The sequence below is a fragment of the Elaeis guineensis genome, chromosome 1 (genome assembly GCF_000442705.2).
Source record: "Elaeis guineensis isolate ETL-2024a chromosome 1, EG11, whole genome shotgun sequence".
Classification (NCBI taxonomy): Eukaryota; Viridiplantae; Streptophyta; class Magnoliopsida; order Arecales; family Arecaceae; genus Elaeis; species Elaeis guineensis.
The window spans coordinates 5,805,501-5,877,589 of record NC_025993.2 but is presented as its reverse complement, the minus strand read 5'-3'; the positions used below and the strand labels follow the sequence as shown (position 1 = coordinate 5,877,589).

General features: G+C 39.1%; 4 protein-coding genes across 4 annotated transcripts; 1 reads left to right on the top strand and 3 right to left on the bottom strand.

Annotated features, from left to right (window-relative positions):
* Positions 1 to 13,626: 13,626 nt before the first annotated feature.
* LOC109505451 (uncharacterized) lies at positions 13,627 to 14,719 on the bottom strand. The gene has a single exon (XM_073250748.1). The coding sequence runs from the start codon at positions 14,717 to 14,719 to the stop codon at positions 13,862 to 13,864; it is 858 nt and encodes a 285-aa protein (XP_073106849.1). The 3' UTR covers positions 13,627 to 13,861.
* A 7,938-nt stretch (positions 14,720 to 22,657) lies between these two features.
* On the bottom strand, positions 22,658 to 23,992 carry LOC105037918 (uncharacterized). Its single transcript, XM_019848141.2, has one exon. The coding sequence runs from the start codon at positions 23,973 to 23,975 to the stop codon at positions 22,947 to 22,949; it is 1,029 nt and encodes a 342-aa protein (XP_019703700.2). The 5' UTR covers positions 23,976 to 23,992; the 3' UTR covers positions 22,658 to 22,946.
* Positions 23,993 to 30,811: 6,819 nt separating this feature from the next.
* LOC105037849 (protein trichome berefringence-like 7) lies at positions 30,812 to 43,630 on the top strand. The gene is given in 6 exon segments (XM_010913477.4): positions 30,812 to 31,000; positions 31,090 to 31,341; positions 31,343 to 32,139; positions 38,639 to 38,797; positions 42,274 to 42,551; positions 43,211 to 43,630. Coding segments are annotated over 5 exon segments (1,302 nt in total). The 5' UTR covers positions 30,812 to 31,000; positions 31,090 to 31,296; the 3' UTR covers positions 43,234 to 43,630.
* Positions 43,631 to 65,458: 21,828 nt separating this feature from the next.
* Positions 65,459 to 66,347, bottom strand: LOC105037919 (transcription factor HEC2-like). The gene has a single exon (XM_010913550.4). It carries the CDS (start codon positions 66,270 to 66,272, stop codon positions 65,613 to 65,615), a length of 660 nt encoding a protein of 219 aa, XP_010911852.3. The 5' UTR covers positions 66,273 to 66,347; the 3' UTR covers positions 65,459 to 65,612.
* Positions 66,348 to 72,089: the final 5,742 nt, after the last annotated feature.

The window sequence follows — 72,089 nt, the reverse complement described above, 5'->3', positions numbered from 1 at the left end:
GCACAGCATTGTTTAACATTTAGATCTATTGGATCAAGGCATCGAATCGCTGTGGATCCACCATTATGAGGGGCTATGTAGGTCCTGCAATGACAGACGATTAGGTGGCACCACCATATGGCTATGTCAGGATGACAGATGGCATGAGGTGCTGGAATTATTGTGCACTCTTGTCCTCACAATTTTCTTTTTCTTCTTCAATTAGGATAAAACTTTCTCTAACATCAATCTGTTTCTGCAAGTCTCTAAGCTAAGGTGAATGGGCAAAATCGATCGCTTATCGACTTGGAGTTTGGCATCTACCCCAGGATGGGATCTCCTTGAAAAATCTGAAATCGGAGATTCTTTAATGGGGGACTCTTTGATACTTAAATCACCTAGAGCTCGAGAATAGTGGAGGAAAGAGAATTAGAGAGAGTGTGGGCTTGTTCTATTGAAGAAAAATCTTACTCGAGAATCTTTTGTGCTCTTTTTTAGAGGGGGTAGTCATATGTTACCTCCAAATTTGATAATGGAAGCAGAGAATCAATACCCACGATCACAAGGATCGTAGGTAGTGGGTTACAAGCGTTAGCTCTATGGTATTAGCTCACGTGCCCATGCTTAAAGGAAACGTCCAAGATTTCGGTAGACATTTTCAAGATGATCTTTATTTCTATAACAGACCGTTGGCTTAGGACTTCATCTATCAACATCGGCATGGTTCCAACTTCTGGATCTTCGCATGTCAGATCTGCAGATCGGGACTGATTCGGAGATCAGGTGGTAGCTGGTGTTATGGAATCATTCTTTTGGGATAGTTTAATTAGTTGTCCCATTTTCTATTCCGACCTCCGAGGGGGTCTTGCGTCTTTATTAAAAGTCATCGGTATTGAATCCAAAGCGAGTGATCGGTCGTAATCCGAAGGAGAGAAAGCCGAGGTTGGTGATAAGTTCCCACCGTAATAAGACCCAAAGGTTGGCTAGTCAAAACAGGTCAAGTTGGGTAACCCATTTAGTCATTTGGAATGGGTTAGGCCAGCCATGATCCTAGCCCAAATGGATGCATTTCATACTAGGCCAGGAAAGGTCTATATATAATATTCTACCTACAGACTCATGTATTGCAATAATGTGGGTGATAGCAGGGTCAAGAACTCCGAATTTATGGGAATTTAGTTTGAATTAAATTGTCCAAGCTTGTCAAGTATGTAACAATATGACAAAGATTCGATATTCTTCAATGGATCATTATATGGTACCTATACCCGGTCCAACCACTATCCACACAAAATTCATCCAGGTCCAATCAGGAAGGAAAAAATAACTTCCAAACAGCTTAACTACTTTACGATCATCTTTGTTTTCAAGTTACAATGGAAAGTGATTGAGGGCTACAATTTGCAGGCAATAATTTAACAATTGTTATATCAGTTGTTATAATAATAGATCATTATGACAAAGCAACGCTGTTTTGAATCCCTTAATGACAATAGTACTTAAAAGTACTGTGTAATTTATAATTAGTGGTGAGAATTTAAATTAAAAGTATTAGTACACGCAATGAAGATTAATATGGACCGCCTGAGATGAGAAAAAAAAATGCTCGAGATAATTTATTCATATTTGAGGTTGAGAATTTTGGTAGGCCATTTAATTTCATTAAGTTGCCGAAGCTATTATATATATATACACTTGTTGTGGCTTATTTTTGATTGATGTCAGAAAATCGAGAAGCATAGTACTGGAGCAACTTGCAAAAAAGTCTGGATCGAAGGATTGTGCTCGGACAAGGACCCTCCAATATTCAAGTTAGAACGCACAAACAGAAAAACAGAGTTTTAGTTCTCTAAGATGGGTTACTTACCTGGGTCCTCGGAATTTGAGTATTAATAGAGAAGACGGCTGTGTAACCATTTTTGATAGATAGGTTGGTCCAATCTGATGCGGTTATTTGATTGTGATTCTCAAGATCAGACAGTTATTCCGAAAATGATTCTTAGGATCAGGTGGTTACATCGAAAATGATTCTTAGGATCAGACGGTTATGCTCAAATAGTATTGACAGCTATGGTCAGTTGGTGCTTACCCTTTGAATCTAAGCCTGATCAATCTGCTTCTGAGAAGAAGTCGGAAAGTGTGGCATGCCGACTAGGAGTTGGAATTGATAGTTTTTCGATCAAGGGCTCGGACCAAGAATACGTCGATGAGAGATCGGACAGAATAGCCTCCGATCATGAGTCGGGACAGTTACTTGCTGACCATAGGTCGGACAAACTGCAACAATTAGGCCGCTTGAAAGGTGTGGATATGGACCCAATGGATCACAATGGGCTTGAATCTTTATACATCACCAGCCGATTCCAAATTACTCCTAACAGATGCCCCCCTACTTCCTAGTTCGAGCTCTGGTTGGACTATGGGAGTATTTATCTTGGCATTTTTGAATGGTCGGGGATGTAAAAAGCTGCTTTTAAATCAAAAGTCTGCGTGTGATTTTTCAGGCGAACTAATGATGAAATTTTTAAAATCTGTGCAGACGCCACTCTTCTCTGTCAAGACGCATGAAATGTGGAGATCATCGGTCAGCTTTAAGCTAATGAAGGCTTGATACGTGGTCTGTTTTAGAAACTCATATCGACCTGACATCCTTCGAAAAACATGCATCCTTCTATTTAAAGAGATGGCTTCCTTCATTTTATTCCTCTTTCTACTGATTTTGGTAAAATATTCTCTCTTTGCCATTTTTCTTGCTCCAAAGCTTTTACAGACGGATTTTTTTCTTTCTTCACCATGCGAAGAGTCCTCGAAAGACAGTTACTTCCTTTAGTTCTCTTACTCAAAGGTAAGTCTCTCTTACCTTCTTGATTTTTCTTCTTCCTTTTATTTTTCTTTAGGTTTCTATTTTCATAGTGGGTTCCAAAAACTTTGTGAGTGAGAGCTCCGTGCAAAAGAAAGTGAAGAATCTGAAACATCCTAGGTCTAAAACCAATTCTTCGGTCGAACCTGGAGAGATCCAAACCGAACTGACCTTGAATGACCTAGAGTTACTCCAAGCCCAATACCATATTTCGGATGAGTTCTGTCTTGAACTTTCTGATTCCAATGCTCGAGTCCACAGTCTACCTCCAGGCCGATTAGCGGTGTACGAGAAAAATCTTCGAGCGGATCTTAGATTTTTCATCTTTTCCTTCATTTTTGAGCTTTTCAGGTTCTATAGGATTGTTTTTTGTTCTGTCTCTGAATTCCTTTAGATATATTTAAGGTTTCTTGTTCTCTATTCTTGGGCAGCAGTCTGACCTTTGATTCCTCTCTTCTGAGCACTCTTCATATTAAAGAAGCATCCATATGCCGACTGGCTATATATCTTCTCCCAGAGGGGTGCTACTTCTCTAGTTTCTAGTGCTCCCTCGTCCATTCATGGCTGAAAGAGCCATTTCTTTTTTGTCTCTTATGCTTCGATAGACGATTGGGGGCTTTCGGACTGGAGTCAGACCGAAGCTTTATCTTTAAAGCCCGTAGAGTTGAGTGCTAAAAAAAAAAGGAGGATTTAGAGATCTTTTGGATTGCAACACTCTTCATCTGGATGAGCTTTTATCCGACAAATTTCTTTTCTCGATAGGGCCTTCCTCCAGCGACCCCAGGAGTGAGTGGGGTCGTCCACGCTTTTTCTCTTATATATATATATAGCTCTCTGATCCGACATTTGTTGAACAATCATAGAAATGAAATCCTTAGCAAGGGACATCGCAAAATTGAGGGCATCTCTTCCACAGAAGAGGAAGACTCGGGCCGTCAGAATTAAGAGGAAGAAAAAGCTAAAAACTGCTGAACTCAGTCAAGAGCTTGTTACTGTTGACCAAGCAGTCTCTTTTGAGGTCGGAGCAGTTTTGGTGACACCTGCACCTACTTCGACCCTGACTACCGACTCTTGAGAAGGGATCGTCGAGCGACCCCAGCCTTTTAAGACCTTTGCTCGGACCGAGTCTTCTAAGGAGGCTGACGATGATGAGGCTCTTTCCGATGACATTCCGGAGGGTCTATTTTTTTAAGACTGAAAGGCCATCCGAAAAACTGTCGAGAACTGTAATTCTAGTAGAGTTGGAGCAGATGGATAGGATAAACATTTTTAGTTTGAAAAAACTGTCTTTGACCCATAGGTCACCAGGTGTAACATCTATTCTGTCACCCCTCCTTTTTTAATCATCATATTGCTTTTAACTCTGTCGATTTAAAACATAGCTGCTCCATATTCTCGTCAATCTATCGGATCGCTCAGCCAGGGAGGCTCAGGCATGGGAGGATGAGAAGAGAGCCGAAATGGATGCCCAAGTAGCTTGGGCAAAAATTAAAGAACTGAGGCCAGAAATCTCCAAGGGGCCCTTGGGCAGGTGGAGTCCAATCTCGCCCTCGCCTTGGAGAGAGAGAAAGAGGCAGAGAGAAGGATTGTGGAGCGCATTCAAGATGCCAAGCACTCTTCAGTCGAAGAATTTAAGGCATCACCTATCTTTGCTGAGGAGATGGCTCGAGCAGTGGAGGCATTTAAGGTATCTGCAGAATATCGCAACAGGCATGTGGCCTTCAACGAAAAGATTTTTCGCCAAGCTCACAAAGAAGGTTGGGTCGACTGTTGGAAGTCAATAGAGGAGGAGCATCCGGAGCTTGATCTCTCCTTCTAGGACTACGAAGATGAAGATGAAGAGGATGAGAAAGTTCATACTATCTCCGAGCTCCCCATTTCTGAGCCACCCTCCTTTTCAACTGCCGATGCAGGTCCCTCTGAGCCTCCTCCGGATACAACTCCCCAAGAGAAGGTCGGAGATTGTATGCTTGTACATTTTGCCCCCTTTCTTTTTTACCTTTGTAAGAAACTTTCAGTTAATGAAATGAAATAATGAGCTTTTTGAATTTATCGCTTTCAATTATTTGCATAGTTGGTGAATGAAACTTGCGACGTCGGGTTGGTAGCTGCTATCGCTTCTTTATTGGCGACTTTTCTTCCTCCGATGATGACAGTCAATATTAAAGCTCATATCCAGAGCCTGGAGGAGAAACTTAAATCCTTCGAAGGAGAGACCGCCGATCAGGAGGAGAGACTTCAAAAGGCTCAGAAGGAACTTGAGGCTGAGAAAGAAGTTAATAGACTTCAATAAGAAGTTTGGCGAGAGATTATGGCACACAATGTCAAGAAGGCACAACTGACGAAAGAGATACGGAGGGTATCCAATGCAGCGGGAATGAAGTCCTGGGAAGTGGCGGTGAAATTAATAGTATATCACCGTCAGCTTGACTCTGCCCATGAAGAAATCCGTGCCTTAGAGTCCCTAATCAAGTATAAAGAATTTGGATGGGCAAGGTCTGTGAGGATGTTGCAACTTCAAGACGAACTCCATAATGCCAAAGAGAAAATTTTGAAATTGCAAAGGGCATTGAGTGGCAAGAAGATCATTGCTGCTCCCAAAGACGTACAGCAATGAGGCATCCAAGTGACTGTTCCTATTGCTGACGTTGGCTCGAAAGAGCTTCTTTTGTTCTCCCATGATGAAAGATCTTAGTCGGGAGAGCGAGAACCAGAAGACCGATCTCCGACAGGAGGAGAAGGAGCTTCTTCTTCTCAATCTCATGAGCAGCTGATGGACAGTTCTCAATCGATGATCTATACAATATTTATTGTCAACCGCTATTCCGGCTACAATTTTTGTCGCAATGCACTTCGAATTTAGTATCCACAACTTGATCTGTCTAAGCTGCCCAACTCTGAGATAGACATGGAAGACACTTTGATGCAGCTACACAAAAAGCAAGCGAATACTTACATATTTTCTGAATTCATGATTCTCTGTAGAGCATGGCGTGTCAAAGAGATGCAGCCAACTGACGCTGCCCTACTAGTCGAATAGCTAACTTTTTCTTTTCTTCATTATTTTTTTTCATCTCGTAATGTCAGTCAGAGCTGACTAGGCTTTTATAAGCGCTTCTTATTGGAATAAAGTCACAACTTTTCCAACCATGCATTCACACACATACACACACACACACACATACACACACACACACACACATATATATATATATGTATGTATATATATATATATATGTATATATATATATATGTATATATATATATATATGTATATATATATATATATATATATATATATATATATATATATGTATGTATGTATTTCTTTTGTTGTCATTTTTTGAATCATACTGACTCTACATGGTTGTCGTAATACATAAAAATTTTATAATAAAATTTCAATCTTCGTAATGCTACCCCTTACTCCCAAGTTTAAGAATCAGACTGAGGGAGTAGCTATATGACGTAAGTTTTCAGGTTATACACTAGTACCTTTCTTTTATCTTCGACATTAAAATAGGGATAGTTATGGCTGATCTCAGGCTTTTAAAATTTTTAAGTCGATCAAAGACTTTTAACATCTCGAGACCGATCAGAGGTCGAGTTTCAATATAAGTCGATCAAAAGCTTTTAACATTTCGAGGCCGATCAGAGGTCGAGTTTCAATATAAGTCGATCAAAGATTTTTAATATCTCGAGATCGATCAGAGGTCAAGTTTCAATATAAATCGATCAAAGACTTTTAACATCTTGAGATCGATTAGAGGTCGAGTTTCAATATAAGTCGATCAAAGGCTTTTAACATCTCGAGGCCGATCAGAGGTTGAGTTTCAATATAACTCATACTTATATGTGGAAGAACCAATATTGACAAATCGGAGTGTTCATTCATGTATATACTTCAGTAAAATTATAATATCATTGATAATATATTCGGAGGTTAGCCGAGTTCCATGATCTTTGGAGTAGAGTCCCATTATGCTATTTCAGCTTATAAGTTTCAGGATGTAATATCTTATCCACCTGATAAGGGCTTTCCCAATTAGGTGATAGCTTTCCTCGCTCTGTAGGTTATGAGACTTCGGTGTGCCATAGCACCAGATCACCAACTCAAAATTCTTTAGACTTGACTCGAGAATTATATTACTTGGCCATCTTTTGTCGGTAGGATGCCACTCGCGCAGCAGCTCATTTCTTGCTCTCTTCAACCAAGTCAAGGTTGGTTCGCAACCATTTAGAGTTGGTATCCTCATTGTATTCCTCAACTCAGAAGGAAGGAAGCCTGATCTCAATAGGTATAACTGCCTCGATTTTGAATGCGAGGTTGAATGGAGTTTCTATAATTGAAATTCTCTGAGTTGTTTGGTATACCCACAACACATGATACAGCTCGTCTACCCAAGACCCCCCAATTCGATTAAGTCTAGCTTTCAGGCCTTGCAAGAGAGTCCTATTCGTTACTTTGGCTTCCTCATTTGCCTGTGGGTGTCCTACTGAGGTGAAGCATTGTTCAATTTCGAGATCTTCATAGAATTCTTGAAGCCGTGAGCTGCTGAATTGCCTGTCATTGTTAGTTACCAGTGCCCTCGAGAGACCATAGCGATAAATAATGAATTTTCAGATGAAGTCTTTTACCCTAGCCTCTATTATTCGAGCCAAGAACTCGGCCTCCACCCACTCTGTGAAATAATTAATGGCCATCAGAAGGAATTTGTACCGACCTTAGGCTTGAGGAAAGGGACCCAGGATGTCCATTCTCCACTGAGCAAAAGGCCATAGAGTGGTGATAGAGGTAAGGGACACCGCTGGTTGATGCAGAATATTAAAAATTTTCTGACAGTGATCACACCTTCTGACAAAATCGATGGCATCCTTTTGCATCAAAGGTCAATAATAGCCTTGTCAGAGAATCTTGTAAGAAAGAATCTTCGGCCCAAATGATTTTCACAGATCCTCTCATGGACCTCTCTTAGCACATAGTCTGCTTCAGACGGTCGTAGATACCTTAGAAGTGGGAAAGAGAAGAACCGCTTATACAACTTGTCACATGGAGCACATAGCGGGCAGTCTGCTTGCAAATTTTTCGAGCTTTCCGATTGTCAGATGGTAATTCGCCCAATCTGAGGTACTTCAGCAAAGGATCAATCTAGCAAGTTTCTTCTTAAATCTACTGAACAGCAAGAGGTTCTTCCAGACTTGAGTTCTCTAATACCTCGATGTAAGTTTCTTTTTGGATTTTGGACAGTAGAGAGGCTGCTAGCTTTGACAGCGCATCCGTCCGTGTGTTTTGTGTCCGAAGTACTATCGGATATCAAAGCTCAAAAAAGATGTAGTTAGTTCTTTTACCTTTTCAAAGTACGTCTTCATATTATCCTTCCAAGCTTCATACTCGCTCTTGATTTGTTCCATCACCAGTTGAGAGTCACTGAAGACCTTCAAGTGCTTGGCTCTCACATCCTTTGTAAGTCTAAGCCTGACAATTAAAGCCTCATACTTTATCTCATTGTTGATGGCTGAAAATTCAAACTGCAGAGCATACTCCACTCCATCACCTTCTGACTCGGTTAAGATGACCCCAGCTCTTAATCCTGATGAATTAGAAGACCCATCCATGTGAAAAATCCATCGATCTTCAATATCAGGGTCTATATTTGTTTGTTCCTTTAGCGCCATTGAGCTACTCTTCGTAGCCTCCAAGCCCTCCTCATCGGGGATGGTGCACTCAAGGATGAAGTCCGTCAAGATTTGAGCTTTGATTGAAGGTCTTGGGCAGAACTTAATATCGAATTCAGAGAGTTGTAAGGCCCATTTTGCAACATGTCCCAACATGTCTGGATGGTGGAGGACTATCTTGACTGGTTGATCCATGAGCAGCACTATTGTATAAGCTTGATAGTAGGGCCAAAACATCTTTGCTGTGACAACCAGAGCAAATATCAGTTTTTTTAACTTTGTGTACTTGATCTCAGCATCCTGAAGGACCTTACTTGAGTAATACACTAATTTTTGAATTTATCCTTCCTCTTGAATAAGAACCGAACTAATTGCTGATGGAGACATGGCAAGGTAGAGTAACAACTCCTCTCCAAGTTGGGGCTTTATAAGCAAGGGTGCCGAGCTAAGGTATTGCTTTAACTCTTCAAATACTTTCTAACACTCAATCATCCATTGGAGGTCCTTCAGCTATTTAAGGATTTGAAAAAAAGGCAAATATTTTTTAATCAATCTGGAGATGAAACGATTGAGTGAGGCAATCCTTCCGATGAGGCACTGAACTTTCTTTATATTTTTTGATGGGGATATCTCCAAAATCACCTTAATCTTCTTCGGATTCACCTCGATTCTTCGTCGAAAGACCATAAATCTAAAGAACTTTTTGAAGTTAACTCTGAAAGCACATTTTGTGGGGTTTAACTACATCTAAAATTGGCTTAGGGTGTTGAAGATTTCTTGGAGGTCGGTTATGTGATTTGAGGTGGCTCGACTTTTTTCCAACGTGTCATCCACATAGACCTCCATGTTGTGACCAATTTGATTTTTGAATATCTTATTCACCAATCGCTGATATGTTGCCTCGATATTCTTTAGTCCAAAGGACATCACCTTGTAATAATAGAGTCCAGAGTCAGTAATAAAGGCTATTTTTTTCTCGTCTTCAGATGCCATCCGAATTTGGTTATAACCAGAGAAGGCATCCATGAAAGTGATGAGTTCATGCCCAGAAGGGGCATCCCATCAATTGATCTATTTGGGAGTGAGGATAGCTTTCTTTAGGATAGATTTTATTCAAGTCAGTGAAGTCGATGCATATGCGTCATTTTTCATTCTCTTTCTTGATCAGCACCAGATTAGCGAGCCAATCAGAATACATCACTTCTCAGATGAAGCCGGTCTTGACCAGCTTATCCACTTCCTCAGCAATTGCTTTCTGGTGCTCCAGGGCAAAATTTTTCTTCTTCTGCTTTATAGGATGGAAGGTCGGATCCACTCCTAAGTGATAAGTCATTACCTCTGGGTCAATTCCAGGCATGTCCGCTGCCGTCCAAATGAATAGGTCTATATTTTCCTGTAAAAGAGCAGTTAGTCGAGTTTTGGTTATCTGATCTATGGATGATCCGATTTTCATAGTTTGATGGAGATTTTTCTTCCTCAGGGGGACCTCCACTAGATCTTTGGACGATCGAGCATGCTCTTCGGCCAGGTCATCGCGAGCATCCAAGCCTATTGGGAGTTTAGGTTGGGATGCTGGCTGTTCCTCCGCCCATAGTTTAGCAGTAAAACACAGTCGGGCCATGACCTGATTATCTCAGACTTGCCCCACTCCAGCTTCCATCGAAAACTTCATCATCAAGTGTTAGCTCGATGCCACTGTCTTCAGTGCTTCTAAACTTGGTCGGTCAGGTATTGCATTGTAGGCTGACGACAGGTTAAGCACAAGAAAATCTACATGAACAGTCACCTGCCTGGATTTGGTTCCCAAGATATGGGGTAGCCTGATTGTCCTCTCCGAAATTATCAAACTCTCAGAGAAATTTTGAATTAGAATATTGAACTTATTCAACTGTTCGGGAATAAACCCCGCAATAAAAGCTGCAAAGTACAAAATGTCAACGAAATTTTCATTATCGATAAAAAATAGTGTATATTGTACTCGGCTATATTAGCAGTAATAACCACCGTATCATTGTAAGTGATTTGTACACCTTCAGCATCTTGTTCTATGAAGATCATTGGCTCTTCGAGCTGTGGCTTTTTCACCGTATGCGGCTCCACCGACCTAGACGATCCCCTAGTCATCATATGAAATTTCATCCTATGGGGGTCGATCTTCTATTACCGCTTGCTCTTCCTCCCACAGTTGTGCTGGTACCAACTGAGATTGAGGCTGAGGAGGCTGGCGCTATCACTGCTGAGGTACGGGATGTCTCCACTACTGCTGTCCAGCTCTTGAAGGATATCAATGTGGAGGACCTTGCCATTGAATGAATCGATCCAGTCTCTCCTCTCGGATCAAATGCTCAATTTTCTCTTTGCGCTGCTAACAATCTTCAGTATTATGACCGTGGTCATGATGATAGAAGCAATACTTGTCTGGATGACGATGTCCCAGATTTGTCTGCATCTTAGAAGGTGGAGGCAGCTTGGCTCGTATTTCCATCAAGATCTCTCTCCTTGAAGTATTTAAAGGAGTGAGATCACGCATTCACCTCGGAGGTGAATAATTCCTCCTCGATGAAATATGCCTTCTTCTCGATAGGGATCTTGAATGGCAACGATTTTCACTATTTCGCTTGGACGAGCGAGTCCCATCCTGCTCTTAATTCTCCATAGTTGGGGTTATTCGGATAGTTTCTTCTACCAAAGAGTCTTTCAATCGGATGTATTTCTCTATCTGAGCCAGCATTTTTGAAAAATCTCGAAGAAAGGTCTTCAATGGTGACTTTTTGAAGTCATCCATCAACAGTCTACCCTTCAGGACAGATATTGCGATCAAGTGATCTAAGTCGTGAATTTCCAACATAGCCCCATTGAATCGAGCTATGTAAGATCGGATGGACTCATCCTCATTTTGTTTGATGGTCTGGAGGTAATTCAAGTACTTCTATTGTCGCCAGCTGATGATGAAGTGGGCACCAAAGACTTGGCTCAGCTATTGCAAAGAGTAAATAGAAGTCGGCTTTAGGTTGGAGTACTAATGTCGGGCTGTCTCCTTCAAAGTGGAGGGGAAGGCTCGGCACAAGAAAGCGTCGAAGGCTTCTTAAAGGAGCATGACCACTTGGAAGCTGTTGATATGATCGACGGGATCTGTGGTCCCGTCGTAGCTCTCCAGCTGAAGAACCTTAAAGTTTGATGGGATAGGTTCTTGGAGGATGCTCGCCATGAAAGGCGGCTCTGAATTGAACCCGTCGGATGAGGCTGACGGGTTGTTGTAAATCTGTTGGATCTTTCGATCCATTTCTTGAAGTCTTCACTCGACTTCTACATCTCTATTGGTATGAGCCTTAGAGTGCAGAGGAGATCACCGGTCGAGGGTTGAATCATGCTCCGACCAAAGACTCGGAGACCACCGTCTCCTTAGCTCTTGGATATGATCTGCCGCCAGATGCTGGCTTTGATTTGCCGACTGTGATGCCGACGAAAGCTAGATCGCCACCTGAACGATAGCTGTTAATTGCTACACCTACTGAAAAAGCAGGTTGATCTGCTCCACCATCACCATCACGGGTTGCTACACCGGCACAGAAACCTCCATCATTGCTGGAGACGCAGGAGCAGAATGATTTATTTCATTCTGCACCTATCGAGAAGTAGAGGTGTTGGTTCGCTGGGAGGAAGTCCTGCGTGGGGCTATCTTTGAGAAGTTTTGACTTGTCTGCTTCTTTTTACAGGACTTGAGATTCGGCCCTTCCTCTATATGTTACGGCTTGTTTCTGGTTAACGCCACAAATCGAGAAGCACGGTGCTGGAGCAACCTGCAAAAAAGTCCGAGCTGAAGGATTGTGGGGATCCTCCGACACTTAAGTCAAAATACGCAAATAGAGAAGCAGAGTTTTAGTTTTTTGAGATGGGTTACTTACCTTGGTCCTCAAGATTTGAGTATTTATAGAGGAGACTGCTGTGTAACCATTTTTGATAGACATGTTGGCCAAATTTGGTACGGTTATTTGGCTGTGATTCTCAGGATTAGACAGTTACGTCGGAAATGATTCTTTGGATCAGGCTGTTAAGCCGGAAATGATTCTCAGGATCAGGTAGTTACGCTCAAATAGTATTGATAGCTATGGCCAGTTGGTGCTTGCCCTTTGAATCTAAGCCTGATCAATCTACTTCCGAAGAGAAGTCGGAGAGTGTGGCATGCCGACTAAGAGTTGGAGCTGATAGTTTTTCAATCAAGGACTCGGACTAAGAACACGTCGACGAGAGATCAGACAGAATAATCTATGACCATGAGTCGGGACAGATACTTGCCGATCAGAGATCGGCAAACCGCAACAATTAGGCTGCTTGAAAGATGCTGATGTGGACCTAATGGGTCACAATGAACTTGAATTTTTATACATCACCAGCCTATTCCAAATTACTCCTAACAATATCCATTCGGGCAGATGGGTCATGATATAGAATGGAATGTTTCCATTGCATCCACATGGAGGGCTAGATATAAAAATTTTGAGTGATATAGTACTTATTGCAGGATCAACATAAACTAAATAAATTCGGAAACGAATTCATCAAATATACAAAAATGGTCGTTTAAATCAACGTATGGTTGTCAGTAGTTTGTAGGGTTGACGATATCTATCATAGATCATGACATTGATGGAAAGATTCTTATGCCTACAGTTATCCACATGGCATTTTTACCTCCTCAGTCCTCTGTCCTCTGATAGTCTAATTCTTCGCCTTGTATAATTCAGCACGAAGTACGTCGTCTCCAAGTCTAATATTATACCTGACCAAAAGAAGTGCATGCTGTATCATTTTTTTTCTTTCTTCATCCCACTGAATCTCCAAGTATATATTCAATCATATGTACCTCTTCTAGTTATATAACATTTTTCTTAACATGCCTCTCGTAAAATCATCACTCATCACATTAAAATTTCAATGACACACTATCTTAGGCTGTCCTTACTTTTTATGAGAACTAAGCTGTCCTGTTTCCGATATCTCGTATATGCTATTCTCAGTACTCGTGCTGGATCTGGATTTAAAAAAATAAGCAGCAAGTATATAACAATATGTAATTCTAATCTAGTCCACTTGGACGGCCATGGGCTTAAAACTTTGTAATCTTATAGCTACCAAGAGTACATAAACAATGGGACAATTATTTCCAACAAGGCATCTTATTTTGATGAGTTGAACAAGAAAAAGGAACACGGGCAACACTCTCCATGCACACAATTGAACCACGTACAGGTCCTTAGTAGAAGTACCACAACTTCTTTCTCGGCCAAGCTTTGGCAACCATGCATGCGTCTTTGCTAGCCCTTGTGCTCAAGAAGGTGGTGGCGCTTAGAGCCCGGAGGAACTGCAGCTCCCTCCTTGTTTGTTCCAGCTGCCTCCAAACCCTAGCTTGGTGCCCGAGGCTTCGGAGGCGAATTCGTTCTTCTTCATCACTTCCTGAACTCTGAGATCTTCGTCGACCGCCATGGCCACCAGTTGTGAGCCATGGGGGCCTGGAACTATGGTTTCATGGACGCGTAGGTGGTCTTCGACGTTCACAACATCATTCTCTTGGACCATCTTCTTCTTCTTCTTCTTCTTGAGGAAACAGAAGAGAGCAGCCGCGAGGAATGCGAGGAAGAGGAGGCCGCCGAGCGAGACGAACACGATAACGATGACAGTGTTGGGGGTCGGCGATGGGGGAGTGACGGGGGGTGGTGGCGGTACAACTGGTGGTGCAATAGGTGGCGGCAGCGGGCAGGGTGGTGCTGGGACAACTGGTGGTGCAACGGGGGGTGGTGCCGGGACAACTGGTGGTGCAACGGGGGGTGGCTGCGGGCGCGGTGGTGCTGGGACAACTGGTGGTGCAACGGGGGGTGGCTGCGGGCGCGGTGGTGCCGGGACAACTGGTGGTGCAACAGGGGGTGGCCGGGGGCGGGGTGGCGTCGGGACAATTGGTGGTGCAACAGGGGGTGGCAGCGGCCTGGGTGGTGCCGGAACAACTGGTGGTGCAAGAGGGGGTGGCCGCGGGCGGGGTGGTGCCGGAACAACTGGTGGTGCAACAGGGGGTGGCTGAGGGCGGGGTGGCGCCGGGACAATTGGTGGTGCAACAGGGGGTGGCCGCGGGCGGGGTGGTTGTTTAGCAGGAGGAGAAGGTGGGAAGAATGGTGGAAAGCCAAAGCTCTGGAGGGAGGGGATGTTAGACATTGTGTTTGGACTAGAGATGTTAGAGAGTGGAAGGAGGGATGGAGAAGAGGAGAATGGAGTGTGGGTATTTGTAGCGAGAGAGGAGATGTTGACTTGGTATTGAAATCAGGTTGCAAATGACTTGGCTCGCATGCCAAGGCTTTTTGAGGGTTGCTTCCAAACAATGTGTTGCTTGCAACGGGGACTGTTTTTCCGGGTCCGGGCTTGCGCAGCCTTGGCAAAGAGCTGACTTGGAACTGGAGCATGCTCTACTCCTTAGAAAATCTAAAAAAAAAAAAAGTCCACTCACGTCAAAAATTCTTGGATAGAGAGATTCTTTCGTGTTTAAATTAGTCGAAGCTCAAAAATAATAAAAAAAAATAAAAAGAGAGAGTAGATCTATTCTCTTGGAGAAAAATATGATGTGAGAACTCCCGTGCCTTCCTTTATAGAGGAGGATAGTTGTATGTTATTTTTAAATTCGGTAATAAAAACAGAGAATCAATGCTCACGATTGTAAGAATCGTGGGTATTAGGTTACGTGTGTTACCTCCATGATATTAGTTCGTGTTTGTAATCAACGAAAATTGTTCGAGGATTTGGGAGACATCTTTGGGGTGATCTTTATTTCTATAACAGCTTGCTGGCTTAGAACTTCGTCTATCATCATCAGTATAGTTCCAACCTTTGGATCGATACACATATGATCTGAAGTTCGAGTGGTAGCCAATATTGTGGTAGCCAAGAGCTGATGAGGAGAAGAGTGGGGAGCCAGAGGAGCCACCAAAAGCCCAACAAGCCACCACTAGCCGGTCTACTGAAAAACCAGGAACATCTCAGGTTCAACAGATTCCACATGATGGTAGAGAAGTGGAACCACTAGATTATCAAGTTATTCACAATAATAATGGTAGTCATGTGAATTATTATGATATGGATGGTCATGCTAATTATAATACTGGTAGCGTCACACAAGCACCATCAATGTCATTGCCGAATGATTTCACGGGTTTCATCAGCTCCGATGATATAGGTGATCATCATCTAAGTGCTCAGAACTTTCAGCAGGACATTCTAAATCCTTCCATGCAAAGTATTGATCTCGGGTATCAACTTGGTCAAACTCCAGAGTTTGGATTTGAAAATCAGTAGATGATCTCCGAATCACTCTATCCGTCACCTCCAGAAGATCCTCTAGATCAGGTTCAAACTTCAGAGTTTGAATTTGAAAATCAACAGATGATCTCCGAATCACTCTATCCGTCACCTCCAGAAGAGCCATCAAAAGCCACCACTAGCCGATCTACCGAAAAACCAGGAACATCTCAGGTTCAACAGATTCAACATGATGGTAGAGAAGTGGAACCACTAGATTATCAAGTTATTCACAATAATAATGGTAGTCATGTGAATTATTATGATATGGATGGTCATGCTAATTATAATACTGGTAGCGTTACACAAGCACCATCAATGTCATTGCCGAATGATTTCACGGGTTTCATCAGCTCCGATGATATAGGTGATTATCATCCAAGTGCTCAGAACTTTCAGCAGGACATTCTAAATCCTTCCATGCAAAGCATTGATCTCGGGTATCAACTTGGTCAAACTTCAGAGATTGGATTTGAAAATCAACAGATAATCTCCGAATCACTCTATCCGTCACCTCCAGAAGATCCTCTAGATCAGGTTCAAACTTTAGAGTTTGGATTTGAAAATCAACAGATAATCTCCGAATCACTCTGTTCGTCACCTCCAGAAGATCCTCTAGATCGGGTTCAAACTTCAGAGTTTGGATTTGAAAATCAACAGATGATCTCCGAATCACTCTATTCGTCACCTCCAGAAGATCCTCTAGAGGTTCAGTTACGTAGTATATTTGGACCGGACCCGAGTGTATTTGGACCGGACCCGAGTGTATTTGGAGAGCAGACGAGTGTTGATGATAGGGAGGCAGTTTAGTTGTCCTGTTTTCTATTTCGACCTCTGAGGGGATCATTTGTCCTTTTAAAAAGTCATCGGCACTGAATCCAAGATAAGTGATCGGTTATAATCTGAAAGAGGGAAGGTTAAGGTTGGGTGGTAAGTTTCCTTCACAACACTTGCCCCCCCCCCCCTATTTTTGAGTCTAAAGTAACTTTATCACTTCGAACAAAGAAAGTTGTCGATGGTGAGATTTGATCTCAGCCTGCAATCGGATTTTTAGGTTGGATCATTTAATCTATACTACTCGATAGAAAAAATTTTGGAGCTTTATTAATACATTGCTTCGCAAATCCCACCACAATTATGAGGTATGGGTTGCGGTGTAATGATTTGAAAAGGAATCCGGTAGTTATTCTTGGGCCTATAATGGTTTGCTACGTATTGATTGTTGATAGGCCTCACACTACCTCTCATGGATCAGTCTATGTGGCCCGATATAGGGGAGGCATGACAAAGAGTCACACGATTCGATGGCCCTGATGTATGCCATATGTCAAAATTTGATAGTAAGGAGCTTTGATTTGGGCCATTGGTGAGTAGTATAAATAGACTTCTTTTGCTATACCTTTCTCTATTTGCGTCGTTAAATTTTCATTGTCCCTATTGTTGTAGCCTTCGGAAAGAGCGTTTGCCATTTGCCACTATCTTCTTCGGCGCCAGTGAATTTTTAAATCTTTAAAACTTTTCTTCCGATTGGTCTCCCATCTTCTGATCTTGCTTTTTCTGTGTTTTTGTTTTTTGGTCCATTTTTGTTTTATTTTCTACTTTAGTCCCTTTCTTTCGTAATCCTTTCTTTTTCCCTATTCCATGGCTTCTGATGGTGGCAATTCTAGGGGCAAAAATCATTAAGGCGGCTAAGGTCCTTGGCAACCTCCTCGTCGAGCCAGATTCGAGGGTAATCCTTGGATCACGACAAGGCTGGCTCCTCGTCTGAATACCAGTCTTTTGAACCCTAAGGCTTGGGCAGTCTCGTGTGCGGGTTCGAGGACTTCTGGTGTCCCAGTAATAAGGAGTCAAGCATTTTTGAGTCCAATTTGAGAAGATTCTAGACTTAGTACTCCATCAGTTTGTCTTTCGGATTGAAGGTTGTAGATCGAGAGGATCGAGTCATCGATGCTCTGAAGGGATGAGTCACTTTGTACGAAGAGTCTCTCTGAACTGATCTCCACCTTCATCTTCATCCTTTTATCAGCATCATTTTAGATTTTTATAGGATTCTTCCTACTTAGATCACTATAAACTCTACTCGAGTGATCGTAACTTTCATCATTTATTGTAATTAGCTCGGTATCCCTTCAAGGTGCTTACTCTTCGTAGCGATGTTCTTCGTGAAGAAATATCCCCATGAAAAAGAATGGTGTTACTTCTCTCTCTGAGGAGGACATAAATTCATTAATGGACTCACCTCCTTGGTCTATGGTTGGAAAAGTCTTTTTTTTTTTAATCTCTTTGTATATACTTTGAGGCTTTAGTTGGCTCTCCTCGAATAAACACAAGTCGATCCTTCCTGAGGACGATGAAGATCATCGCACTCTGCTCGATGTCGAGGTATTGGTGCTGAAAGAATTGGTGATTGAGCAGATGCTTTATGATGTTGGCATTAGCTCGGTACTGCCTTGAGGTATAGTTGATTTCTCTTTAACTTAAATTTTTTTTTTGTCTTGTTGTTGACTTTTGTACTAACTATCTCTCCTTAATTTTGCAGTGATGAGGCTAATTTTAGAATCAATTAATTCATCCTTGAAGAAGAGGTCGGGTTCCTCCAGAGGGGAGTCCTTGTCCAAGAAGTAGAAGAAGTTCAAGCTGACAACTTCTTCTCCACTCCCCATGCCATCAGCAGGGACTTCAAGCATGGCTCCATTGGAGATCGACGATAAGGCCGTGCCACTATGGTTGGCTATTCCAACTACTCTGGAGTCGGTTTGGGTGCTGAACCCGCCACCTCCTAGGCATACCCCATCCCCCCCTCATCTATCATCATTGCATGATCTCTTCAGTGGTGCCGCTCCAATGGCAAGATTTGAGGTATACCCCTCCTCTTTTGGGATTGAGAAGAGATTCATTACTTTGGCAAAGAGAGTCCAGAGTGGTGATTCTAGTCTCAATGACTATCAACTCACCTGGAAGGCTAATGAAGATGGTGTTGCTTCCATTCGATTAGATAAAGAAGAAGGCTTATGCACTAGATGAGGTGGTGGGCTCGACCTATGCTGTTATCCTCGGGGTAAAACTCGTTCTTTTCTTAATTTGATTTTTTTTTCTTTTTTTATCGATATTTTTGACTAGAATTTTTTTTTTGCAATTAGCCCATGGTGTCACTATCTTCAGTGAGGGCCTCATCATCTTCAATTAAGTGAAGCTCTCATTGAAGGAGAAACTTCGGACCTCTAAGGCCTGAGTGAAGGCTGTCGAGGAGGCAAAGAAGGTGGCTGAGGAGGAGGCCTCCCAAGCCAAGTCCAAGCTCCTAGCTCAAGGGCTTCGTGACCATGGAGCGCAGTGTCGCTGAGATACATTAGTAGAAGATTACCGAACTCAAAGAGATGTTAGAGCTCGATGATGCAATAATCAAAGCCGCTGAAGAAAAAGAGAAGCTGATCAAGGCCCAGGCCAAAGTAGAACTATTACCGAGGCCGAATTTAAGGTTGTGGAGAACTTCAAAGCCTCCAATGACTTTGAAGGCGAGGTCGCTGAGGGCTCCTTGGTGGCTTATGGGTATAGATTTGAGGCTTGCGAAGCATAGATCGCCCAGCTGAACCTGAAAGTTGATGTCAGCCTCCTTGATCTTAAAGCCAAAGATGATGTAATAGAGGAGGAGGATCAGATAGTGCTGCCTTCTACCAAAGTTGAGCCTTTCTAGCTACCGAGCTTTTAGCATCCGAGTCTACCACTAAAGCTGCCAGTGAGCTTGCAGCCTAAGATGCTTTGTGATTTTGCTTTTTATATTTTGATTCTTTCTTTCATATAATGAACTTTTACCCTAATGAAATAAACTCCTCTTCATTATAGATTGATATGCTGGCCATGATGTTCTACAAGAAAACAAGATTTTAGTGACAGATTTTTCCATCATTGACCCTAAAAATTCATCACAAATAATTTTTGTAATATGTTTTGTGACAGAAAAATTCATCACTGAAATCTTAGTCACAAAAAAATTTATGATGAAAATTTTCGTCACACATTCTATCATAAATAGTAAACAATATTCAAAACAAAATCCGTCACAAATTGTATGATGGATTTATAATAGATTTGTGATAAAAATTTATGACGAATTTACGACTGATTTATGATAGAAATTTATGTTGGATCAGTGATGAAAATTTATGATAGATTTTTTGTCACAACATTCCATCACTGATCCATCACAATATTCAAAACAAATCCATCATAAAGCCATCATAAATCTATCATAAAATTTTGTCACTGGTCCATCACAAATCTGTCACCATATTCAAAATAAATCTATCACAAAATTTTATCACAAATCCATTATTGATTCATCATTAAATTTATTTTTCTTAAAATAACCTTAAAATATCCAATAAATCATTCAAATATTCATATACAACTAATTCATTCAGTAATTATGAATTCATAATAAATATAAAACTAACTCATAACAAATATAATACAAATATTAATTCATAGTAAATTCAATCATTCATAACATCATATTTATATCAAAAACTTCAAATATCAAGATAAAAATTAAAATATCCCATAGTAGCAAAATATTATATTAAATTTTCTTAAAATATCTCATCATAAAATAATTTAAAATTCAAAATAAGGCACACATCTGAATGGTCATGATCAAGCCAAGAAGCACATGATTGGTTAAATTTCGACATCATAACACGCATTGTTTCCATCTCTCTTTCTGTATTGTTTTCCTCATTTGAATCATCTCTTGCTGCAGCTCCTGACATACCTCCTGATGTATCTCTTCTCGCCATTGATTGCATTGCCGTGTAATTAAATATTGAACTTGCTCCTCAATGGACTGTTGCATTGAAGAATCAAGATATCCCTATGTTGTTGAATAAAAACTAGCCGCAGATCCCAATAACAGCTTAGGATATTCTTTGTGCTCAAATCCATATAATCTTCCATTCTTTGGGCCTCCAGTTGCTTGGACCCATACATTTGGATCAAACTCGGATTGAGATGAGACATTTGAGCCATACTTAGCAGTGAGAGTAGTAGAATATTTTTTCTGAAATCATTAAAAAATACATTAACTTGATACTCATTGCAATATATTGATAAATAATAAATTTACATTAAGTAGAATAAGTAAACTTACTGAAATTTTTTTGGACTTGTTGTTGACAAAGTCATCCGAACTTCCTTTTTGTTTGTGGGTGATCCGCTCAAATATCTCAAGTTGTATTGGTGGCCTATCCAACTCCATAGTCTAGAAAAAGAGAAATAATGAAATTGTAAGAAAGTGCATATAAATAAATAAATAACTAAATGATAAATATTTTAAAGTAAGGAACATATAGTTTAATATGTCATTCTTTTTTTATGTGTAGAAAATATGATTGAACCATCCGTATGTTTGGTGATTCCATCATCTTTCTCTGTGGGTAATCCAAAGGTTGGCTGGTCAAAGTAGGTCAAGTTGGGTAACCTATTGAGTCATTTGGAATGGATTAGGTCAACCATGATCCTAGACCAAATGGATGCATTGCATACTAGGTCAGGAAAGGTCAATACATAATATTCGACCTGCAGACTCAAATATTGCAATAATGTGGGTGATAGCAGGGTCAAGAATTTCGAATTTATGGGAATTTAGTTTGAATTAAATTGTCCAACCATGTCAAGTATGTAACAATATGACAAAGATTCGATAGAGTTCTCCAATGGATCATTATATGGCACCTATACCTGGCCCAACCACTATCCACCCAGAATTAATCTAGGCCCAATCAAGAAGGGAAAAATAACTTCCAAATAACTTAACTACTTTACAATCATCTTTGTTTTCAAGTTACAATAGAAAGTGATTGAGGGCTCCAATTTGCAGGTAATAATTTAACAATTGTTGTATCAGTTGTTATAATAATAGAGCATTATGAAAGGTAATGCTGTTTTGAATCCTTTAATGACAACAGTACTTAAAATTAGTGTGTTATTTATAATTAGGGTTGAGAATTTCAATTAAAAGTATTAGTATATGCAATGAAGATTAGTATTGGCCACCTGAGATGAGAATAGGAAAATGCTCGAGATAATTTATTCATATTTAAGGTTGAGAATTTTGGTAGGCCATTTAATTTCATTTTAAGTCGCCGAAGCTATTAGATACATACTGAGGGTCGTGACATGGAATGGAATTTTTCATTGCATCCGCATGGAAGGCTGGATACAAAATTTTGAGTAATATAGTACTTATTGCAGGATCAACATAAACCAAATGAATTCAGCAACGAATTCACCAAATATACCAAATGGCCGTTTAAATATCAACATGTGGTTGTCGATAGTTTGTAGGGTTGATAATATCTATCATAGATCATGACATTGATGGAAAGTTTCGTGTATACAGTTATCCACATGGGCATTTTTACCTCCTCAGTCCTCTGTCCTCTGATAGTCTAATTCTTCGCCTTGTATAATTCAGCCCTAAGTACGTCGTCTCCAAGTCTAATATTATACCTGCCAAAAGTACTGCATGTTGTATCATTTGTTTTCTTTCAATTCATCCCACTGGATCTCCGAGTATGCAATCATATGTACCCCTTCCAGTTCTATAATATTTTTGTCAACGTGACATCAGTCGTCACATTAAAATTTCAATGACACTATCTTAGGCTGTCCTTAATTACTTTTTATGAGAACTAGGCTGTCGTGTTTCCAATCTCTCACATATGCTATGCTCAATAGGCGTAGACCGTACTGTTGATGTGGAACAACAAGGGCCAAAATCAACACTAGTTTTTACTCGTGCTGGATCTGGATTTAAAAAAAATGAGCAGCAAGTATATAACAATATGTAATTCTAATCTAGTCTACTTGCACGGCCGGCCATAAGCTTAGAACTTTGTAATCTTATAGCAAGAGTACGTACATCAACACTTGGACAATTATTTCCAACAAGGCATCTTATTCTGATGAGTTGAACAAGTAAAAGGAACACCGGCAACACTCTCCATGCACACCATTGAACCACGTACAGGTCCTTATTAAAAGTACCACAACCTCTTTCTCGGCCAAGCTTTGGCAATTAACCATGCATGCGGCTTTGCTAGCCCTTGTGCTCAAGAAGGTGGTGGCGCTTAGAGCCAGGAGGAACTGCAACTCCCCCCTTGTTTGTTCCAGCTGCTTCCACTCCTAGCTTGGTGCCCGAGGCTTCGCAGGCGAATTCGTTCTTCTTCATTACTTCCTGAACTCTGATATCTTCGTCGACCGCCAGGGCCAGCACTTGTGGACCGTGGGGGCCTGAAACTATGGTTTCATGGACGCGTACGCGGTCCTCGACGTTCACAACATCATTCTCTTGGACCATCTTCTTCTTCTTCTTCTTCTTAAGGAAACAGAAGAGAGCAGCCGCGAGGAATGCGAGGAAGAGGAGGCCGCCGAGCGAGACGAACACGATAATGATGACAGTGTTGGGGGTCGGCGAGGGAGGCGATGGGGGAGTGACGGGGGTTGGTGGCGGCAGCGGGCGGGGTGGTGCCGGGACAACTGGTGGTGCCACAGGTGGTGGCTGTGGGCGGGGTGGCGCCGGGACAACTGGTGGTGCGACTGGGGGTGGCTTGGGGCGCGGTGGAGCCGGGACAACTGGTGGTGCGACAGGAGGTGGCTGGGGGCGGGGTGGCGCCGGGACAACGGGTGGTGCAACAGGAGGTGGCTGAGGGCGGGGTGGCGCCGGGACAACGGGTGGTGCAACAGGAGGTGGCTGCGGGCGGGGTGGCGCCGGGACAATTGGTGGTGCAACAGGGGGTGGCTGCGGGCGGGGTGGCACCGGAACAACGGGTGGTGCAACAGGGGGTGGCCGCGGGCGGGGTGGCGCCGGGACAACCGGTGGTGCAACAGGGGGTGGCTGCGGGCGGGGTGGCACCGGGACAATTGGTGGTGCAACAGGGGGTGGCTGAGGGCGGGGTGGCGCCGGAACAACTGGTGGTGCAACAGGGGGTGGCCGCGGGCGGGGTGGCGCCGGGACTACTGGTGGTGCAACAGGGGGTGGCCGCGGGCGGGGTGGTTGTCTAGCAGCAGGAGAAGGTGGGAAGAATGGTGGAAAGCCAAAGCTGGGGGGGGAGGGGATGTTAGACATTGTGTTTGGACTAGAGACGTTAGAGAGTGGAAGGAGGGATGGAGAAGAGGAGAATGGAGTGTGGGTATTTGTAGCGAGAGAGGAGATGTTGACTTGGTATTGATATGAGGTTGCAAATGACTTGGCTCACATGCCAAGGCTTTTTGAGGGTTGCTTCCAAACAATGTATTGCTTGCAATGGGGACTGTTTTTCTGGGTCCGGGCTTGAGCAGCCTTGGCAAGGAGCTCGCTTGGAACAGGAGCATGCTCTTCTACTTAGAGCCCCTCAGAGACAGACTATTACTTCTTCGTCAAAACCAAGGTCTCTGTCGAGATTAGTTTGGGAATTCCACCAAGTCAAGTAACTACATGCCCTGGTCCAGACAGATTACTTGTAGGGCTTTAGGTGGGGTTGGATTCCCGCTTGACTTGAACCTGGCCTACACCAGCTTCGAATCCAAGAGTGCATTCAAGCTGCCATTGAAATCATAATTGAAATAAATTAGAATGGAGAATCAGAAAACCCATATCCTCCAGCAAATTTGGTTTGGAATAACTAGAATCAAAATTGAAATTGAAATGAGATTATATATTTAATACTAGAGGACTATAAGAATTCGATTTTGGAGAATTAAAACATTCTATTCCCCTTTAGAACTAGAAAGAAAATGAAATTCTCTCCAATCAAACAGTTAGAATGGGAGTCACTCATTTTTATTCTGATTTCAGAGATCAACTTCTCCCAATTAAATGTCTTGAGATTCTGGTTCATATCCAACACATCATTCAACAAGATTGGGTTTGATTTAGTCTCTTTTCATATCATGTCATAGACTAAGACTAGGTTTAATTAAGAGGCAACATCTGAAATTTAAGCTAATTTCTGTCAGATTGAACTTGACCCATTTGGATTTGATTGGGTCAGTTGCAATTTTTTTACGGGAGCCATGTGTGATTGATTGAGGATCTCGTTGAATTTAGTTTGGGAGCTATGCCCAATTTCTAAGTCTTAAATATTTCATCTTGTTTGGCTGGTGTTTCTAATGGGTCTGATGCAAGTCTGCTCAGCCCACTTGCAAACCTGATAATCTACCTCTAGCAAACCACGTCCTTGACCTAGAACAATAAATTTTTAACTTGGCCCACATAATTGGCGCACCTTTGATAAAGAAGAATTGTTCGAATCTAGGGTTGTTACTCCTACCAAAAAATCCAGGACCCAACACAGACCTAATCTAAATCCAACAATGAATGGCTTGAGTATATGTTAAGCCAAACATGTTGAAACTTCGAGGTTGGGATTGGGTTTGAGGTTTTTATATTCAACCTGATCAAATCCGACCAGAAACCACATAAATTATCCAATTTACTGTATAGTTACATATATATGGAAACACATACATATATATGTATACTCGTATAAAAATATACATAATGTTAGTTTTATGTATATATCCTTCAATTGAAAAAATGGATAACGTAATGATATGTTAAAACATGCTTGAATATTTATACTTGAGCTTAAAGTGTATATGTAAGTACATTATTATTATATGCTTAAGCATTACCCAAACCCTATGCACCTCTTTTTTACTTGAACTCAATCCTTACTCGATTCTTCAATGGACCATGCGTGGAACAAAAGTTATACCCAAAACCTTAAAGGGTATGGCAATATGGGTTTGTGTTTAGCAAAACCCATGCAGCAATCTATATTTTTTTAGCTATTCATGTCTATCTTTATTGTTGCAATCAAATATTTGAGAGTTTGTAGATGATATTTGAGTTCAGGATATTATCAGAATATTTTATTCTCAAAAGGTCAAAACTTATGATTATCAAACTATATGGGATAATAAAATTTATATGAAAAAAAAAATCAGATACTATTGTATCTTTGTAACCAGCCTAACTGCAATCACAAGAAGAAAAATTGAATGTGCTCTCCGTTGTCTATGGATAGCATCTTGATTTTTTAAATCAACTTTGAGTATTTTTGATAGAAAGGATCTCACAAGCAATATTTTTTTGATAAAAACAATATTTTTAGTTATGTGTACAACCATCCAGAGATTTTACCAGCTTACCTGATAGCTTCATTATAAAATGTAAATCAAAGCTATTCAATCAAACCGATTAAATAGTATTAATTGGATTAAATAGAATTAAGTATCTAAAAACTATTTTTAGTTCTTTAAAACTTCAAAAATACTTTTTCCTAAACCTATCTTATTAGAGTATCAAAAAAATAATATCTGGAATAGACACAAGCATATATGAATTTACACGCCCTACCAGCCCTCCCAGTAGCCTACATATATCTTTTTTCTCTTATTGTAATAAAAGCAAAACAAGAGACACAAGACTCCACATACTTCATTAAGAAGTATGTCTAGATTTTTTTAGCTATTCATGTCTATCTTTATTGTTGCAATCAAATATTTGAGAGTTTGTAGATGATATTGGAGTTCAGGATATTATTAGGATATTTTATGCTCAAAAGGTCAAAACTTATGATTATCAAACTATATGGGATAATAAAATTTATATGAAAAAGAAACTAAATACTATTGTATCTTTGTAACCAGTCTAACTGCAATCACAAGAAGAAAAATTGAATGTGCTTTCCGTCGTCTATGGATAGCATCTTGATTTTTTAAATCAACTTTGAGTATTTTTGATTGAAAGATCTCACAAGCAATATTTTTTTGATAAAAACAATATCTTTAGTTATGTGTACAACCATCCACAGACTTTACCAGCTTACCTGATAGCTTCATTATAAAATGTAAATCAAAGCTATTCAATCAAACCGATTAAATAGTATTAATTGGATTAAATAGAATTGAGTATCTAAAAGCTATTTTTAGTTCTTTAAAACTTCAAAAATACTTTTTCCTAAACCTACCTTATTAGAGTATCAAAAAAATAATATCTGGAATAGACACATGCATATATGAATTTACATGCACTACCAGCCCACCCAATAGTCTACATATATCTTTTTTCCCTTTTTGTAATAAAAGCAAAACAAGAGACACAAGACCCCACATACTTCATTAAGAAGTATGTCTAGATTTTTTTATTGGATAATCCTCCATCAAAAAAAAAAAAAAAAAGTATATTGTTAAAAACAAGAGATTATAAGCTGTTACAAAAGGATATAGGAGCTTAGCTATTGATTTGTATTGGTATGGGGCACTCACCAATGCATTATATTAAAATCTTGATCCTTATTATCTTAGCTGATGTAAATAGGTGTATCCCAAAACATATGCTAGCCAAGATTTTTTTCAGTGTTCATAGTTTTCTACCTTAAATGCTTCAAAAAAATAATATCAAAATCAATGTCGAAAATAATACTTAATTTAGAATTGACAATGTCAGCTGAGAAATCAATATTTAGTTCCTATATATTGCCCTAGATCTCCAAATATCCTACTACTTTTCTAATTTATTTTCCACCTTCCATCTTAGATAAACAGAGATCATGGTTTATCTGAATATAAACCCACTGAGGTAATCGATATTTAGGCTTTTTAGAAAATGGCGATGGGATAAAAACAATCTGGTGCCTTAACTCATCAGGATGCAGCTAAACTGTCATAATCTTTGTTCCTCCTCCTTCCTTCCAATTGGAGCCTAACAAATGTTAGCCAAACAGTGGACCCATGATGGGACATGCTAGCTCTAATGTTTAATATTATCCCAGTAATCCTCGTCCATCAATTCCCAGAAAACAAACAGAGCAATGTGAGACTAGGACTCCTTGTCTTGAGGCTGTTGTGTTGCCCAAAGTCCATGGAATGTGACTACCAAAAAGAAGTATATGAAATGAGATGCGAATTATGAATGCCTCCTTTCAGAGTCCCAACAACCCTCGGTGGAGTTCTTTTTGGATGCCTGACAGGCTCCATGATCACCGCACCGACTACTACTCCGAACAAAGCAAGCAATGACTCATTTAGAGGATGACCACGTGATGTCCATTTGTCTTGGTGTTTATGCTCTCTTGTGTGATGGATTACTTGGTACATTATAACATCTTTGGACCCCATTGAGAATGAGGTTGGCCATGAGAATACTATCATAAATGTGTGATTGGTTAGTCATGTTTCACTAATAGCTTATTATGTTTACCAAAATAAACTTTATTTATTAAGTTAAAATTAATGAATTAACTATAAAAATTGGTTAAGTTTGTTTGATCGATTATGATTAAGTGAGATGTGTTAATCACCGCCTAAGTTCGATTAAGCCTTATGCAAGCAAGATGGCTTTGCTTGATTTCAGGTTGAATCTATTTGGAGTTTATATATTTGGCTTAAGCATATGATTGAGCAAAAATATTAAACCGAACAGGAGTTGTTAATTGAAATTTTGTCCTTATCGCTTTTCTATTATTTATTTTGCCCCATCACAAATTATTGCAAGGATGATAATTACTCTTATTTTTAACTAATGAAAATAGAATGAAGGATTTCTTTTTTTTTTTTTTCCCCTCCACTTGGCTATAACAAATCAAATCTTAGAAGAGGATGTTGGTAAAGTCTCTTGTATTGGTTTGCAAACAATGTTGTGTGAACTTACACAGGTTTCACCTAATGCATGCATAGGGACATGCATAGGTCAAGAACAACTCTTTTAAATTTAGATCAGGCATTTGAATTTCTTTTCTGTTTGGTAGAAATAGGACAGCACATTTATAATAGACTTTGTTGCCACTGACAGACCCACTACAACCACTAGAGGAAGACATCATACCATACCTTTCCCTCACCAAATCAAATATAAGAGTCTGACTTGAATCAGAAAAATGAAAAAACAACAAAAAGAAGAATTGACTCTCCCAACCCCTTGCTGATCTAAAGTCTCTTTTCAGATATGGATCTACTTTCTTGCTGCTCAGGGCTTGAAAGTCTTATAATAAAGGGAGGACATCATGTGGTGAGTGGAGATGTAGAGCAGAGATAAAGACATCATCAACTCCTGTAGCTTATAAATAAAAGGTACAGAAAGCTGGCGATGGCACCTTACCACCGATTTCAGCTCTCCAAAGATGCCATTGCCTACCGACTTCAACCCTGCCATCTTAAATTAATGCTGTCTTGTTCAACAACTGCATTATTATTCATCAAGCAAACCGTCCATTGTTATAATTAATGTATTAATTTCCTATCATTGGATCGTAAGTATCAAGGCTGGGTCCTTCGTAAAGTACGCTCAAGTTCCGGGTGCTCTTTTTATTCCATGGCACAGTACAATACTATAAGCCTAACCAAAATCAAAAACAAAACATAGGATTCTTTTGGTTTTTAGGCCATGGTCAATTGCCTTGAGATGAAGGGTGAGCTGCTAGCTGTTCAGTCTGTATTTTTCGCATGAAAGAACAATTCCCCTGCTGTTGGGTTGCGCAAAGTCCGTTTTAAAATCTATGCATACTAATGAAAAAAAGAGATTGAAATTCCTTTAAATTTCTACAAAGTGTGATCTAACTGTTGATGTCGCATAAAAAGATCAATCATTCTTTCAAGCGAAAGATACATTTTGAATTGGTTGAGTTATTTGTGATCAAGATAAGTAAGGTCTTGGCTATCCATAACAATAGGGATTTTGAACAAAAACATGTATTTTATTTTTATGCACAAATGAAAAAAGGCCATACAAATTTATTTTTGCAAGAATGATTCTTGGTAATCTTCATTTGCCCCTATGCACAAATGGACATATGCATAAGCCGGTTACGCATAGCCAGAAGGGCAAGGTTGTAGTGATCTAAAGAAAGTTCAAAATGAACTATTAATTTCTGCGTAAAAGATTATTTTGTTGTGTATAAAAATAATGTGGTTCTTTCTTACAAATTTCTCAAAATAGTAAGATTAAGCACAATCATTTTCATTAATGATACAGCAAATGCAATGTAAATAAATTCCTATGATACCTTATTAGCATCTAAGTCATCCATGAAAGGCCATGCACATGAATATACAAGGAAAAATCTATTTATTCAAAATCAACAATTATCGGCTTCATTTTGCATTATTTCAACTTTTGTAAATTTTGTTTTATTTTTGCTTCATATGGAGGAGTAAGCCAACAATAGTTGATCCAATTAATGTTCTCATACTTTTTTTCAGCATATTGCATATTGAAGGAGGAAAATTTTGGGCATTCATCTCTCAAGAAAGAATCTTGACATACTTACTATATATTTCTTAGAAAAAAATAATCAATTATAAAAATATCTAATTACAACATAATTAAAAATATTTAAATTTAAAATTTAAAAATAATAAATAAAAATTATTAAAATATCTATATTATTAAAAGATATACCATCAACAAATATTTTGCATCATAAGAAGGTTTGGATTGCATTTTTCATGTAGAAAAATGACTTATCTTCTTTTGCAATGTTGTTAGTTGGCTCATGTTCCATGTGGATGTCAAAGCATTTGGAACCATTCCATTCATTCATCCACATGCATCCCAAAGCAATCATTGTGCTATCCAATTGATGGATTGGTACGAAGGGAGGTAAATTCTTCTTCCCATCCTATCCCATCCTAAGATTCAAATGATTTTCATCAATTTTTTGTGGAACAAAAAATATAGTAATTCAGGAAAAAAAACCTAAAATATCAAATCCTTTGGAGCATTCTGGAATGGCTCCTTCCGCGTACGAAGTACAGATAGAGGCAACTCCTCGTGTAATCCTTTTCACTAATAATTTCCTCATCAGCAATTTAGCGATTGCCCCAAAGCCCCACAATCTAACATTCGCTAGATGACGATATTACCCCTGTCGGGGAGCTATTTAACCTCCAACTCCCCCCAACCCAACCACCCTCCTCTTCTTCAGAGCGAGTCCTCTTCACTCCACCACTCCATCCCAACGAAGCCGCGGAAGAGAGAGGAGTGAGATCTCCAGCTAGGGTTAGGGTTTCTCGACACCAGAAAGTGATAAGAGAGAGGGAGAGAGAGAGAGAGAGGGGGGGGGGGGGGGAGGGAGAGCGAGGAAGGTGACAGGGAACGAAGACAATCCGGTTAGATTTCTATCTATTGCCCCTCTCGATCCTTTTTGTCATAGCAAATTTTCTTACATTTTGTAGAAATTGGTGTGTTTCTATTCAAGTTTGTCTTCTGGTTTGCGAAGCATCGAGTTGGAGGCTTCGCGGTTGGAAGGTTCAGATTTTTGTTTCTCATCGAGATCAGATTTCGATCACAAGTTGGATTTTGGTTGCTGTTTTGTCGATCTTGGATGGAAATGAGAGATATTTCGGTTCTTGAGCTTGATCTTGATGACAGGTTGAAAGAAATATGATATTTGAAGTGGACTGGAATGGTTCTTTGGAAGGGGAGGTTCTTTGATTTCTTGGTGATGCCATGAGATGGTGACTCATAGTTTTACTCGGAGCGCATCGGCTCGCATGACGCCTAGGAGTCTGAGCAGCCCTAGGGTTTCATTTCATCGGAAATGGTGGGCTCCAGGCCTGTCCTTGAATGCTCTTGCTGTGACCTTCCTTCTGGTGTCCCTTGTGCTAGCTCTGGGATGTGTTATTTATCTCTATGTCTTTCGGTTCTTAGGCCGTGGACTTTTAGTCTCAGGGTTTGTTGGCTCGACAGAAGGCTGTGATGTCTTCGATGGTAGCTGGGTCCAGGATGATACGTACCCACTCTACAATAGCTCGGAGTGTCCGTTTGCAGAGAGGGGATTCAATTGCTTAGCAAATGGGAGAAAAGATACGGATTATCTAAAGTGGAGGTGGAAGCCTAGGAATTGTGACATGCCTAAGTTTAATGTGCGCGAGGTTTTGGAAAGTCTCAGAGGGAAACGGGTTGTCTTTGTGGGTGATTCAATGAGTCGCACGCAATGGGAGTCTCTCATATGTATGCTCATGACTGGGGTGGAGGATCCTAAGACTGTTTATGAAGTTAATGGAAACCAGATCTCGAAAACGATTCGTTTCTTGGGTGTTCAGTTCCAAACTTTCAATCTAAGTGTGGAGTTCTTCCGATCGGTGTTCCTGGTGCAGCAGGGATCACCACCTAAGCATGGGCCGAAGAGGGTTCGTATGACACTGAAGTTGGACAGGATGGATGAAATAAATCAGAAATGGGTTGATTCAGATGTTTTGATTTTCAATTCCGGTCATTGGTGGACGCCAAGTAAACTCTTTGACATGTAAGTTTTGTTGTTCCAACTCTTGTAGATGCCTTGGATGCTATTTTGTTTGAATGAACTCGGACATAATTTGTTAACCTTGAAAGTTGAGCATAAGAATGTTTCATCGATATGACCTTCATGCCAATCTTATAACCTTAATATTACCAAATTCCAGAATATTTTTCAATGCTCTTACAGTTTATACACGTATCCAGCTTTATTGTTCTCTCCCCCCATAATAGGGTGGGTAATGCTTGAAATAACTGATCTTTCATTGCAGCTTCCTAGCTTTTCTCCTTTTCTTGATATAATAAATCTTGCTGCTAAGTAGACATGGAACATTTGCACATGCCTTTGACAATTAAGAAAATTTCTGCATGCATCACTGTTAGTAAGCAATCAGTGGGTTGTTCTGTACAATATTTTATAAAAATATTTGGTACAGAGAAAAATTGTCATTTTAAGTTTGTCTTTACAGACAAATTGGAGTTTGATGAAATGAAGTGGTAAACTGTAAAATGGGATTCTTAATTGATTGACTTTGATTTTTCTAGCAGAGTAGTTTTTCCATATGTGGTTGTTAAAGTTATTTAAAGCCTTAATCAGGTGTTTTTTGTTTTTTGCACATGCCTTAATCAATTCTCATTGGTGGTTGTTACTAGATGTTGGATTGCATTTATGGTATTAAGATAAGGTAGATCATGTTGGGATGAGAAGCTCTATAGCAGAAGATCTCACAATGGAGCATAATGTAGTTTAAGTCCCAAGAGAATCCATAACTAATTCCTTGATGCCAATTAATGGTTTGATGACTCTGCTAGAAACATTGTACTTGTACTAACTGTAAAAATTGCAAAAATCTTTCTTATACTGATTTATGCATCGGGCCATATACTTTGAATAAAAGAAGAGCTAATGATCCAAAGTTTCTCCAACTTAACAGCTTCCATGGAGTATATTACTGAGGATTCAACTTCAAATTCTTGATCAAATTTGATATTTTTGATAAATCATGATTGCAACTGTTCTGGACTCGAATTGAAGATAATATTGATATGCATTTCTGACATCTAGATCAAGACAAAAATCATTTAAAACTTTGGATGGATGGGGATTAAGAATATCGATAAGCCTAATTTGATTAAGTCCCTTTTGAAAGATCTATGCTCATACTGTCACAGAGATATAGTTATTTTTTGATTTAAATTTAGAAAACCCATCTTGGATGGATATTTATTTGGTGAAAGAAAATTTTAGGAATTCAAACATAAAATTTTACAAATAGTAGGAGGATGGTGGCTGTTGAGGGGAAAAAAGAACTTTTTTTCTTCATAGGATAGCATGGAATATGTATTTCTGCCAACCTAATATAATATTATGAAATAATCATGGAGGACTTACACAAGGGGATTCGTATGGAACATCTTTCAGTAGTGAATAAATTCTTCTTGGTCAGAGTAGGGAAGTAATTAATGAAATAAAAGCAAATGGAAGAGCGCTAAAGTTTACACGTATTGCTGGAATGTATGTGGTCAGAGGTTTAAAAATTGTAATGTTGGAACCCAAGTAACACCAAATTTTTGTTCCATTGTTTTCTCAAGTTTGGGATAAGCTTGAAGAAAACAATATGAGACTAAGGCCATGGTAGGAACTCAAGGGACAGTTGCTTAAACATTGGAGGCTACTGCAGTCAACTTGATGTAAGCTGTTTGTTTTTTCCTTCTTTTTTAATGCTTGCTCTGAACAACAATAGCTTAGAATTTTGTTGATACATATTAGTTGTTACATGTTAAGTGGTTTTTTCTAAGTAGTTAAAATGTTGTCTCATTAAATTTATTAATTTTTTCATATTTCTAGAAGTGCAATTTTAATACTAGACATCCATAATGTCTTCCTAGTTTTCTTAAGATATATTGATAATTCTCACTACCATAGTTAGAATTCTCATGCTGTCAGTTAAGAATGATGCATATAAAGAAGTCGATATTGACACAGTGGGAAGGGAAGAAGGGGCGATTTGATCGATGAGATTATACTTTGAAGATTAACACATAAATAGAAGCAAACTAGATTGAAGAACTCTTCAATTGATGAAGAAAGTTCTCTCGAAGAAGTTTTATTAATATGTCAAATGGCTGCTCATATAATGTATTGACGCATGTATAGGACATGATCCCTAACCCTTATTTGGGCATTAAACCCAATACAAAATCATACATGAAACAGGACTCCACAATAAGAAAATATGTTAGAATTATTCTACCACAAATATAGAAGCCTTGGTAAAAGTCAATATTTTATCTAATGAAAATTTATAGAAACCTGACTCCTTATTTGCTTGTTTGAAGTCTTTGCTTGTGAATCCATTGGCTTCTACGAAGCTTGGCATCATCCGACTAATCATAGTATATGCTGGTTACATCCTATGCTATATCAAATATGATCTTGAGTAAGATTTTAAATCCAGTGGGATGGGATGTCTCGGTTTCTCCAGAGAACAGAACGCCCTGCCTCCAGCCTGTCTCGACGGTTGTCCCGATGAGTGTCCTAGTGGGCACCCTCAATCTCTCTCCCCCCCATTATTTTCTTTATTTCTTTCTTTATTTGTTTTTTCTTTTTTCTTTCCTTTCTTTCTTTTCTTTGTCTTCTTCTTTCTTCCCCTCTTCCTTCCTTTCTTTTTCTTGTTTCATTTTTTTATTTCTTTCTTTTTTCTTCTTCTTTCTTTCATTTATTTCCCTTTCTTCTTCTTTCCACTTTTGTTTGTTTTATCTTTCTTCGCTTTACATGTGGATGTGTTTTAGAGTCTTGGCCCGATCTTGTTTTCTCACAGGAACAGGGCTAGAAGGCTGGGATACCCTTCATCCCACTAGGGCTTAGAAAGTTGGTCTTGAGTATATGCTACAATCGATGTGTAAATGTATGTATGGAAACTCTACTTGCAAAGTTTCAAAGTGACCTATCACTTAAACCAAGGGGCTTTGAGTTTCTAAAGAGTAGCTTTTACCTTGAAGGTATTTACTTTAGGCATCTCATATGAGTAAGCACTTCAGTCTTTTGAATAAGACTAGAGAACCTCTTATAACATTTTGCACCAGCCATGTAGGACTAATTTACGGTACCTTTATACACCCTCAAATTGTATTTTGGAATATTGGAATATGATTTGGTTTTAGAACTTTGGAAGAGTATAATTTTTTTTTTTTTACTTGATTGTGTGTAATATTGTGCGACACTTGTACGAAAAACTTATTTTCCTATGCATATTTTTTCTTGACAAATATTCTTAGGAGTGTGTGTGTGTGGGATAGTTATTGAGCTGTCAAGTGTACATCCGTTCTTTGATTCTTTTTTAGAGCAGCAGGTAAGTAATGCCATTGCAGGTTTTAAGATTGCTCATTGGATGGAGTAGTCATTAAACTAGAGTTCTAGTAGAATTTTAAAGTATAGTTGTTATCTTTGAGATTTTGAAATTGGACATTTTAGTTTGGTAGTTTGTATTTTTCGATGTGGATGCTAAAATTGGAAATTACCTTAAGGTTGGTGTGATATTTTTATGATTGAGGACTTGGTTGCTTTTAATTTAAAGCCACAATCTATTTTATTAGTGCTTGTGTTGTCTTTATTATTTTAGTTGCTATATAGGTTTTGAGGCCTTGCATATTTCATGGGGTCATGCCCTGTGGGATGCATGTCCGTATCACATACACACCTTCTATGGCAGGTTTGGTGCATGAAAGACAAATGGTATCAAAGTTGACCCGGCCTATGGCCTATTGTATCATGGATCCTTTTGGGGCTGACCACAGGCCAATTGTGATGTCGTGTTTGTGAATTAGATTGGATTGGATTTGAACTCTTAGCTTGGCTAGGACACTAGAGCTTAAACCGGAGAGAAGGAGGGAGTGAGGGCCCATGCGCCCTTGTGCGTAGTCCATACCAATTGTGCACTGTGGAGATCCTACATAGCCAAGTAATCCAAATAACACATTCCAACTAGTCTTTTTGGGCGAGGTCCTAGGTCATTATAGGGTGGGTGGCTGAATTCACATAGTAATACATGACGTAAAAGAACTTTCTAATCATTAGAATTGGAGAACCCTCTTGTGTTTTATTGCTGAATTTACATTATCTTTTGTTCTTTAAATTTATCCATAAAGATCTTGAAATACTAGAATGTGAATTGCCCCTATGGTTGTGGATTCAACTTTTTGGTAATTGTCTTTGGGATAAGGACATTCATTTTCAGATATTCTAAGCATTACAAGCATATTTTAAATCAGCAATCGATGCCAAAACTAGAAAGCTCTAAATTAGCTGTTACTCTGCTAATATTTGCATTCCAATCAGCATAAAAAAAAAATGAACATGTTGATTTTTAAACAACTCAGGCTTTCCATTGTGAGAGACTGAGACTGATGAAGGATTTTGTATCATGGTCATGTTCTAGATAAAAGTGAGAGAGAAAATTCCATCATCATTGCCTATTCTAGAGAAATGGAGGGCTTCCATGTTGTTCTATGGCATCTAATTGTTTCATAACACTAAATGCATGGATTAGGGTTTCAGTGGTTAACCAGGTTGTTGAGTACGAGCATAATGGTTCCTCTTCGGCGATAGGCTAGTACTCTGTAAATTACTGGATGACCATCCACTTGTTTCAAAAATTTGTTACTTATTTGAAGAAAGTAGGCGGCACCTTAGGGCATGTTTGGATGCAAGCATAGACTATCCCATGGTACACTAATTCTTTGGCTGAAGGTGAAAGGGCCCTAGAGATCGGAGAGAAGAAATATGAGGAAGCATGCAGCACATTTAGGCCTTTATAGAGCTCGCAATCCTGGAAAATTAGGATACCTTGTTTCACTAGAAAGGTGATTTTTCATGTCCCAGTGTTTTTGGGATCTTATGATCTTAAATTTCATCAATTAGAAGGATACTCCTCTCTCACTGTTAACTCATTCTTAGCAGCAACCATGTATGGAAAAATTCCAGGGATCATTTATACTGGCATCCAATCAACCCCTCAAGGAGCTAATAGTTCTGTATGAATGCCATTCTATATTAAGGAGATGTTCCATTTGTTAGTCCCTAAGGTTATCTTTCTTGTGATGTGAAGATTTTTGAAGAGCTCCTAAAATTTAGACTTATTGAAAATGTAAACCTTACTATCTGAATACACTGGGATCATGGATTGAAATAATTTTCTTTTGGTACTATTTATGTAGTGCTTGGATACAGATATGAGAATCGGATTCCGACATGTGTCCAAATGTTTGATTTGGTGGGGGTTGGGGGGGGGGGTGGGTGGGGTTGGCGCGGGCTCCCATTCTTGCGAGATAAACAGGACTGAAATGATGGTTGGACTCCAAAACCTATCCACATAGAGAAAGAAGAAGAAAGAAGAAAGAAAGAAAGGAAGGAAAGAAGAAGAAAAAGGAAAGAAAGAATGGAAGGAGGGAGAAGAAAGAAAAAAAGGAAAGAAGGAAAGAAAGAAGAAAAAAGAGAAGAAAGAAAGAAAGGGAGAAGAAAAAGGAGAGAAGGAAGAAGGGAAAGAAAAAAGAAGGAAAAGGAAGGAAAAAAAGAAAGGAAGATATGAAGGAAAGAAGGAAGAAAGGAAAGAAAAAACGAAAGGAAGCAGACTAAGAAGAAAGAAATAAAGGAACAAAGGAGAGAGAGACGGAGGATACGTTCCGGATGCTCAATAGAGACGGCCATCAGGGTGGGGGGGATAGTGGGACATCGATTCCATAAAGAAACCGAGACACCCCTGTCTTATTGGTTTTAAAACATTGAGGCAAAGAGTCAAATTATCCATATATCCCTAAAAGAAAGAAAAAAAAAAGATAACCATCCAAGTATATGAAGTGTATCCGATATGGATACGTATCTGTCACACATTCTTGGAGCTGAATGTGAGTGTCCATGTAACATAGGTAATATAAAAACATCTAATATAATGACTTGAACCAAATTTGGATGTTTGGCTCAGTTTCCATGGCATACTTTCAAGTAATGGTTAATATAATAGCTGCAAGGACTGTACTTTTTTGTATTTGATTTTTGTATCAATATGGAAGATGAAAAATTTATTTATCTTCAAAGGCTTACTTTGTGGTTTAGCAGGCTCCATAACATATTCCAGTGCCTTAGATAAGACAGCTTGTTTTATCTGAAAATTCTATAAAGACTTTTGACATACATATCGAGAAAAGAGAACAAACCATAATTTATAATATGTTCGAGAAAAGAAAGCTTTAAAATCTTAATATACCTATTTTGCGTAATGGTCACATTATTTGTTCTTGTTATGATCTCATGTGTTAAGAATAATCTGAAGTTTTGTTAGCTTTCACTTTAATCCAGAGTATTCTGAAATATGAAGTACTGCAGGCATTGACATGTTCCCATTAATAATGTTGTATAAAGGAACATTTTGAATTAAACATTTTTGTGGTTTATAAATTAAGTCTGTTGTCTTGTAATGTTTGCAATATGTCTAAATTGCACTTATTCACAGGGGTTGCTATTTCCAAGCTGGAGGACTGCTGAAGCTTGGAATGTCCATTAATTCTGCTTTTAAAATGGCCTTGGAGACCTGGGCATCATGGGTTGAAACAATGGTCAACACAAACAGAACTCATGTATTCTTCCGTACTTATGAGCCTTCTCATTGGAGGTACACGTTTCTTCAATCACAATAGATAGGTTCAGCTGAGGTTGTCAACTAAAATATGCACCTTGGCTATATAGATGATTTGATTTTTGGGAATTGCAGTTTGGAATGGGAACTGAAAAGAGTAGAATACTCACTCTAATTGTGTTTTCAATTTGGTTTCCTACATTAGTGGACTCCTAGATTCCTTGAATCTTTTTTATTGGTAAATGGCTGGTTTACTTATTTATTTATTTATTTTAATATATACATCTGATGAAACTGTAAGAGCACCATTCCTAGTCATATTCTAGTGGACTTCTCCTAGGTTCTTTGAATCATCTTATGATAAATTGCTAGCTCGCTTCTTTGAATATTTTTCAATTATTTTTGTGCATCCGATATATATGTAAAAGTACTATGCCTAACTGCATCCTGGGAACTCAAACTTTAGCAGCTTATATAGAGTATAGATATGATTAAAATTTTATTAACTAAAGTAAATACCAATGATATAATAATACCTGTTCATATTATATGTGGAGTTGGTGGTCTACTAGTCATCTCTAGACACTAGCAGTTATTCAGATCCATATGCCTTCATATTTTCACCCTCAAAAGTGGTAAGGCTATTTAGTATCTTGCCTTTAGTATATAAAATTCAAGTTAACAATCTAAAAACTGTTATTATTATCCAACTCTCCTAGGTATTTTTAATGTGATAAAGTGAGTAATCACAGATTATGCATAACCAAAATGCTTGTTAATAATGTGGACAATATCAACCTCATTATAATTTTGCATACCCTAGAATGTACAACCTCCATGATTCTCTGTAAAAGAAAGAATGGAAGTGGTCTTGTCATTGGTCTGAGCTAAGTTTGGGCCTGCTGGGCTCAGGATGCCATGACCTGGTCCTAGCTTGGAAAGCGACCCCTTAATCACAAAGCAGCATCTTTACAAAAATACCCTGTATGGGAAAATGATCCAAGAAAGATAATGGATCACTCAACATGGTTGCCCAAAATCAGAATATAGTGCCTTAACCACTGCAGGATTTTAAAGAATCTTGGTTATCATGGTGGTCACTGGTACCAAAATGGAAGGCTGAAAATATTTCAAACGAATTGAGATATCCTGAAATTTTGGTTTGTGTAAAAATATCAACAGATGTAGTAACCAGGATATATTAATTACCACTACAGACCTTGGCTTTAATATTTGAAGAAGATTCCATGATTGGATCGTGAAGGAAAGATAGAAAATATCTCAGGATATCGGTATATGTCAGCTGAGACCACAATAGCAGACTTTCTGTATATATCATGTTGTTGAATTGCAAGTAGTGTGATAATTGATGTCTTAGATGAAAAGTGTGCCTCAAATGTGATATCTAAGACCCCTCATTTTGGACATCCTCCTTAAAATACCTAACAAGCCTCCTAGTAGAATAGTCCCAATTATAGGCAATAGCAATATTCATACTTGTAATTATTTATGAATCATTTCCTGTACAAGCTATACCTCTATTTTGTCTCACCATCCTCATTACAATAGAATCTTGAGTTAACACATGTTTCATCACGAAGGTAAGAATGGTATGGATGTTGACGATCACTAAGGTAAGAATGGTATGGATGCCGACGATCAATTTGCTCCTACGCACTTTTAATGATTATGGGTCTCATCATTATTGCAATTCTCCTTATTGGATGTATCATTGCACATAATTGTTTTGAATTTAATATAATATGAAATCGAAAAAATGCTAAAAAGATGCTTCTTTTTTCTTTCAGTATACATCGAACTGTGAGATTGTTTTAGATAATTGAGGGTACGACAACCTGCTAAGTTAAATATGTGGTCCTTATTGCTATGCCCAAACTCCATTATTAAGCCTTTATACAAACAGTCTAGATAATAAATTGATAGCTTCTTTGGCCGTTTAGCATATTTTTTTGCATCTTTAGTGTACATATTGTCCGAACTCTTTATTTCTTTCTCCCACTGGATACTAGTAGCATGACATAATTTGATTGATATATAATGACTTTTGCACTCCAGTGCTATCTTGACTCTGACAGTTTACAGTTTACATCTTGTTGGACTCATTCTTTCTTTATTTTTTCTGCTGAATACTTAGTTAAACACCCAGCAGTAAACCATGCGGCTCTTCGACCAACAAGTGGTGCTTCCTAGAATCCTGCTTGATTCCCAAACCTGAGTAGCCTTTCTAACCTATCCTACACTGCAAATGAATCTCTAGAAGGTGAAGTACATCAAGGGGCTGGAAGTAAACTGTGCAGCTTTTTCGCCTTTGTCAAATAGTCATTCTATAAGCCTGGAGCAACATTCTGATAATACTTTTTATTTTTTGCAGAACTTACCATAATTTTGGTTTGATGATGAAATTTTTTCTTAACACTTGGGAAAACTCTCCTAGGGATCCACTTGAAAGCAAGCCATTAAAGCAGCTTTCCGACATATACAAAAATTAAAACTAATATTCTTAATTATCAGCAAAGTGTAATGCATACCGTGTTCTGCACATTTTAATTGGACCTTTTATTGGGTATAGGGAAGTAGTTTTATTGATAATATTGCACTATGATTCCTTGCACAAGTATGATTTTATGCTTCCTACTTCCCAATTCCCACTTCTTGCAGCTATTAAAGCTTTTCATTTTCAAGTGTTACACACATATATACTTCTCTGTACCTGGTGGGTTATTACACATCTGTGAACCCACCAAACGCTTGGTGTGGCATTGAAGTGAGGGGCTATATTCTATGTCAAAAACATTGTCAGTGTTATTCAATAATATGATAAATATATTTTTTTTGTTATTTGTCAAGTCGGTGCTCCTAGCAGATATTTCATCTTAAATGCACTACAATCTTTGGTACCATTTGTTAAATCAGTGATTTTTAGTAACTTGATTATATTTCAATTATTAATGCACACATAATTCTTCAGTGAAGTTTTAAGTGCAGTTAGCGTGAAATTAGATACTATATTAGCAATAAAAAAACTTTAGCATACATTGAAGAGGATGACTAGGGCATTAAAATCATTGCATTTATAATATTTTTGCAAAGATGTAGCATTAAAACAATAAAAAAGAACAAGAAACAAATTTGGAGGCCAGAATAGGCCATACAAAGGGCATACAGCCATGCCAAATTATGCCGGTCGGTACACTTGTTGTGATGGTGCACAACTGCATGTTTTATTTTGGCCAGCCACTGGTACAACCCCATACCTCAAATTTGGAATTCCTGATGCATACATTAGTTAACTACATATACCATGAAAAGTCATGCATCAGCTGTATTTTTTCAGTCCTGCCTATTAATCAGGCATTTAATAATGAGTGGCAACTTTATAGGGTCAACTCCTCCTCATACAAGTGCCTGTCCTGATACAAGTGCTTTTGTTAGAATTTGATCAAAATTTCTTGTATGAAATATGACTGAATCCTTCCTTTCTGGTGTCTCAGTGGATCAAACCAAAAGGCCTGTAAAGTAACCCAACAACCTCTGACTGAGGCCAAAGGAAATGACAGGAGTGAGTTTGCCGAGATAATTGCTCAGGTGGTCTCGAAGATGAGAGTTCCTGTAACTGTTCTTAATGTGACTTCCATGGGGGCATTTCGGAGTGATGCCCATATTGGCACTTGGAGCCACCCTTCCACCATTCTTGATTGCAGCCATTGGTGTCTTCCTGGAGTCCCTGATGCGTGGAATGAACTTGTATTCTCTTATCTTCTGACAAATGGTGAGTTCTCACTTGGAGGACCTTGTAAAATTGAAACCCGTACTATCATTTCCTTGGATATAAATGGATTGTAGGAGAATCACAATATAACTGGTGTACATGAATTAGCATATAACTTTAGCAGAACACATTATAATTTGTATCCAAAAAGTATGATAAGTTACTCATCTCCTGTGAACTGGATCCGCTACTCTCATCCTTCCTCTAAATGGATGAGGTTCTGGGTTCAAAACTTGGGACTAGTGCTTATAGATGCTGGACTCAGGTAATTCTAATTGATGGGTTTTCCTTCCCTTTCCTAAGGAAACAAAATAAAATTGCTCATCTTCTTAGCACAGCAAATTGATGATTAGTGGTTGGTTAAATGTATGACCCCTTCACCATGTGCAATTAGGAATGTTTGCTAGCAACCTTTCATGGAATCATGACTATTGACAACATCCAATCAAAAACCACTTGATGAGCTGGTTAGCACATACCGACAGCACGGGTCCATTGCCTTTGCAACTGTTAATCAGATCTGATGATTAGTTATCAGAAATTGTTGATGACTAATGGCTAGGTAATGCGCTGATAATATATCCATAGCAATGACTAGAAGATGTGATGATAACTGGCCATAATGCTATATTTAATGTTTATTCCTTTTTTGTGCACAGGATGGAGAAGGTTGGGAAGATAATCGGGTCCACGTGGTCTTTTTTTATTTATAGTTTTTTTTTTTACACTATTTTTTGTATTCCACCTGGCAGCCACAGTGGATGAACAGGGTTTTGTCTGTGAATGAAGCAGCCTGCTAGTGGGAATCCTTCACTTGCATTCTTTTTTTTCTTCTCACGGATTTCTTTTGTTTCTGACGAGTTCTTGCATCAACTCTAAGATGTAACATTTTGTAGCTTTTATTTTTCATTTTCTCCCAATGTGAAAGGAAAATCTTAATATCGATCAACACATATGTAACAACGGTAATGGTCATGGTTTCATAGACGCCCACTCCAATTTTATTTATGTATACAAATCCTTTGGTGAACCATTAGACATTGTTCTATGGTCCTAAAGAAATGCTTCAATTTCTTCTACTTTGCTCCTTTCTCCTTTTAGACTTATTATCATATTTTTTGGTATGCTAAATATTATTACAGGTTATCTCAGCTGATGTAAGAAGATAGTTTTGTGTTTTTTTGACCAAGAAATATTTTATCTGTTAGTGTAAAGAGTGAAGCCTGCGGCTGCATCTGAAATCGTCCTTCAACGTTTCATTGAGTACAAGCATTCCAATCCAGGCAAGTTCAGGTTCTGTGTAACTTAGTTATCTTTTTAGTTTTTCTTATCTGGTGCATTCACTTTGCTTCGGTTAGAAAGCATTTTTTCGGTAACAAAAATTAGATTATAAGGGTTGCAAGGATCTGTGGCTTGTCAATTTCGATGTTACTATTAGATATTCCAACAGATAATGCTTGTCATAACTGTCGCTTCTGATGGCTGAGGTGTACTGCTTTGTATTTTATGATCCCAAGCACAGGTATCCTATCTTATTATGTTTCATTTTGGGTAGCAATGAAAAATGCATCCAGAAACAAACCTAAGTAAATTCATGGTTAGGGAATTTTTTCGCAGTAGGTTGGTTTAGAAGAAAACTTTCAGGAACGTTACTGTAACTAACCTTAAGAGACTCTTGTAGTTTGCAGCACACAAATCAAATGCTCAAAGCCTATTTTTAAGATAATTCTATTCACTAACCAGGGTACCTGTGAAAAGAAGTCATAACCCACCCGCTTCGCTGAAGAGAATACGAGGAAACATATACCATTGGGTGAGTGCTTCTTTGTTACAGAAGATACTTCGGATGAGAAGTTCACTGGGATCAGTAAAGCAAGAGATGACTGCTGCATTAGTGGGATGAGGTGCAGCCTTCTTTATTAATATGCTAACTTTTCATTCCTTCCAACATGTGACAAAGACAAGCTGGTCCAACCGGACTAAACCAGGTCAAGTGTTTCCTTCCAACAAAAGTAGGGAAAATTTTCTTTCAACACAATTTTGGGAAGGTATCTCCCAGACGAACTCAAATATCTCAGTTTGGACTATTCGTCAAATCTAAGTGCTTGTTTCTAAGTCAAACAAAGGCTGCTTGTCTCCTGATGTTACTTTAGAGGGTAGGATCTGATGTCACTGATGGTCTTTTTTTTAAATTGGTAAGCTTATTGCAGCCAAAGGTGGGTAATTGGTGCTCTTTCTCCTTGTAACTGTCGTTATAGTGGTTATATCGGAATAAGTGGATGAGTATGGTGATCGAGTCCAACCAGATCGTGCTTAGACTGATGGATTGCAGGGTTCTTACATATACTATAGCAGTTCAGGCTCCATAGGTGATCATTGATACTTCCGCCAATAAGAAAGATCAGGCATCTGCTTTGGATTTTTTTTTTAAATAAATAAAGTGGAGCATTAATATAAGTCTGGTACGAATACAACCAAAAAGATAAGAAAATAAAATATCACGGAATGGCTTGGAGCTGTCCCTAAGTTCGTTCATAGCACGTCCTTTGAATACTCTATAATAAAAGATGCCACCCAATTTGCGGCACTGTTTATCTTTCAAAAAATATATCTAATGACAAGAGCAGTCTCTATTAGTAGCCTTGATATTAACTATAAGAGAAGATGAGTGGAGTCTCCCTTCGAGTGCCTTTGAATCCATCTTACCATCGGAGAAGAATCTCTCTAGATGATGAGAGCATCCAATGCTGCTTCCCATAGATAATCTTGGCTCGGGCAGTCTGCAACTCCGCTCTTAGAACAGGGCTCAAAAAGATGACTCCTGTCCGCAGCCATCTTTTAGAATCTGGCTCACAGATTATATAATCTGCATCACCTCTACTTTTCATCATATTGCCATCGAAGTTGACCTTGAGATAGATTGGGTTGGGGGCTCTCAAATAATAAAAATCCTATGGATTGCTGCAGGAGCAAAAAAAGAGTCTCAAATATTCGAAGTCCTTAAGGTCACTTTTGACAATGAGGGATGGCTGATCTCGATCATTTGAGTCAAAGCTTTCTTTAGGACAAACCTCATAGGGCATCTCTCGGACTTAAACACAAGACTGATCTTGGTTAACCAAATGTGGAAAGTGATATAAACCACTCGAATATCTACTAGTTTGGTAGCCTCAGATCTAGCACTCTATCTCAGAAACTCTAGAAAAAACTGGACAGATGCATCTAACAGGGCAAACAGCAAATGAGAGTTAGCTAGTTGCCAGACCTATCCTACTCTCTGGCACAGGAACAAGGCATGCTCCACCATCTCCTCCCTCATCTTGCAACACAGATAGGTGGGTGGGAGGTCCATACCTCTGTCCCTTAGTATAGGCCTAGTTGAAAGACGACTCTAAACAGTCTTTTACAAAAATAAGCTCATCCTCAAATGTACTCGAGTCCTCTAGATCTATGTAGCATCTATATGCCTAGTAGGCTCCCTGTAATATATATCATAGAGGTCAGCAGTCACCACCCTCGGGCTACAGGATGACCGCTATACCCTCACATCTTGATCGCTATAGATGGAAACTGCTAGGGCTAACATCCTTTCGTCGAGTTGCTCATCAAAGAACCGGGACACCTTTGAGAGATTCTAGCCCCTATAATCAGAAGGGAACAAATAGGTCACAAATTCTCGTGGGCTCCTATACCTTGATGCTAACAAAAGTTGGCCACCGACTTAATAAAATATCAGCAAGCCATGAGTCCTATAGGCAGTTCGTAGTCCGTCCATCACCCACAAGCCATCCCCCTTGAGCCATCAGATCAGGGATATGCATGCAAATCTCCCACCACATAAGGGAGCTACTTTGACTCGTCTAGATATTGATACTCGACAACTACGAACCATATTTGGCCCTCATCACTATGCTCCAAAGATAGTCTGAACAGAGGAGGAACCTAGCTATATGTCTTGCTATTAGGGCCTCTTGTTGCACCACCAAAGATTGTATATCAAGCCTATTGGAGATCTGGTACCAATTGTTGTGGCAGAAAGAAAGAAGAAATAAAAAGAGAATACAATCAAATACATGGATTAGACTAAGGTCTACCTTCATGGGACATGCAAAGGCTTCACTATGAAAGAAGATAACAAGTACAAGAGGAGATCACATCATCTCAACTCTTATACACAAACCTCTCTCAACAAGAAGCACTCACCTGCACAAAAGCTCTCACAAAATTTTTTAAGGAGACCCTCTCATAAGCCTGTCGAGCCAAGGTCTTTAACACCCCAGGACGTTTTTTGTGATCCAAACTGTTACATCATGCTGCAGCTTCTGCCTCTATACTCACGGCCACTCCCATGACCATTCCAGGACACTCTTGACTGGTCTACTTGCTAATCATGCTAAGCTGCTCCTCAGCCATTCTTCGCCGCTGCTATTGATGTCCTGGGCGCTCTCAGCCGTTCACGATTTTTCTCGGACCCTCGTTGAGAGGCGTTGAGACACACACAGTCTCTCTGAGATGCTCTCCTCTCCATAAGCTGTCAGGCCTTCTTTATAGAGCCAAAACTCACTTTAGATCGAAGTCATAGTCCCGATCGAAGTCCAGAAAGTCTCTGACCATCTGATTGCTTCCGCATGCTTTTCTAGCTGCTCGATCGTGGTCCTACCCATCTGATCCTACCCGCTCACGACCGCCACTATTGGATCGTGCCCCGCGAGCTTTGTGAGCTGTTGGATCACATAAATTAGCTCATGCATCATGATTTTTAGCCCCTACACCGCTTCGATCTACACGCAAGGCATGGATGACTCCCTCTCACGGTCCTCCATGGACTGCATTAGATTTTCACTCCCCGCGCATAGGGCGCATGCCTGGACCATGGGCATCTGCTCACCCACCTGGGCTTGGGCCGCATGTCCCGCATGCACCTGGGCTGCGCATTCCACAGGCCTGCACCTTACTGCGGACCTACATGCGCTGTGTCTCCAGATCTGTTTTTGAGCTCCTTACATTGTGTGCTGCATACTGAACTTTTTCGCATCTGGTCTTCGCTGCTGTGGGTCGAATTCAAGATGTCAAAATTTTAATCTTGACTCGATTTTCGATTTTCATCTGACTTTGAGAGCTTTTGAATTTTTTCATCCCTATGCCCTGGAGCATATGCTTGCTACTCATGGATGGACAAATATAAGAGTCGAGCCAGGCCACTCGATCCCATCTCCGTCATATGCTTTGATCTAAGACCTACTCGGGGTAGTCTTTTGGCTACGTCGTGTATTATCCTCTTGAGTCTCTCATCTCGTGTTCGATCCATCTCCACCTGAAGCTTCACCTCGCACTGGGTTTCCACTGGCATCCTCCATGATAGACGACTTCTCCTTGCATAAGAGAGCATCGATCAATCTTTCGTGGTTGATCTCTATCTTGATTGTACCTGACTTCTCCATCTTCTTCAATGTTGATCAATACCGCTGTAGCCTGAACAATCTGGTGCCCTGATACCATCTGTCTCTGATACCAATCGTGCACTCTGTTATCAATCTGGCTCTGATACCAATTGTTGGAGCTCTGATACCAATTATGCATGTCGGTACCAACCTGACTATGATACCAATTGTTGAAGATCTGATATCAATTTTGTGGTAGAAGAAAGAAGAAATAAAAAGAGAATATAGTCAAATACGTGGATTAGACCAAGATCTACCTCCACGGAGCATGCAAAGGCTTTATTATGAAAGAAGATAACAAGTATAAGAGGAGATCACATCCTCTCAACTCTTATATACAAACCTCTCTCAATAAGAAGCACTCATCTGTTACCAATCGTGCACTCTGTTATCAATCTAGCTCTGATACCAATTGTTGGAGCTCTGATACCAATTATGCATATCGGTACCAACATAACTGTGATACCAATTGTTGAAGATCTAATATTAAATTTGCAGTAGAAGAAAGAAGAAATAACAAGAGAATATAGTCAAATATGTGGATTAGACCAAGATCTACCTCCATGGAGCATGCAAAGGCTTTATTATGAAAGAAGATAACAAGTATAAGAGGAGATCACATCCTCTTAACTCTCATATACAAATCTCTCTCAATAAGAAGCACTCACCTTCACAAAAGCTCTCACAAAATCTCCCAAGGAGATCCTCTCACAAGCCTACCGAGTCAGGATCCTCGACGTTTCTGGACGCTTTCTGTGATCCAAACCGTTACATCATGCCGCAATCTCTGCTTCTACACTCATGGCCACTCCTATGGCCATTATGGGACACTCTTGACTGATCTGTCTGCTGCTCATGCCAAGTCACTCCTCAGTCGTTCTCTACCGTTGCTATTGATGCCCTGGGCTCTCTCAGTCACTCACGATCTCTCTTAGACCTTCATTAAGAGGCATTGAGATGCACATGGTCTCTCTAAGATGCTCTCCTCTCTATAAGCCGTCAGACCTCTTTTATAGAGCTAAATTCCACTCTAGATCGAAGTCACAGTCTTGATCGAAGTCCAAGGAGTTCCTGATCGTCTGATCACTTTTGCACGCTTTTCTGACCGTCTGATCACGCTCTTGCTCACCTGATCACGTCTGCTCATGATCTCCATGGTTAGATCGTGCCTCATGAGCTTTCTGGGTCGTTGGATCATGCAAATCAGCTCATGCACTGTAATTTTTTGCCCCTACACTACTTCGATCCTCGTGCAAGGCATGGAATGTGACTCCTTCCCACGGTCCACCATGGACTGCGTTAGATTTTCACTCCCCATGCACAGGGCACATGCCTGGACCATGCGCCCACCTAGGCCATGCGCATCTGCATGCCCGCCTGGGCCTGGGCCATGCATCCCGCACGTGCTTGGGCCGAGCATCCCGCAGACTTGCATACACCTGTAGGCCCTGCCCTGCTGTGGACCTACATTTGCTGTGTCTCTAGGCCTATTTTCGGGCTCCTTGCATTGTGCACTATGTGCTGGACTTCTCTGCATCTAATCTTCGCTACTGTGGATCGAATTCAAGGTGCCAAAATCTGAACAAAGCCTCCCATCCTTGATTAATTGATACACCACATTCTAAGCCCTCAAATGCACATCACCCACACTCTAACAGGAGCCCCATAAGAACCTCCTAAAGTGCTACTCGAGCTTCACCAGGTAGGTCTTAGGCAGGATGATGTTTAATAGCAAATAGATGGGCAAGAGCTAAGAATAGACCTCAATAGGATGATCCTGTCCATCATGAATAGTGTTCTGCCTTATGGCCCTCCAGTCTCTCCCGGATTGCCTACTCCACACCAGCACATTTTGCCCTCCTTAGACGTTGGTCTAAGATGGGAACTCTTAGGTAGTGCCAAGTCTCACTCTGCTCCATGATGCCCAGTCTGTCCTTGATCGCTTGTGTTAGATGGGCTTTCATCTTCGGATGGAAGTACACCATGGATTTGAGAAGATTCGCCTTCTGCTCCAAGGCAAGATAGTACTCCTCCAAGACCTTATTAAAGCCAATAGTGTTCTAGATAGATGCTTGATTTATCAATAATCAATCATCTACAAACAGCAAATGTGAGATCAGCTGGGTTCCTAGGGCTGAGAGAAAAAGGTCTAAGTCCAACCGTTGGGAAGCAGCATGCAGAGCTTATAAGAGAACATCAGCATTGATGATAAAGAGGTAGGGAACAGGGGACAACGTTAACATAGCCCAGCTGTAGATTGGAAGTAGTTTGACGGTGTCTCATTGTTCAGAACAACAAATGACAGGCTATGAATGGATGCTATAATCTGGCTAGTCCAGCAGCTATGAAACTCAAAGTCTACAAGGGCCTCCTCCATGAACTACAAACTCATATAGTCGTAAGCTCGCTCTATGCAAGCTTGACCGCCATGAGACTACATCGGGCAGAGCACATCGAAGGTCATGCATGAATTCCTATGCAGTTAGGACATTGTCATGATGCTATGATTGCTGATAAATACCTCCTACTCTGGGGCTAATAAGACGAGGCAGAATAGGCTTCATCCTTCCCACCATCAACTTAGCACAAACTTTATATAAAATCATATGCAAGCTAATTGGTCTGTAATGCCCAGGCTCAGATGTATCCTATCATTTCGACAGCAAGATGACGAAGGCCCTCTTCTAAGCCTCAATAAGTACCTTTGAAACTTCATTTAAATGTGATTAGTTATCATACACATTCTTGGTAATGCCTCATAAAAGATGCTTTCAAAAATTTTGTAATGTCCCGACCTAAGAAGACCCAATTTATCTCCCCCACACAAATCTCAAAGCATGAAAAGGAAAGGAAAAAAGAATTTTTTTTTGAATCTCATGTGCTGAGCACATGAGGCAAAAGAGGAGAACTCCCGATGGAGTCCATATCTCCTCTTCTGAGTTCGATTGAGAAAAGGGGTTTAGGGCGAATCAAACTCTAGTGAGGTCCCTAGAACTCCCATCTATAAATCCACCTCTTCTTTTCCTTTAGGCATCGCCCTTAACCCTGATCAATCGCTAGCGAAGTTGTCTAATTTCTGTTGGATTCCGTCAGGTGTTACTTGATAGATTACTAGTGATCTCTCATCAGAGATGAGGTAAGGACCTCTCATGTCTCCTCTTTTCTCATCCTCAGTCCCAAAGCCTCCTTTATCACTTTGGATTGACCGGCAATTTGTCATATTTTTGGTAGAACAAAGTTTTTTCCTACTTCTTTTCTCTTCTTTCCTTCCACTGGACTGGCTGTTGCTGTCGAACATGACTGCGATCGAGCCACCCGAGGGCCATCGCCATTGCTACCACCACTAAGGGTCACTGCCATGGTGTGGCTGATGCTAGACACCTCCTTTTCCCAATTTTTTCATGAAGGAAAAGAAGAATAAAAGAAAAAACTAAGAGAGGGAGAAAAAGAAGAGGAAAAAAAATCTCCTCTTTCCTTTCTCTTCTTCTTCACTCTTTCTCTCTCTACTTTCTTGATACCTTAAGACCAATGGAGGGTCTAGATACATAATAGGTTTGAGTCGACATTAGGAGGCATCTTAGACTAGGTTATGAGATCAGAGATCCTGAGCTAATATCGTGCAACCACTTACCTAAATGTTTATAATTTTCAAAGAGATCCTGGATGTTTACAATTGATTTGATGGTGCTGATTGGCTTTATAGGTGAGCAATTATCGGAGTAAGATGGTATTGAGTCGAACACTATCTCTAGGTTCATAAAATGAGGAGTAGGATCGGTGTTTGTTGTAGTTGGGCCTGTCATTAGTAAAAGAGATTCTTTGATACAATCATCTGCATGATTATAGAAAATTTTATTTATAATTACATCCGTATGATTGTGTTTGTTATATATATATATATATATATCGATTTAAGTATTATGCGTTGATGAATTGATGTTACATTGTTCATGATTAATTGGTGCTTAATTATATATATATATTATGTTGAATAAGAAAAAAAAAATACTATGTAACATAACTGATAGGGTGTGGGTGACAACTGGGTTAGTCAATTATGTAAGAACATGGTGTATATGTTGGGTTAACCTCAGACTGAAGTGCAACATTGTGTTTGACTTACCATGGGCTAGTGCATAAATATAACTATTCTAATACCGAAAATTAGATTATGACTTTAATTATATGGTTAAAGCATGGACGGTATTATAACAAATTGGCCATGCAAGAAACATAATATATGTACTGGGTTCGTTTCGAACTGGGGTGTAGCATCATGTTTGACCTACCACAGACTGGAGCATGATTGTAATTAGTCCAATATTAAAAAGATAATATAATTTTGCATAATTGTAAGAGTAGGACAAAAGAGGAGCATGTGGACTAGTTGACCATGTGTGAAATGTAGCATATTAGTCATTGGCTAAGATATAATTTATGATTGCCAGTCATGGATAGAAGCATAGTATGTTTTTGGCCTGCCACGAATGGAGCATGGTTGTGACTAGTCTAATGATAAAATCAAATTAAGATGATGAATTTTATTTAATTGAAGGTTATCTGGACTAGCTAACATATGTGAAACATGGTATTCATGATATCTGTTATGGATTGAGATGTGGTTGCCGGTCATGGATTGAAATATGGTTTGTCTTTGGCCTAACATGGGCTAGAGTGTGGACGGATCTAGTTTAGTATCGGAATAATCATATTATATGGATCAGAACTATATTAATTAGTTAATGATAAGTAACCTTTTTGAATTACTGTTGAATAGAATTGTTGATTTGTGATATGTGATGTGTTTAATACAATTATGATAATATTATTCAACTATCAAATTGATGATGTATGAATCTTATTATTTTTCTATCAGTTATATATATATATATATTAAAAAGTATTTCATATTCATATTAGCATGAGTGTGGGGGATTCTTACTGGGCTGTAAAACTTATAAACCTCCTCTGTTTTCTTTCTCAAAGTTGCAGAATACATAGTTTTGGATGGATTTGACTTAGAGTTCGAGTAATGGAGTCATCTTATAGGCCTTACATGATCTCTATGACTTAATTTTAGAATTATGTGGCTATATCACGTGATCGATCTAGGTGTTGGGTTCAGGATATGATAGAATGATATTAGAGATTAGATTTTAGATCACTAGAGACTATGACATAAGTAATATTAAAACTTAGGGTTTGATCACTAGAGTTTGTGGCCGAAGTGATTCATATGGTTTGACTTTTGATTGATGATTTGTATCTTGAGTTAGATTTTGAGGGATTGACAGTTTATAATCTTATTGGTTTGAAAATTATTTAGTGAACTAAGATAACTTTAGTAGGTTTAGATCAGAGTGTGCAGCGAAAGTGTGATAGTTAAAATTATATATTTTTGATAAAAAAATATTTGCGCTAATTTGGAAGGTGTTACGGCATAGGTCTTGATTTGATTTTTCTAATTAAAGAGGCTGTTTAGAGGCTTGAGGATAAGATAAAGGTTATGTATCCTCAAAGTTGGACTTTGAAGAATGCTAATTTTGAGGATAAAATTATTTTAAGGAAGAGATGTAATGACCTGGCCTAAGAAAATCTAATTTATCTCCCCCGCATGAATCTCAAAGCATGAAAAAGAAAGAAAGAAAAGATTTTTCTGAACCTCACATGCTGAGCATGTGAGACAAAAGAGGAGAACTCTCGATGGAGTCCATCTCGTCTTTTGAGTTCGATCAGGAAAGAGGTTTGGAAAAAAATCAAACTCTAGCAAGATCCCTAGAACTCCCATCTATAAATCCTCCTTTTCTCTTCCTCTAGGCATTACCCTTAACCCCGATCAATCAGCGGTGAAGCTATTTGATTTCTCTTAGATTTTGTCGGGCATCTCTCGATAGATTATTAGTGATCTCTCACTAAAGATGAGGTAAAGACCTCTCATGCTCCTCTTTTCTTGTCATTGGTCCCAAAGCCTCCTTTATCATCAAATTGGCCGGCGATTCGCCAGACTTTTGGTGGAATAAGGCTTTTCCTTGCTTCTTTTCCTTTTTTTCCTTCCATTGGACTGACTATTGTTGGTGGACATGATTGTGATCGAGCCACCCAAGGGCCATCACTGCTGCTGCCACCACCAATGGATTCGTCGGTCATGGTCGCCACCATGGGTGTGGCCGGTGTTAGATACCTCCTTTTCTCCTATTTTTTCATTAAGGAGAAGAAGAATAAAAGAGAAAACAAAGAGAGGGATAAAAAGAGGAGGATGACAAAAATATCTTTTCTCTTTTTCTCTCTTCTCTTTTTCTTTTTTTCTACTTTACTCTTTCTCTCTCTACTTTCTTGATATCCTAAGACCAATGGAAGGTTCATGTATATGGTAGATGTGGGTCGACACTAGAAGGCATCTTAGACTGGCTTATAAGATCAAGGCTTCCAGACTAATATCGTGTAACCACTTACCTAAATTTCTGTAATTTTTCATTACGGAGCCTGCATGTTTACAATTGATTTGATGGTATTGATTAGCTCTACAGGTGAGCAATTATTGGGACAAGACGATATTGAGTCGAATATTTTGTCTCGAGGTTTATAGATCGAGGAATAAGTCGATGTTCGCTATACTTGGATCTGTCCTCGATAGAAATAAGAATTTTTTGATACAATCATCTACGTGATTATACAAAAATTTATTTGTAACTATATCGGTATGATTTTGTATGTGTGTGCATATATATATATATCAATTTATGTCTTATGTATTAGTGAATTGATGTTGCATGGTTCATGATTAATAGGTGTTTAATTATAGATATTTTGTTGAATAAGAAAAATATATTTTAACACAATTGATGGGGTGTGGATGGAATTTGGATTGGTCAATCATGCAAGAAATATTATGCATATATTGGATTAGACTCGGGCTAGGGTGCAGCATTATGTTTAGCCTGCTATGAGTTGGAGCACGACCATAACTATTCTGATGTTGAAAATCAAATCATAACTTTAATAATATAGATGGGGCATAGGAAGTATTTGGATAGATTGGTCATGCAAGAAACGTGATGTATATGTTGGATCAGTCTCAGACTGGGATGCAATATTTTGTTTGCATCATTATAATTAGTCTAATTCTGAGAAGACAACATAATTTTGCATGATTATAAGAAGGGATAAAGAGGAGTATATTTACTAGTCGGCTATGTGTGAAACATGACGTATCAATCATTGGCTAAGATATGATTTATGGTTGCCGACCGTGGGTAGAAGCATAGAGTGTGTTTGGCTTGCCACGGACCAGAGCATGGTTGTGACTAGTCTAGTACAAAAATCAAATCAAAATGATAAATTATATTTAATTGGAGGGTATATGGATTAACCGATATATGTGAAATATGTTATTCGTGATATCAATTGTGGGCTGAGATATGGTTGCCTACCATAGACAGAAACATGGTATGTGTTTGGATGGGTTTAGTCTAGTACTGGAATAATAATATTATCTAGATCATAACTGTATTAATCAGTTAATGATAAGTAAATTCTTTGAATTATTATTAAATAGAATTATTGATTTGTGATATATGACATATTTAATAGAATTGTAATGATATTATTTAACTATTAAATTGATGATGTATGAATCTTATTATTTTCCTATCAGTTATATATATATATATATTTGTTAAAAGATGTCTCATATTCATGTTGGTGTGAGTATGGAGGATTCTTATTGGACTATAAAGCTCATAACCTTTCTTTCTATCCTTTTTTAGAGTTGCAGGATATATAGTTTTGGATGTATTTGATCTAAAATTCGAGCGAGGAGTCATCTTATAGGCGTTGCATGATCAATACGACTTCGCCTTAGGATTATGCAGCCGTATCATATGGTTGGTCCAGATGTTATATTCGAGATATGATAAATTTCTAATTAAAAAATTATAGTGTTGTAATGTTTACATATTTTTGATATATATTTTATATAGCATTCAGAAAGTATGGCTCTGTGAGATTACACCGAGGCTTTGATGTATTACAATAACATAGGAGATATTTCTTTTAAGCATTTGATTGTATTTGACCATGAAGTCAAATATGAACAATACCATCTTCTGCCTTTGAAACAAAGGATATTTTCGGTTCTATTTATATTAACATAGGATATATTTCTTTTAATATAAAATATTTTCATATTATGATATCTCTAAAATTAATAATTTTTTATGAGGAATTACCAAACTCTATCACTTCATTACTCAACAATTTTCTATTGAGGTTTCAAGTATTCAAATTAACATGTCTCCATCCTTTTACTGGCATCATGCAAGTGATCAATGAAGTAGTTGCTGATTGCCAAGCGAATGGGCTCCCTGGTCAGGCGCAGGATATTGCTCAGTCGCTGCACACTCTTTTGCTCATCTACCGGGCAGCGTTCGCTCGCTGAACAATTTCCTGGTCAACATCAACAGGTGGGGCCTTCGAAGCACGACAAACGACAGCCTTGCAGAAAGCCACTTGTGAGAAGCTTGTTCTGCACCTTCAGAGCATGACAAGTGGCAATCATGCAGAGGGCCACTTGTGAAGAGTTTGTTCCGAATCCACTTATCATAGTGGAACTTTAATTTGGAGTAATCACCGAGATGAAATCCCCTCTCCTTCGGCAACAACATGGAGAGGGATTTTTCTCTAAGATTAGTGTGGCTCTTTGCTGCTTCACTGTGGAGACCCAGCATCTATGATCCATTTCAAAAAAGAAGAAGAAGAAGAAGAAGAAGAAAACAGCACCCATGATCCTTTAGTTCTCATTGCAAGTTCTCATTATCAGCATGCTTGTAGTGATCAGTTTTATTAACTATCATCTAGCCTATCCACCACCACATTTTAGGCTATGGACCTTAAAGTATCATGTATGGTTCCAGGTGTACTTAATGGAACCTCTCTTCCTACCATCTAGCTTCTTGCACCTTTCTCCTACCTACACTACTCCCTGTATACACCAAATGGGCGAGTTCTAGCCTGTCTTTCTTCAGATGGACTTGCTCCTATCTTATTTAATGACGGCATTGCGACAGAGACATCTTTACGCATTTTTATTGCAATGCTTGTTCCCCTATTAATTAATTACCGATCTTTGAGTCACTGACCAGTGGGAAAAAGTTTTGAGTGCCACATGACTTGCCCCTTGGAGCGAGGCGGAATAAAGGGAGTAAATCCTTTTAATCCACTTATTTTTATCTTAACCTGTCAAATGCTAGCAAAATTATTCTATTTATTTTTAAAATAAAATAGGAATCTTGAAAAGCAAGACCTTTTCTACTTCATTCAGAATGAACTATTTCATCCTAATGATGGAGCAATTTATTCAAGAATAAAGTGGATGAGGAGTAAGTTAGAACACTTAGGGGATGTTTAGTTGCTGGTTATTTTGGGTTAAGTGCGGGATAGGGCTTAATCCGTCCAAGATATGCTAAAAAGCATGGATTAAGTTTATTCGATCATAATAACTTACTTTGTAAGGGAAGGCAACGTAGGACTTCTTTTTTCTTTTTTCTTTTTCTTTTTTGATGTAAAGGGGAGTATGGTGCCACCCAGACGCTAGGACCGTATTTGAGTGGGAAATAGAGCAGAAATAGGTCTTGTAATAAGCGTTATTCCAACTAAGTGTGTTTAAAATAGTAATACTCTTGCAATGCAATAAACCTGTTTCTTGATTTGTCCTATTTTTTACCCTTAAAATAGCATGAAAAAAGGGACATTATTCCGACCAAACTTGTTTATTCTTGAAATAACTGTTTCAACGAAGCGTCGGGATAAATTTATTCCTAAAATAACGTCCCCTTTGGTTCTTCTCCATCATTTTAAAGGACAAAGACCGCCTTAGGCTATTGCTATTCCAGAAATCTTAGCCAAATAAAAGCATAACTTATGTAATAACTATATATTCTTATAGGAATAACGATCCCTATTCCACCTTTTCTGGTTCTTGAACCCAGTGCAACCCTAGAAGTCCTCCCTTCTAGCCCTCCTGCTTAACATTCAACTTGAACTCAAATCTGCTTTTACTCTCTCTTGCACTTTGTTATATTAGCAGTGTAGGTATTTTCAGTTCTGATATTACAGCCATCTTGATTGCTAAGTGATAAAGGAGATGATCCTGCATTTTTATTTATCTTATACAAGATGGAGGGCTGAAGAAATTTTGAAGGACCAGGATATCATGATAGCTCAAGTATAACAGCTCAAATATCAATATATCACGAAAATAATAAACATAAATTTAATATGATTTTGTTCTATGGTTATAATTACATAGATAGAATGAAAGTGATTAAAAATTTTTAGTGAAAGTACAATCTTGTTCTTATTATTTAGAGTCGTCTGGTTGGCTTCCCTTACATTTTAAGAAAAAAAAGAGGAAAAACTATTGTTTATGGGGGACGCAAAGTGTATCCTTGAGGGACTCTCTATCACATGGCATAATCCATAAGTAGGCAAGGAATTTAAGCATAAGTAAGAGTAGCACATAAATATAGTTGATCAATGTTGGATTAGAGTCATCATCTTTTTTTTTTTTTTGAAAAAAAACAAACATTAGAGACAATCATGATGGATTTAAGCCCATTATCAAATTTATTCATACAGACCAACAAACACCTAAGCCATCAAAAGCATGGCACACTAGTAGGTTGGACAACTAATCAACCTATCGAGAAATTATATCCTACTACATATACCACTTAATTGTGCATGCAGTCGATCATGATCACTCGTTCCAATGAACCTCATCTATCAATTACTATTTATCTCAGTGCACTGCTATACGAACGGGCAACTATAATTATACATACATACATACATATATATATATATATATATTCATATGGTACACATAATTTATAGGATATAATTTCTCCAACCTACCATACATACTATAGTAACTATGTTTAAATTACAAGGTGCATGTCATTGAATCGTAGGAAGCAGTTACAATATTGCTTAGTAATTTAATTTGATGTTCTTGCACAATTATGTGCTTAGTTGTAGCATACATCTAATGAGGAGGTTCTGTTTTGGACTTTGGGGAGTTAAGTACTCTCCCCATGCTTCTCATGTGCGGTTCTTCCATGGGTGCTGCAAATGATTGGTGGTCCTCCCACCATTATTCTATTGCTTTTGCTCTTCTGACCTGCAGCATGAGATTTTGTCAGTGTGGTGTACTTAATGCTCTGAACACATGCAGTACAGTAAGGTTCATCATGCGCACCGCACATGTTAAACTGTGCACCAACCCAACCTAAATTGGTCACAGGAGCAGTGTCGGATATGGTGCTTGACAGTGGGCCACAACCACATGCAAATCAATGGTAGGATATTTATTAAAAAAAATGCAAGTCCAGAGCTAGCCCGCCCCTTCCCCATTGCTCCCCAGTACCATTTGAATTAAAAAAACAATGACCGACACAACATTTTTCTGAAAAAGAAAAAAAAAAAAAAAACTATGCTTGCCTTAGCCGCTATAGTAGGAAATAACCAACTGCTCTCAGGAAATAACATGAATTATTTAATTTTTTATTAAATATTTTTATGTATCTTTTTAAATATTAAAATTTATATAAATATTTTTCTAATATATATATATATATCCTCATAAAATATTTATTTTGTATAATATCGTAAACAAAATTAGCGGTTTAAAATTTAAATATCTTAAATACTCTTGATGGATACACATATTTAAAAAAAATTATGAGGATATATATATATATATATATAGTAATTTTGTGGATATATATATAGTAATTTTGTGGAGATATTCATGTAATTGAATATAGTTAGAAGGGTGTATATGCAAAAAAAAATTTAGATTTTTTCTGTGAAAAAAAATTTTAATATTAATACTCTTTTAGAATTGATATTTACATTCATACCTTTACAAAGTATTGTCCTGCATGAATACCTTTGGCATAACCATTTATTTGACATCATTAGCTAAAATAATATTTATTTAAATTAAAATCATAGAATTATCTTTTTTTACTTTTGAATTGGGAACTTATATGACTAATTGAACTTCTCTTTTTTCCATGTGATCTTTTCTTCTACTCAAGGTCAACTTAATCCCTCTACTTTTGAAAAATTTTTCAATATCTCTTGATACCCTTCTTTCATTCCCCTATTTGAAATCAAAATCATTCCTTTGACTTTCTTCTTCACCGTAGGCAATCCTTCTCATTCTCTTCCCATTGGAGTTCTTACCACCAGAATCTGAATCCCTTTCATTGCCTTCCTTCATTGTATCCTTTTCTACATGAAGATGGTTAGGTTCTATCTTTAGCTCTATGAATTAATTTAACAAAAAAAAAATACTGTGGCAGATGTGTTAGTTTTATCCTTTAGTATATATGTTAGATTTGTAATGTTTATCTTTTAGAGCTAGAAAACTTCGCATATCACAGGATCTTTCTTTCTTTCAGGAAATCAAAGCTCTAAAAAAAAGTGGCTTAAAATACTCAACCTAACAAATTGTCTTCTAACACATTGCCATACAGATTGTTAGTGAGTTTGAAGGATTTTGAATTTCTTAATGGCTTTGCTCGGGATGACTGATGTTCTTCCACCCATGAGCATGTTAGCACTAAGGAGCTTTGATCATTGCATTCCATCATATGCCTTTAAAAGATAACAACCTCTTTTCTATATTCTAATCCATGTCATCACATATGTGTCTACGACAATAAATATTATAAGCTGGTTTTCAATTAAATAAGATATAATGATTGTTATAAATAAATAAAAATAAAGAAGAACAACCTCATGATTAATGAAAGAATTCATAACTTTTTTTGTTATCTAATCATTGAATTTATCTTTTTCCTGAGCAGTATTTTCACAAAAAATATTGAGGAGCAAGCACCAGATTGATTCGAGTTTAAAGCAAGCTGAAGTAGATAAAAATAAAATTAAAAATCATTTATATGTATAACCTCTTAAATATATTAAATTGCATGAATATTCTTGCAAATTTGCTATTTGCATATACATCTTTATAAATATTTATTTTTGCATGTCTATCTAGTAAGGGTATTTTAATCATTTCAAATTGATCCTGCTAATTTTTTAATGGTGTTAGATGGCATGGTACGTATGCAAAAAAAGAAAAAATAAATATATTCATATAAAATGAGCATTTTATGATGGTATACATGAAAATATCAATTTTAAGAAGGTATTTACATAAATTCTAATATTTGAGGATATGTACACAAAAGATCCTATTTCATTTATTATTCACTCCATAGCAAAATTTGAACTTAAAAATATCATTTCTTTAAAATAAAAATATTATTTTATTCAAGTATAGAGTGGAGAGACCAAATAAGTAATCGGTATTCTCATTATTTAATGGTCATGATAGGATGGCAATTAGATCAGGTTGAATAAGATATGGATCAGATTGAATAGATGATAGATAAAATATCTATTAATCTAAATTTAATTTATTTATTAAATAGATTAAAAATACATATCCAAATTTAATTATTTTATTTAACAAATGATCTAGCTCAATGTCCAATAGATTGAAATAAGTTAAATGAATTAAATGATTGAGCATTGCCACCTCCTACATGTGAGTCACGATGAGGTTATATAATAATGATATATTTTAAAAGAAAATTAAAAGAGGCAAATAGGCCTGAAGCTGTAAATTTACTCAAGGGGACCTCCAATGTGCGAAGGAAACTGCTGCAGAGCTTCGTACCATTGTATAGGCTGGTATTCAGTATTCACGGAATGTTTAAATTTACGAGGCCATGCGCGTGGGACGGGAACAAGGGGTTGCCACCAATTTTGTTAACCATTGGACATGGCTTACTCTAATATGGCTACCTGCCCACTTTTAGTTCTTTAGACTTCTACCTTTCTTTCATTTTAAGAGATCTAGGTAGGAGTTGGATCCAAGGAGAGACTGAATACAAAAATCAACCTGATTTATTGCATGATTGGCTGCGGCTGTCATGAATTCAAATCCCTCTTTCTTTCTTATTTCTTTTTATATGTGATCATCACTGAACATATTGACACATTACATGATTGAGGGACCTTGTTGTAAATGCCCAACCAACATCAATTAATGCGCTATATGCATGGTTTTAATCTTGTTGAAGCATCTACTTTGTTGATTTTTGGCCCTCATCAATATGGTGTATGTAAAATACCTTTATTTATTTATTTATTTATTTTTACATTTGAAGGAAAAAGTCAGACTCAAGCCCTTATGAAACCATACTCATAAATATCTGCCATTAACAGATAATTAAGCTTAGGTAGAAGTGTATCTCCCTGCTTCCAATAAACATCTGATTGACTTGTCACTGTTACCACAAGTAAAATACTAGCTTGATGCATATAAATTGATATTATAAGACGCAGACTTGCAATACTAAAATAAGGTTGAGAAATTTCAAACTCTTATCTACTATTGAATTATATGTTTATTTGTGAGTTATTATATGAAAATGCATGCATACTTTTCTATGAAAAAAAAAAGGACAATGCATATTGTATCGGTTCTCTATTTTTTATGAGAATGTCCACAATTTAATAAGTTTATTTTTCTTGAAAAATGTATAACTATAGATATTTAATTTTTACTTCCTCTGTCAGCTGAAGTATTGACACATCTTGGTCATATATAATATATATGTTGATATTAAGTTCATCTAGAGGTCAACCTTAATGTCAGCATAGAAAAATTGAAATCTAGATTCTTGGAAAACCTACCTACATATCTCTCCATTTTTTATTTCTTTTTCTTTTCCTGTTGCCTTCAAGAACTCAAATATACACAGAGTATATACACTTGGTCATCCATAATATATTAAGAGTTACCTCTTTGATACATAAGTGGCTCATCACGTGCATGCACATAGGCATAAAAATGCAACTTTGTGTAGTTAGTAACTTTAAAAATGTATATAAATGGCTTCTTAGGCCATGATGGAACAAAGCTAAAGATGTTTCCTCCAAAAAAAAAAAAAAAAAGGTTAAAGATGAATATGGATCTTTAATGCCATAACACATAATGGGCTTCCTGACAAACATACAAATTTTATAAACGAATGAACCTAATACTTGCATATATATTAATGTAGGTAAGTTGCATCATAGTTGTATCCTTTTTAGGAGTGAACAAAATAAAATTTAGGATAAATTATGTCAGTAGTCCTTAAACTAAATCGAAATTTTTTAAATGGTCCCTAAACAACAAAAACCTAAGTTTTAGTCTCTGAATTTTCTAAACCATTTTAATATTGCCCTTCCGGCAATTTTCATTGACTTTCTCTCACCGATTTACTCTTTCACCCTAAAGTGGTGCTTACGCGGATTTTACTTTGACAATTAAGCTTAGCCGATGTCCCGCATGAATCGCAAAGCATAAAAAAAAAGAAGAATGAAGAAGACTCTTGTAAGGATTCTTCTTCTTCCTCCCAACCAACCCCTCTTACTGCACCCCCACCTGCCCCGGTGCACCCCCACCCCCGCCCGTCCCAGTGCCGGTGGATTGTGTGCTGGTGCCCCCTCGACCCCACCCCACCCTGCCCAACCTAGTGTGGAGGATCAGTTCTCCTCCCTTCGTCGTGATGCACCCGCACTAGCCAACCGGTGAAGCCCAAGGGTAGCGCCCGCATCCTCCCTTTCATCCTCTAGGCCATTATCATGACGGTGGCTCTCGTCCTTTTCTTCCTCTTCACCGACGTCATGGTCGTCGTCCTCCCCACCTCTGTATCATCGGCCACGCCCTTCGCCGCCGTTGCCACCTCCAATCCCAAAGCCACCACCCGACCTATTCCACCACCGTCGTCACAGAGCCCTCCGACCTCTCTCCAGCCGACTTGAGGAAGATCCGATGTTTCGAGTACTCTGATGGTGGCTCGGCATCACCAATCCTCTGCCCTCGGCCTCCACCTTGGCTCCGCGCACACCCGCGGTCCCCACCGCCACCCCTCGAGCCTCCATCTTCAACTGTGGGGGCACACGAGGGTAGGGCAGGGTGGGGCCGGTGGGGGGGGGGGTGCCAGCGCATAACCCACTAGCGTTGGAGCGGGCGGGGGTGCGCTGGGGTGGGATAGAAGCCCCGAGCACCAGAGAAGGAGGTCGGAGGGGTGGGCCGGTGGGAGTGGGAACCGCAGGGGTATGCAGGTGGCGAGCCGGTGAGGGGGGGGTGGGGGCGATGGCTGAGAGAAGAAGAAGATATAAAAAAAAATCGATTTCAGTCTGCGTCGGTGTCACCTGTTCAAATTAACGGAGCCACGTAAGCACCGATGACTGTCTTATAGGATTTTCGGTTGAAAAAGATACCAAAAATGGATGAAAGGAAATATTAAAATAGTTCAAAATGTTCAGAGACTAAAACTTAGGTTTTTATAGTTTAGAGACTATTTAAAAGAATTTGATATAGTTTAAGGACTACAGATATAATTTATCTTAAAACTTAAGTGCCCATCTCATGCTTTGATTTGTGCTTTTCATATAAATTTGCATATTCATATATAGAACATAATTTGTAAATTTATGGAAACACTACCTCATATACATAATGCATGTGAACACTTCTATGAAGATGGAAGAAGTGAAGGTTATGGTCATCTCTTCCTTGGATAATATATAGTGCGTACCTATATTATATGTATACACTATGAGATTTTCCTACATGTAAGTATGCACATTCACAGATATAACCTCGAAATATTGTATGTAGACTGAAAGATGATGCAAGTGTCAATAGGAGCTGCTAGTTGGAGGAAGGTGCTGTCGAGAGGCAAAACTGCAAACTATGAGTACTATCAGCTTTTGGTATATGCATGTATACAACCTTGCATGCACTCACAGGGACATACATAATATGCAATGCATGCATAAAAACAATTTTCTACATGCATCCACAATGTAGGATCTTTATTTTTTTTAAAATTAGTGACACAAGATTTGCCTATAAATAATAAGGCTTGATATATCAAGTTGTGCAAATTGCTTCTGGGAAAGTTCTTATGGTGGAACAAGGGGGATGTGTTTTGATATGCACATGGGGGAGAGAGAGAGAGAGAGAGAGAGAGAGAGAGAGAGAGAGAGACCCTTATCATTTCCATAGAGAGAGAGAGAGAGAGAGAGACCCTCATCATTTCAATGGTTTCTTCTGGTTCCCTTCCCGGGGAAGAACTCTCCTTAACAAACTTCCAACATAGACTTCATAACTTGTCATAAAAAACAATTCACGCCATATTTTATACGCTCATAAGAATCAAAACAATCATACATATACATGATCCAAGGCAACGGGTATCATGATTCGAGGGCCATCAAGTCGAGCAAAATATTGAAACATACTGGTGTCTCACATGTCTACAAAAATTAACGAAATCACTAAATATATAGAAAGACAAAAGACAAGAAAATTTGATGATCAAATAACATTTTTATACATACATATCCTCTCTACTACTACATCAAACACATTGTTTTCTCATATCATCCCTGCTAGTTCAAAATAGTTACACCCCAATAAACAAGCATATCATAGAATTATCCACTAAGCTTAGGTAGAAGTCACCATTATCAATCCATTATTCTAATTACCTCTACAACCTCCATGAATCTGGTGGTCATCAGGCCCATCAAAACCAAACCCTAATCCAGGAGGAGTTCCCATGGAGGAGGAGGAGGAAGATGAGGCATGAGGATCCAACCTCACAGGCCAGCCCATGGAGCTGGCTGGATGTCCTGTGATAACTTGTGGTATTTGTGGGGATTGGAGCTCTTGCACCTGCCTCTTGAGGAACTTGACGTAATGAATGGCCTCATCAAGCATGGATGCAGTGTCCATCTTTGTGCCCCCCGGGACCAGCCGCTGAAGGATCCTGATCCTCTCACTGATCTTCTCCCTCCGGTGACGGGCGGCGATGCTCTGCGGGTCATCGCTGATCCGAACATTTCGCCGCCTGGGCTTCTTGATCGTCGAGGGATCGATGTCGACCGGTTGCATTGCTGCAATCTTGTACAGCATCTCCTTCATCGCCCCCAACCCTTCCTCTTCATACTCTCCTCCTTCTACCTTCCTTTCGATTTCCATTTGGGCACTAGGGAAGCTAGGAGAAGGGACATGAGGTTGAAATGGGTCTATGGGCTGGAACAATTCAAATGGAGAATGATCAAAATGGAGATGGCTCCCCATATTCATCTCAAGATCCCAAGAGCTGCAATTGGTAGTATTGTAGGTCATATTGTTCATAACTAAGTAGGTAGTGTGGGCTTTTTAACAAGGAAAGATAAAGAAAGGAAGGGGGAGAATAGAGAGAGATACAAGTGGGTAGAGGACGTCATTATTCCACGAACCCTTACAAGGACTTTGAAAACCAAAAGAGACCAAAATTACTGTCAAGGTTCTGACAGGGTGTAAGATAAGGTTGGGAGACAGGGAGGAGTGGTAAAAGAGAGGCTTTAATAATAATATTATTGCACTCACATTGGTGGTGCTTGTGACTGTGGATTATGGGAAATATTTTACACATGTATACTTTTTCGGTTAACTACATTCGCAATGGTGATGGCACTAAAAAAATGATGTGGAAGGGAAAGACCGGGAAGGCACCAAATGATCAAGGGTACAGCTGTGCTCCTCGAAAAGGATTGCAGGCTTTTACACATCCCTATCGCTCTCTCTCTCTCTCTCTCTCTCTCTTATTTGCTTTCGTTCATAGGTGACGAATGCTGGCATTCAATTCCGATGGTTGCCTCCTTACCAGTAAACTCCTCCGCCCCGAAGTCCACAGCGAATCCTTCCAGAGGGAGTCCCATTGGACGAAGTAAATCTGATGACTTCTCATAATGACTTTAAGCAATGCATTCATCTTTGTGAAGTTATTTGGAGCCTGCAGCGGAGGATTTGGATTCTATTACGATGGTATCATGGATGTCTTAAATTTATAGTTCTATAGGTTTGATATGAATTGAGCTGATCCTAATATGACATCCTCTATACTGATACGCGGTATTTTGAACATTTATACTGATATAAATTGAGGCCAAAAGCAATAAATGCCCCCATGTGGAGAACATATGAAGATACGTTAAAATCTCTCCTGATTGACAACCTATATAATTAATAGGTGGGACCCTCATCTGCTATGAGGTGATACCACTCATTCAACAAGTTCAAAAGATCAGGCATGGTCTTTGAGATTATTCAAAAGGGATATTTAAAACTTCCACTCAGAATGCTATCAGCAACGATCTCTTCACTTCATGGGAGCGATTAAGAGCTGAATTATCTCGTCCAGTTTGACATGTCCAATGATCCGGTAATTTTGGGATTGTGCAATCTCACAGCTAACAACCCAGCTGTCTGACATTCTTCTATATAAATAATCGGAGCCCCGAGGACCCAAGTAAGTCCCATCAAATCCCTCTTAGAGAATCTATTGCTGCTCATTTTGTTCTCTGCTTTTCTGACTTGAGCATCGAAGGGTCCTCGTCAGAGTCACAATCGCCGGTTTGAGATTTGTCTTGCATGTCACTCCAACTCCAGCATCCCTGCATGAGGATCAGGTGTCCATCTTCCGATCTCGACCGATTTAAGTAGCAACAGATAGAGGAAAGACTTACATTCGCATTCATGACTCAGAGACAAACATCTTCTCAGCTTTCCAATGTCGTTGCTTCCTAATGGTGGCCAACCAAGCTGATAATCAAATTCAACATCAGACGACCGCAATCCAAATGGTCTAGACCTTTCTCATGCCCTTTCAGGCGGTGCTATTGGCATCTCCTACGGCGGCACCCTCATCGAATCCGACTTCCTGGCCACCATCACACCCTGAGCGATCGCGAACCCCTCCATAGAGTCTAGAGAGGAGTATCATTACACTATCTCAATACCAGTCCGATCCTGCGGATCATCTAGACACCGACTAGATCCAGACTGGCCATCTTCAAATCAAAAAAATTTCATCATATCGCTGCAACACTGACCAGATCCAATCATCCATAAAGCGGCCAAATATAATTTAGGCCTATTTATGGGATGGCAGAAGTATTCAATGAGAGGAGCTTCATCATATCACTTCAACGCTGACAAGATTTTGGTTGTCCACCTCCAAATCGGCTAGATGGCCCAACCATTCACAATCCATCTAATGTCAATCAGATTTAATAGCCCCCAAATTAGTCAATACCTTTCAAATAATCCTGGTAGGGATCGAAATCAAGGAGTTGGCGATCCGAATGAGGAAGGAGTTATTTTTTATTTCCTCATTTACATTTCAAACTTTGAATTTCGAAACAAGAAAGGAGATCATGGCATCCCTACATGCAGAAGGAACGAAGATCCAAACAAGGAAGATCGCTACAGATTCAGAAACCTTTATGGACCACGGATCCTTGAGCACATGAGCCGAATTCTGAGGTCGAGTCAAAATAAAACCCAACACTCAAGATAAAGCTTCAGACCGAGCCAAGATTTTGGCTAAGCCGAGGCCATGGTCCTCTCTCCATAAGAGACTTCGAAGTCTCTCTTGCTCATACCTCGATCAGATTTGGCTTAAGCAGATCCTCGTGAGCACCTGCAAACATATTTGACCTCTGACAGTACCACATGCATCAGAAGGTCATCGGGGACTCACTAGACTTGCTCGCACCTAACGCAGGAGATGTAAAAAAAAAAAGAAAGAAAAAGAAGAAAAGGGGAAAGAATCGACAGCCGCAGGCCTCCCTTGCACCCATCGTGCATCTGGTCGGCCTCTCTCATGGCGTCCTCTCACCTTCGGCCGATGCCAAGGCCAGCACCAGCAACTTTGGGCCCCTGTATGCCCGCCTTAGCCGATGCTAGAGCCAGCTATTGCGATGGCCTGAAGCTTTCCCATGATCGACGTGGAAGAAGCCACCCATGGCGCTAACGAAATCACCATCCGGCACCACTGAAGCTTCCCGACCTGGAACTTTCCACGCATGCATCTCCGGTGCACGAGCTCCTTCTGACATCGAAGCTAGGCCTGAAGGCTCTGAAGCGTCCCACACTCATGTGCTTCACCTCCGATAGCGTCGGAGAACTTGCCTGCGAGCGACCTTGAGGTCCTCCCTTTCCCCCATGTCCTCGAGCTCGACGGCATGGGTAGCCTTCCCACTGGTGGAGATGCTGATGCTCTAGGCCAAATTTTGATTGTCATGCGCAGAAGCGAGCCCAGATGGAGATGCTCGTCAACCAGCTCAACCTTCTGAGGGTGGTCGGTACCACTAGCGACAGCGAGGGCCACCATGTGGTGAAGCTCCACCTCCTTCTCTTCCGTTTCATCCTCGTCTGATGAAGGCCTGTTTGTGCACCATCTTCAGCAGCGACGTCTACAACCTCTTCATCGGTGCTCTCTTCAGCATCGCCCTGGTCCCCACTGAGTCGGCCGCAAGTGCTCTTCCTTCGAGCTTGCATCGCTCCGAGCTTCTTCCTTCGAGCTCACGCCGCTCCAAGGTTTCTTCAAACGTCTGAGCTTCCGACCTCTGATCGAATTTTGAGGTGAGCTTCTCTGTTCTGCTCTTCCTGCAGATTCATCTCCTCATACTCGTTGGACATTTGCAAGCTCGGATCCACACTCCTCGACCTCCCACACCTCGATTCGGGCTTGTGCCAACCATCTGCAAGCTTGGATCCATGCTCCTGGCCTCCATCCGAGCTCTGGCTCCCTTCATTCGAGCTCCCGACCCTCGTCCAAGCTCCCGACCTCCATTCGAATTTTTTGATCACTTTTCCTATGGGCCTTATCGAGCTCCGAGGCCCTTGTCATCCTAAACATTCAAGATCGTAAAGGGTTCTTTCAAGATAAAACTGGCTGGATCTGAGGCTTGGAGGGGTGGCGAATCCAAAGTTATTTGCATGCGACTCCACTCACATGCCTTAGCATGAAAATTACCCACAGCCAAGGTCTGGCCTACAATTGTGCTATGGCCACCCATGAGGGGCCCCAAGGTATGCTATGTTCATTTATTATGGCTCAGATGGATAACCTACAAGAGAAAGTAGTGGAGCACATGCTGGACGTAGACCTATAACATTCTAAGTAAAAAATGAAGCATAGGAATGCATAGAGATGGTGGAACATAGCCATCCAAGGTCGGATCAATACCAAATGGGTTCGATGCTCAGGTCAAGACTGATCTAACCGATTCAAACTAAAAAATTCATCATCCAATGTTGCTCTATGAATTGATTTTGATGATTACAAAATATTTGAGGGGGTTACTAATAATTTTGGTTTGAAAAAAGATTTATTATATTTCAGAGATAAAAGCATAATTTTATCTAGTCCTGATTTGAAAGCCTCAAGAGCAAGAACAGAAGATTTGTGATCTATTGGAGGTAATTTCATATTTTTTGGATGTATATTTTGAGAGAAAATCAAGTTTAAAGAAAAGATTCGATCCCTAGGATCGATTCCTGTCAAAAGGGGCTGAACGGCATGCTATTTTTGGCTGGCACACCCAAAGGGGATGATCCTAGGGGTCGACCTCTGTGTCTGTGCAAGCCAAAGATACAGAACAGTGACTTTCTATTCTGCGCCACAGAGATCGACTCATAGAGTCTACCCTTGCGACGAAAAATCTTTGTAACGGTTAGTTTTTCAGTTCGTTTTGACCGTATTTATTATTTATTTAATACACTCTAACGGCTCTAATCCTGTCCAGATTATTCTCTACCATCTATTGAAGATATAAAGGTACTTAAAGGAGAAAAAAAGCAAGAGATTCAAGAATTCATTTCAGCCTTAAGCAAAACGTCCTCTTCAAGTTAAAGAAGCTTTCATTTCAAGTTCACCAACTCCTCAAGAGCTCATTCAAGTCTTCAACAACCTTGAAAAAAATCAAAAAAGCTTCTTTCTTATTGTGTAAAGAGTATTTAAAATTTTATTTGCTCATTAAAGGAGCTAAACTTGTATTTCATTGTCATTAACTCTTATACTCTATTTTTGTCTTGATTTTTAGTTTTGGAAGGGTTTCAAAACTTGGAAAGGTTGATCCGAACCTTAAATCAGATTGTATTGGATTACCTTGTACCCAAAAAATAAGTATTCTATCTTGGGATAGCTAGAGTCAGAGGTACCGATGTTGTATTCTTATTGAATACGTTTTAGTAGATTTAAATTTTCAAGTAGGAGCTTGAGGAGTGGATGTAGATGTAAGGTTGGCACCGAACCACTATAAATCTTGATTATTTATGTTGTGCCTACTTGCTCTCTATTCAAATTTCTTTATTTTCTTGCATTCTTGCATCTCATTTCTACATCTTGCTTAAATCACTTACTACATATAACTTGCTTATTATTTCCTAATCCTTGTGGTTCTAAATTAACTTTAAAATTTTAAAAACCCAATTCACCTCTCCTCTTGGGTTGCATAGCTGGACAACAAGTGGTATCAGAGCCCGGTGCTCTAGCTCTACTTTGATTTAACCATCAAAGAGCCAAAGATTTATGGCAACTCAAGTTGGTGTTTCACTAGCTAAAGGACAGTCTACAAACCGACCTCCACTTTTCAATGGGTCAAACTACACCTATTGAAAAGCTCGAATGAAAATTTTTATTTAAGTATTTGACTATGATATGTGGAGTATCATAGTTAAAAGACCACACACACTCACTAAGATAATTGATGGTGTAGAATCAATCAAATTCGAAAGAGAATAAGATGAGGTTGATAAGAAAATGGCTCAACTCAATGCTACAGCCATGAATATTTTATATTGTGCTTTAGATGCTAATGAATTTAATTGTATTTCAACATGCATGTCGGCTAAAGAAATATGAGATAGATTAGAAGTAACACATGAAGGCACTAATCAAGTTAAGAAATCAAAAATTAACATGCTTGTGCACAAATATGAACTCTTTAAAATAGAGCATGATGAATCAATAACTAAAATGTTTACTCATTTTATGGATATTATTAATGGTCTAAAAAATCTTGATAAGTTTTATTCTAACAGCGATCTTGTGAGAAAGATTCTTAGGTTTTTACCAAGGACTTGGGAGGCCGAAGTGACCGCAGTCCAAGAAGCCAAAGATCT

Coding starts and splice junctions, on each gene's coding strand:
- LOC109505451 (XM_073250748.1), bottom strand. CDS start 14,719: ATGTCTAACATCCCCTCCCTCCAGAGCTTTGGCTTTCCACCATTCTTC.
- LOC105037918 (XM_019848141.2), bottom strand. CDS start 23,975: ATGTCTAACATCCCCTCCCCCCCCAGCTTTGGCTTTCCACCATTCTTC.
- LOC105037919 (XM_010913550.4), bottom strand. CDS start 66,272: ATGAACAATATGACCTACAATACTACCAATTGCAGCTCTTGGGATCTT.